The following is a 72089-nucleotide window of genomic DNA, read 5'->3' as shown; positions in this document are numbered from 1 at the left end:
ATATTTTGTGTTAGATCCAAAAATGAAAAGATAGCAGGATTCCTGCCAAATCAATATTAACATTTTTGTTTGCTTGTCCTTTTTTTTATGGGGGAAGGGGAGGAAGGAGAAAACAAACCTTGTTCCGCCCCCACTATAAATAATGTCATCTAAAGATTAAGTCAATTTGTTTAGCTGGGAAAAGATGAGTAAAATATGGCTACATGATATTACGTTTTTTTCATTGAAAATGAAAGACTCTTCCTCTAGGTGTTGATTTTTAAAGGCTTCTACATGTTTTCCTGGTCTTGGTAGACCAATTTGTAACTGCATTTTAAAATCTCAAAGTTTAATTTTTAAGACTAAGTATAACTCTGGTCTTCTTCTAGTTGCTACTACAGAAAATTGAAGATATCAGTGTTTCGTTGATCCCAGCATTTTAAATTCTTACTTGTAGTTGTAGGCTGTTAGTCGTGTAATACCTGTGCAAGAGAAAACCCAGTTAAGAATGAATTCCTGTAGCTGTTGGAAACTTAGATATGCTCAGCATCTTGTTTTGCTTTATCTAAGAACAGTAATTTAACTGGAGATAATGCAATAATAAAATTAATGAGTAATTACGTGGAAACGATTTCTGCTCAACCCCGATTCTTAAGTACAGTTCTTTTTCAACTCTTTCTATGAGAGGAAGACTTCCTAGTTAGTTGCTGTAACAATTCATTTTTCTTTTCATTTTGTGCCATGTTCCATTTCAATAAAGATTGCTTTAGAATTCAGTACTCCAGAAAAGGAACACTGCTGTCTGAAAATCAACTTCTCAAATGTTGCTGAACTGATGGCTGAGTCCAAGCAACAGACCTTGGCCCAGCCACTGATCACTGACAGGTTTCACTTGCCAAGTGCAGTGTCTTCTGCAGTTATTCACAGTTCTTAGTTCTGTCCCACATTTCCATAATTTATGGAAAACAAGTGAAGTACTACAGAAGATGTCCTGTAGCTCACAATTTCCTGTACCCTCACCTTGGTGATGAACCTCATAAAAAATGCACTGGCGCGTTTGTTCTGGCCAGGATGGAGTGGGCTGCCCTCTGTAGCAACATGATTTTTACAAGGAAGGGATACATCTTCCTCCACTGTTGTGACCTTTGGGGAAGCTGCTTTGAAGAACATGAATTTATGCAGGTATTACAGTGTCTTTAACACAGTGTGTAACTCCTTCAGCCTTCCTGTTTGCTTGTGGGAAATGAGCATGAGGTTCACTCTTTGCTGTTAAATTTATATCCACTGAAAGTGACTTTTGTGTCCCTTCATGGCTGATTTGTATGTAGACATTTTCATTGTGTAGCAGCGATTTTAGGGGAGTGAGTCCTTGTGTAGAATCAGGGGCAGAAATAAGTGCATTTTATGTGAGACAGCCTAGCACATTCAAAATTAAACCCATGCCTATGGAACAGAACAGCATTTGGGCAATGGCTGATCTGTAAGACCAGGGAGAGAAATGATTCCTTCTGATCTTCTTTGTGGCAGAATGAGGAAAATCTTTTAACTGCTCAGAACATCTCCTAGGCAATGCCAGCAGATTTGACTGTGCATAGCAGTAAGGGCGGTGTGCCCCATCTTAATTTTGTCTTTGTTTGTGCAATTGTCAATACATTAAATTTCCCCCAAGTAAGATTGCCCATGACAGTAACTTCTGAGTGATATCCCCACCTTTATCTTCACCCCCAAGATTTCTCATCTTATTTTTTTGCCTTCCAGTTGAGGAGGGAGGGAGAGTGAGGGAGCACTGGATGGGTGTCTGGCAGCCAGACAATGCCAGCCCACCACAGATGTGCAGGTTGAAAATTGTTTTATATAACAGTAGTGATCCTTTGCTTTAACCTGAGCTTCCCTTGGTTGATTTTTTTCTTTTACCACTTTAATATTTAACAATGCTTCGGTTACAGCCGCCTCACTGCAAATGCCTGAACTTTAAAACTTTCCTTGTGAGAAGTTTCCAGACACCACAAATCTTGCCACTGCTGTCATACTTGATGTGTGAGTTCTCCATAACTTCCCTGAGAGAATAAATGCTTCAGACAATTGGAAAGCTCTTGTGCCCCGGTTCTTCAATTTTGTACTTTTTTGGACATGACTCAGTGAGATAAAGATGTTCCAGTACATCTCCTGCAGAGGAACTAGAGAAATAACACCAACTTGTAGTTCCAAATAAATTGTCATAAATGATTACTTAGGGGGTGAGAAGAAACAAGTTCACGCTATTTATTGGAAAAATAACAGTGTAAAGCAAAAGCACTGAAGGATCATTAGGTTTTGTCATACTGTGAAGGAAAACTAGGAGCTTAGTTGTGTTCATATGTTCAGCCTTTGGCAGATAATCGTTCTGTAATTCTGTGCTTCTTCTGACAGCAGGAAAGTCATTGTTTCTTGATTCCCTTTCCCTTTTATTTGTATGGATCTCTGCTAAGCAAATCCCTTTAAATCATACTCATTCAGGGAGCACTTTAGTCCAGTGGTCACACTGACATTGTTTAGTCAGCCATACAGAGATGATTTAAACCCCCAATGCAATGTTTTCCTGAACTCAGAACACAGCCTCAAAGCACTCTCAAAACATGGAATGAGAATATCTGCCAGCAATGTGGTTTTCTGGTTCAAATCCTCAATCTGAGGCTGTAACCTAAATTTTTTTGAATTAGTTGAAAATCTCAGTCTATTTCCATCATAGCTTTAATGTTTCTTCCCCTGCTCAGTCCAGATGGCATTGCAGTAATTTTGTGCTTTATTATATAAACATAATAATTTCATGGCATGGAATTCATAAATATTGTCTTGTATGTATAGTTTTGCCTCTATATCAGGAAGGTTTCTAAAAATAAACATGAATTGTTTATCCCTATTTTCCCAGATGACATCAAGCATTTTTGGAAGGAATGCTGCTCATCTTTGCTTACTGAGTGTGTGACTATGGCTGCAGGGAGGAACTGAGATCAGATTCCTGACTCCAGACCTGTTCCTGGACCTGTTCATCTGAAAGTCCAAATCTCTGCTGTTTCATGTGGTTTCTTTTGCTTGCAGCAGAGTGGAGAGTTTGTTAAAAGTATTTTCTCATTATGGATGTTGAGAGGGTGTACAGATGTTCTGGAGAATAGCATTTGAATACAAAAATAATTTTTGCAAATTGAAGTAATAATTTTAAAATTAGTACTAATTTTGAGAATAACATGCACAGGATGCTGTGATTGGGACTTCTGCACCACAAACAAGAGCAGGAAAATAAATTGTTAGTACCAGTTCTTCAGGAAAGGGTTTTGGTCTTACAGTGGTTTGTAAATTGAACGTGAGTCTACAGTTTTAAATTATTGCAAGAAGAACAGGAACCATGCTGGGTTGTATTTGAAAATGACTGCAGCCTAGATGATGTGTAAAATAATGTCTCTGCTTTGCACAGCAGTTCAGCAACTATGTCTGTCTTAGTGTATTTTAAAAAGGGAAAAAAGTCCTCTCTGAAAAGAGCTCAAGAGGAAGCCACAAAAGGTTAGAAACCCAGATATCTTAGACCTTAATGACCTGGAATTATTTTCTTATTAATTAGAAGGACATAATTTGTTTTCCATGTGATTGACAGAACAAGAATTATTAAGCTTAAATTAAATCAAAAGGGAGGCATCTAATAATTACCAACTTTCTAATGGTAAAACAGCAAAGTAGATTTTTGAATCTTAATTCTCAGTGATTTTAAAGTTGGGTTAGATAAATACCAGTTAGGAAGAACTTGGACACAACACTTGAAAAGGGGCTGAAATATTAAATGGCTTCTCAAGACCTGTTTCAGACATATTTTCTGTGACTGTAGAATTCAGTGAGAGCTCCCCTGAAATGTAGCAGCTAAGTCAGTAACCCTTGAGCAGAAAAAGATCCACCCTATTCTGTTATTTTCACTACCTTTGTCTCCTTCTATATGAAACTCTCCAGTCATCACTTTTTTGGCTTCCAATTTACTGGATGACAGAAGTAGTTACCTTTATAGCCACTACTACTGCCAAGTGACATCAAACTGCACCAGTATTGTGTCTTCTGCTGCTAGGGTGATAGACAGCTTGCTTTCTTTTCCTCACACAAAAGTAAATGGATTTAAAAGATGGCAAACAAGTGTCAAATAATTCTGTCTCTTATCATTAAACAAAGATTCAAAGATAACAAGATTGATATGAGAAAAATTACATTTCACATCCGACTTCTTGCTCTTGAGAGCATGCTTAATATAGAGTTAACTTAAACTTAATGAATAGAATAAAATATTTGCATAATTATATTCTGGAGGTTGTTGTTGTTCAGTCTGCTGAAATCTCCTGGAACACACGAACACATTGCTTTGTGAACCTGCTATTCCCAGTTTTACCAATTTCATCTACAGCAGACTTCATTAATACAACCAGTAAGTAGGAGAAATATTGTCTGATGTACTTGGAGATTAATTATGCTTGTGGCAATCTCTGCTTTATAAGAGAAGGCAGTTCATTCCAACAATAGCAATTTTTTCTGAATTCACTTCAAATGTCATTACGATAGAATGTGATTTTGGGAATAATGCAAATGTGAGTTTCAGTAGCTGGAAGCTGTTTTGTTTTAATGAGGTATGAAGTTACATACCTCATATGCACTGCAGCTTCCACCACTGGCATGGGAAAGTGATACAGAGACCATGAATATGATTAAATTTAGTACTGGTGTAATTCATCTAATGCTAAAGCTAAATTTAGGTAGCTGCTCTATTTTATTTATGCAGATGACCCCGAAATAGTTTGTTTCTGCCAAATTATACCTTATTAAGGTTCAGTATCTAGTTTTATTTATTTATAACTATGATCTCTATTGTTAATAGGGAGAGTTTGATGTTGTATTTCAGGAAGGAGAAAGCACAGTTCATTTTCATGTGGTCCAAGGCAAAACCTATCACTTTGCCAGGAAGCTGAAAAACGAAGGAGTGGTAGCTGTAATAGTAGCTGTAATTTTCAGAAACCTTTTGCCTATATGCTGGAATTTTTCCTGTTATGCCCTGCTGTGGAATACTAGCACACCCTTCCTTTCCACATCTAGTGCAATCTCATCTTTTCCTGCTCACTGGGGGAATTATATGACCATATAAACAGAAACAACAGAGGAAGAGGGAGAGGAAAAGACAGGAAGAGACAAGTTGAAGGAAAATAGAATATCAATAGCAAATGCGTATAAGAAGGGTATTTTCTGTGTCCCCTACAGAGATATACTCTGCAATTTAACAGATGTTTTGTTCTTGCAGGTTCTTTTCCATGCAGCTTCAGCTTTACAGGTAAAGCAAGGAAATCAGGAACACAAATGTACTTTTTCTCAGGATGGTCAGTCCATTGGGAAATATCAAGCCAAGAAGCTATTAAAGTCAAGATATTAAGATTTCCATAAAGATCTCAAATGTATAGAATAAAAGCTGTAGAAAAATAGTGGCCATTTGAGAATATTCCTTATCTGAACTTTTTAAAGCATATTAAACCAAGCAGGACTGGCAGAGAAATACTTTTGGTCAAATCTAGGCCAAATACATAACTGGAAGGAATCTCTCATCACTTTTCCTCTCTGTCATCCTGAGATGACGTTTTCAGTTTGTCTCTTTGGAGTATTCTTAAATGCCTGTTGCAAGTTACTCTGGTTAAAGTGCTCTCATCTGATACACCTGAAAATCCAGTGGGGAAGAGAGGGTACAGAAGGCAGTGTATATCCAGGGTTCACACTGGGAACATAAAGTTTGACTTTTTAAGGCTGTTTTTGGCTATATAGTGCTCTGTGATGTTGATCAGTAACTCCCTGTCTTGTCTTTCAGAAATGACTTGAGTTTTGGGTGTTTAAACTTGTGCCTTCATCTGTTACGCTTAGTTTGTAATATGCATTTTATTTTAGACTTTCATTGCTACTGTATATCAAAATTGTAACAGATTATTAAGTAGATCAATCTGCTGAAATTCTGTGCTATTTCTACTGTCTCTGAGTTTTATTGTCATTCATAGAGAACTGTGTTGTGACCATGGGACTTGTGAAAGTATAAAAGCTCCGTAAGTAGGCGCTGCCCAAGAATTCTGTTTTCTGGCAGTAAGCTTTATAAGGGAAAAGCCATCTTGCATTCAGGGAGGAAAAGGTTTCTGAGCTGTAGAGAGATGGGAGAGTTTTTCCTGTTGTATGTCCTGGTTTCATAAGGACCACAAACAAGACACAGAATACGTGTTTTAAGCATCCAGCCAAACAGTGGATCTGTGCTTCTTCCCTCTATTGAAACTTGCCCAAACCCTCTGGAAAAGGATAACTACATGAAGAATGATGAATGTATCACATATTTTAAATATACCCTATATATTTAAACTGCTTGTTAGAGGAGACTGTGGAATAATTTACATGGTGAATACTTTTTAATCTTGGCACTATGTTTGACAGAGACCCTGATCTCCAGTCCTGTGTGAGCACTGGTCTAAATGTCTCATCCGTGTAGCTGAGCTGGAGTGCAACTCTTTAGGAACAGCTCCCGTGATTTCTTGGTTTGGGGCCCTGGTTATGACCTCCTTTGACTTGAGTTGCTCTGAAGCTGTTTGAGAGAAAAGGCAGGATAAACTTACTGCACTTGTGACCTTGTTCTGTCCCCAGCAGTTCTGGCTGAAGAGCTGCTGCCTCTAAGTTGCCTTTTGTACCCCTTCTGCTTTGGCAGGCATCTGCCAAAATTGCTTCTCCTGGATACTGCAATCTCCTTGGGAATAGGGTGTGCCTGCTCCTCTCTGGTGAAAGCCTTCCATTTTATAACAGGAAGGAATCTGTCAGAGCTGACAGTGTTCCCTCTCACCCATCAGCCTCCCTCATTGAGCACTGTTTTGTGTCAGGTCTGCCCTGGATGTTAAGTGGATTCTCTAAATTGTATTATTGGTCTTTCTCTGACAGCTCAGGCAACTCCAGTAACACCTGCTTTTCATCCCTAGGGTATTTTATATCTTCACCTAAAACTATGAGATTGTTAAACAAGTTATTTTACTGAGACTAGAACTTGTTTATCAACATTTTAAAATGTCTTTTCTGTGTTTGAAAGTATGATTGGAATTAACAATGATTTCCTAATTTGCTTTTACACCTGAGCATACAGGCGACAGGTTAGAGGGAGTTTTATGAGGGAAAACTTTTCCACCAAAAGGGTTATCAAGCACTGGAAAATGCTGCCCAGGGAGTGGAGTCACCATCTCTGAATGTATTTAAAAGCCATGTAGATGGGGACATGGTTTAGTGGTGGTCTGGGCAGTGCTGGGTTACTGGTTGGACTTAGTGGCCTTTGAGGTCTTTGCCAGCTGAAACCATTCCATGGTTCTCTAGAACCTCATTTATTCTAACTGCTTCCTTGAAAATACATCTTATACAAAAGCATTATAAAAAGGAGCAGTGGTGTTCTTTGCTGAGTTAATTGAATGCTATTTTCTGATGTGAGTATTTGAATCCCTGAATTCCGTAAAAATACCTATGAGCTGAGATAACAAATGGGACTTAGGCTGAAAATCTGAACTGCTCTCTGAGAGCAGAGCTTACAAGTTTGTTGTAGCACAATCCAGAGAGGTCAGACTCTTTTAACAAATTTTATATTCATAAAGCTACCTGCCAACTTGAACAGTCAAGACACTTTATAAAAGAAAAGATATGCTAAAATAGAGATGTTCTGAATACACCAATTTTTCCCTATATAATATTCATAGCAGGAAGCTGGCATGAATATTGTTTGTTCAGAAACCCACCTACCCTTTAATAACATATTTTCACCTGCACATGGCTGCCAGTGTTGCTGTTTGCAACCCATAACTGATGTGGGCCTCTTCATATACATTGTGTGTGTGGTGTCTTCCATTTCCTTTTAGCAAATGCTTGCATCATCTTTAGTCCAGGCTCAGGACTAAGAGGGAGACTCAAACAACCAACTCACAGATGCAGCTGCAATACCATGCTGGCTTTTGGGAACAGCAGATATCAGTTTCTGGGCATGTATTTCATTCAGTCTTCACAGAAATTATTGAACAGGACTCCTGCTGTTAGGAAATAAATAATGTGAGAATTAAAGCTTGCTTCAGGAGCAGACTTCTCTGAGTGTAGCTGGTGATGGGTTGAGGGAAAAAGGTGCTATTTTTTATTAGCCATTATAAAGTAGCTGTTCTGCTGCTACAACACTATCAGGCCCCTTGCTTTTACAGGATAAAGTGGAACACCACAATTTGGAAAACTTCTTTAGTGTGGGTTTGGATCACTGCTGAATTTGGACCACAAAAACATTTTACTTCCCAATAGGTTGTAAAGCTTACAGGGAGCCATCATTTGGAACATTTATTAAGAATATATTTTTAATCCAGTGCAGTTATCAACTTCAAGTGTGACTGTAAGAAGTATGAAATTATTGATGCTGCAAGAAAATACGAGGATTTCGTTCCAGAAGATGTGTTTTGACATATGTTGCTATGTGTTCTGACACTAAGTGATGAGTTGAAAGCACTGTTGGGCATAAAGCAGCAAGGCAGAGTGAAGAGGAAAACGTTGCAGAGGAGTAATGCGTTACCAGAACAGCTAACACTAAGGAGGTCTGACTTTTCTCACTGAAAAGAAAAGAAAAAAATAACCAGAAGTTCAAATACTATCAAACTTTCTTCTAAAACCACAGACTGCTTTGTTTGTTTCTTTTAGCTCTTGAGTTTTAAGGGCTCTTTCTTGGGTTTGGATCCAAGGTGCCTGTTAAAAATGAGTAGCAAATAGAAAGCACATTTTAAATCCTATTTTCTGCAGAACATTATATCTTCCTCACTGTGTCTGTAATGTCAAGCTCTGCGTCAGTGAAATCTGGCACCATTTGGAAGCCAATCCTGCTTCCACTGGAGCTCAAGACAAATTTCTTCCTTGGTGGAAATGAAACTTAATCTTTTCATAGAGTATTTAATTTTCATACTAAACTTGTAGCTTTTTCATTTTTCATTAGCTATGGTTTTCAGCTGGGCTCAGAAATTGCATGAGCTAAAGAAACCATATGTTTGGGATTGTATTTTAGCAAAACTTTTCTGATTTGTCAAAACTCTTTTGAACTAGGTTTCTGGCGTGTTCCTCTGTAAATATTTGAAATGAGATATTTGTGTGCCAAAGAACTGAGGGAATTCAGCTTACTGTGGAATATGTGAAATGTCTCTTGAATAATTTATGATAAAGCAACCTAATTAGGGGTTTATTAAGCTTTAATTTGGTGCTTTAAAATTAAACAGCAGGAATGGTGCAGTAAAATGCTTTTAATTCCATATGTAGTGGAGGGTATGTCAGCTACCCTATGTACCATACATACCTTGCAGGGGCAGCTCAAGTACTGCCAGAAGTTTAGTTTAATAAGTTTGTAAGACTGTGGGGTTTTTTTGAGTTGTTCTCTATAATTTCAGCTCAACTTGAAAATCTCTGTGGGGCATTACAGTGTAGAGTACACACACAAAAGAGGCTTCAGAGGGGGAGTATCCACACCTGCAAGAAGAAAAGTTTCTGCAGTAAACTGGAACAATTTGAAGCATTTACAGGGAGATGTGTGCTTTAAATATGAAAAAAGCCACATAGAACTTTTTTATTTAGTCCATAACCCTAAAACATATCTTCACCCCTCTAAGAAATGCTGCTTTTCCTAGAAGCAGGACCATCTACCCAACAGGTAGAGTTGGGTGGACACGCACAGAACTGATGCAGTCAGGAAAAATGGGATGCAAATTACAGAGTCAGACCTACAAGATCCCTGGGTCCATCTGGGATGTGGTGTGGGAAGTATCCCCATCACCCAAGAGGCGTCCCACAGGAACAGTATAGGATTTTAACTTGCAGTGTGCTTCATAACCAGAACAGTTATTTTAAACACAAAGACTTAAAATGCAGAAATGTATTGTCAGACATGACTCCAGCAATTTGAGATGTCTTAGGTTATGACAGCAATCCAGGCAGCAGGTCTTCAGCTTCATGGAAGAGCCACAAACTTTCATTAAAATGCAATTTAGGTGTTGCCAGTCTTGCCCTCCTCCATGTTTCATCAAATGCTTGTTTCTTTTATTCACAGCTGGGTAGACTCTGTTCTTCCTCAAAAGTGCTGTTCCCAGACTCAGCTAGGAAAGCTGGGGAAAAAATAGTTATCAAAATATTTTGAATGAGACTTTGACAGCTGGTCAAAGGATTTGGAAGCATAGACCATTTGCATGGGACACATTCATAGCTAATTTTGAGGCTATGTTATTGAGGACAGGACTTTTCTGCAGTCACATATTTACAATGAATTAGACAAAATAAAAATATTATTCCAAATCCATGCAAAACAGGATATATAATAGTCATATCCTTTCAATTTTTGAATTGGATAGTTGGCATATTTTCAAAGGCCAGATCTGCCTTAATGGTTTGTCTGGCTTGTCTGCCCATAGATTATCTTATTTTTGTGGTCTAGTTCTTAATGTGTTTCTGTACAGGCTTCAAGATCTCTCTGGTCCAGTGATTCTCTTATGGGTTGTTTTGCTTAGACAGCTGGAGGCTAAATTCAGGATTTAAGGGAGAACACAAAACTGTACAAATGTGTGTTTTGAAAATATCTAGGAATAAACACATTGTCTAGAGAAGCAAAGAGGCATGTTTTTCACATTTACTGTTTCAGGAGAAACAGTGTGTTTATGGATAAATCAGTGAATAGAGAAATCAGTTACAATTTCTTTTTCCTGTAACAGAACAGAAAAAAGAAAAAAGGATCAGAAAAATACAGGCAGCAGTAAGAGATACCTGATTCAAAAAAATATAAAATTGCAACCATGCCTACCAGTTCATTTTGTGAAAGCTAAGAACGAATACTTCAAATTCAGGTAGCTTAGGCAGTTGGAACAATCCTCTGAATTTTTAAGGGCATATATAATCTTTACAAAAGCTTTGAGACTTTCCCATTAGTGGAAAGAAGTCTCTGTTCCAAATTACAGCTTCTAAGAGAATGGTGTGCTGCCAGGACTTCACACAGGAAAATAACCAGTCCTGGAATTGAAACAGATCTTTTCTTCACAACGAGCCTAAAAACCTGAACAAACTGTGCTCATTCACTTTGTGAGGATCCACCCGTGTGACCTAAGCAGCCTCTGTTATCCATATGCTGACAGATATTATGCAAGTGCTGTATGTTCTCTCATTTGATGTCTTGAATGCCTTCAGCTGTGCTTAAGATTTATCTGAGGCTCAAAATAGAGAGCAAATTTGTCTTCTGCTGGCAGAAGTGCTGCACTAGCTTTTGAGACAACGTTAATTCTGAGCAGGGACGACCCAGCTCAGAACATTTATGAAGCTCTCTTTCAAAAACTTGCCTTTAGCTGTGAGAGAAGTTGGAGACTGAGACTTGCTCAATCTTTGGTATGCAAAACCTTGGGATGAGAGCAGGTGGGATAACATGCAGGAGCTTGAATGTTAAAAGAGAAACAACTAAATCTTGGTAGAAGCAAGATATCCAGGAACTGGAAGAAGATTAGCTGTCAGACTGAACCAGGTGGGCTTGTTTCACTCCCCCTGTGTGCTTGTCACACATTAAACCCTCAGAATTCTGAGGTTCAAAATGAGAATATGAATTGCGTTGAGCCACTGTCCTACAGCATTTCTAAATGCCAAAGATGATATACAGGATAAGCTGAAAGGGCAGGAGTTGCTCAGTAGGAGACAGAAGACATTCCTCACACCTGGAATTGCAGATGGCCTCCCCAGATGAGGTGCTTTTGGGCAGGGAAACTTGAGCTCTTGTATCATGATGGGACAAAATTTGTATCATGGACGGGATCCTGATTAAGCTGTTCAAAATTAGCTCGGGTGTCTCACTCTCCTTTGGTAACTCATTTTGTGCAGGCATATTTGTAGTAGCTGCCTCAGGGTATTCCTTAGGAAATGCAGATTTATTATTTTTTTTTTAAGTATTCAAAATATTCTTTTTGTTTACAGTTTCCAGCTCTTGTAATTGCAACTCTCAATGGCTGTATACCATTAGACCACGAGACATTTTTTCCCCATCTTTATTCTGGAATCTGTAATTTTAAATTATCGTTTGACTGAAAAGACAAGGAAGAAAACACAGCTTAAGTTTTTTTCCTAGCAGATCATTCAAGGGTGAAATATACTTCAACACCTAAGAGAAAATAAAACTAGATTTGAAGACTTTTGGCACTTTTCCCCAAAGTTTTAAGGGCAGAGGAAACCACTGAAACCTGAGGAAAGGCCTAATACTCAGAGATTCTCAGAAGGTTATGAGAAAAATACCCCTGTATAAAACATGAAAATCATTAAAATTATAGAAATTTCTTAGTCTTACTCAGTAGAATCAAATTTTACACAGACTTCTGTGCCTGATTTTCCATGAAACATTTTATATATTTTATTCATTTGTTTAGACAAAATCACTTATCAGCTTAGGTCATGCTCCCTTCCAATCTTGCCTACAAAGAAAATCCAGATAATATCTTATCATAATACTATTTGGCTATGCATGAAAACTATTTCTTATAATTTAAACATGTTTGAACATCAGTACTTATTGTAAGTGCATCTTTCAGTTCTCTTTTAAAAGCAGATTTTTAATTTTAAAACGGCTTTTTAAAATTTTTAGTTAGCCTGCTTTGACATTAGAGCTGACAAGAAAGATGTAGCAAAGATCAGCCTAGGAGGAGAAGGGATTTTTTGTCTTTGTACACTTGGGACAAGTTAGAGAAAGTGGAGCAGAGGCAGCCTACTTGGAAGTGAAAAGAAGAAGTTTATTAGGAAAGTTTGTTCCCTCCAACTCTGGTTGTGTAACCCTGAGGCGATTCAGCTGTATACTGGCCTTGTCATACACATCATCCAGCCTTCCATAGCTTAATGTTGATTAAGAACTGAAATATTTAATGATTTTACTTTTTAAAAATAAATTGCAGTGGGCAGCTAATGTGGGGTATGAATTCCTTGCATAGTCATGAGATAATTCTCCATGGTGGAAAAACACATATCTGAGGCACATTGCTCCTCAGGGTTTCCATTGGGATCTTGACTCCTACATGCTTGTTTAAAACTAGCACACATTAGGATAGCTTGACAGAAATTGTGACCAGCACTGGCAGTCAGTAACCCCAGCAAAAGGAGGATGAAGGTATGCACGGCTGACACTTCCTGAAATGTACTGTAAATACACTGAAACAGTCATTTGCTGCCCAAGTCCAACAGTGTTAAAGAAAAACACTATAAAGGATATCAGTATACAGTCAGGAGTTGTAAACTGCCCTCCCTCATCTAAAATGAAAAAGAAACCTGCTCTGATCTCTGTTTACCACAATGATGTTGCAGAGCAGCACCAATGAATCATGAATTGTAACCTGCCTGTTTTATCACTGCCAGTGAAGTCACCAGACATGCTGGGAACTGGAAATCTCCAAAGCCAGGTAGGAGAGAACAAGCAAACATGATGTTTCCAGCATTGCCTCTCCTTCTTAACAGGTTTACTTCATAAACACCAGAGTTAGGAAGTTCTTTGCCTGTGTATGTGTGTTTTATCTCTGCTGACATGCTTTGTCTCTGGTTTTTTTCTCTGAGTAGGGCATAAGTTCTCTTTCCTGGAAACACTCAGAGTTTTAAAAAAGCAGAAGTCTGTTCTGGAGCTTTCTCTCAGTGGAATATGCAATGTGATAACATAAAGATCTCTCTCCTCTTCCCATCTGTTTACTGTCACAAAACTTGTAGGAACATAATATCTCTGAGGCCACATCCCTCTGTCAAATTTTGTTTAAATTGAGGAATATGTTCCAAAGCTATTGGAGGAGATAAACAGTGTGAAGTTATAATCCAGGTTTCCTTAGGATCAAGGGGGAGAAAAAAAAAAAAAAGAAAAAAAAAAAGAAAAATCAATGTTCCATATCTCTGTGATGGAAAAGCAATTTAACATCATTAGAAAAATTCCCTGCCAGGTTTATAGCATCTGTGAATTATGTTATTGCTGGGTTTGTCTTCCTGGCCTTTTGTTTAGGTGGAACAATGTTGTATTTGCTACCTGGGCTTCACGAGCTGCTTTTTGGGACATTCTGGGTAGTGCTCTTGCCACATCATCAGCATTTGGGGAAAAGAAGGAAACACTGAACATTAGCCTTACTTTCCTAGTCTCTGATGCTTAAACTGGAGATGCCACCCCAAGAACTTGCTAAGGAAAAAATGTTTATTTGTTTTTTCTTTTCCAAGTAAAATATTACAGCTGAAAATGCAGTCAGGGAGGGGAATCAAAACGTGCAAAACACTGTCACTCTATTAATTGTTTTTGTCTCTCTGTTATAGTAATTACAGATTTTGATTTCAAACCTAGCATTTTAAAATCTTTACTCTTAAGAAGCTATTGCACCATGAGAATGGTTAGCTGCTGGGGAAAATGAATAAATGAAGGTAGCTTAAGAAATGTCATCAACATTGCATTGAACACAATTTCTAACTTCCACAATTTTGGTTTAACTTGGTGCTTCTGTGCCTCAGTTTTACTAATTTTGGGTGATTGTATGTTTTCTCAATGAAATTACTGCATTTTCTTTCTTATTATCTTTTCATAATTCAGGATTTGAGGTTTTTCCCTTTTCTGTCCTTGTTCAAGCTACCAGGAAATTCTCCACAAAACTGAATTAGGCAGTTGTTAGTCATATATTAGATTATGTTGCTCATGAAACTGCACAGGGTGAAGGTTTCCCTCTGTCCATGAACTCCAAGTGATGATGCATGGCTGCTTTGCCTGTGTTAAAGGAATATCTAACTTGGTTTTACACTGCTGGAAATGATCCATTGCTCTGCTGCTGGATTGGAAATGTTTTGCCAGATACAATTTTCCTGCTCTTGCTAAGGAAACAACAATTGCTTTTTAACAATGCAAATGAAGATCATCAGCATAATGATAGTTCTCTCAGCATTTGAAAAATTACGTATGTTTGACTTTTTACAATTATAATGAAAGTATTAGTAGAGCTTAATAACACTAAATAACAGTTCTTTACTTCCAGCCAAAAAAATAACCCAATATTTTATAGATTTTTTTTTTTCTCCTGGATTCTAAATCTCCTAAAGACAATAATTTAGAAGAAACATGTAAAATTGAATGCATTAAATGATTTTTTCCTCTTTCTTTGTGTGAAAGATGGCTAAATAATCTTGGCAGCTGCTTTGGAATTTGTATTTTGTGAACTACTGTGGCTCAGTGTCAGCCATCATACATACAAAGGTTCAGTTTTGGAAAATTCTTCACTGTAAGGTGTTTTTCCTTTAAAAAAACCACTGAGGACATATAATGTGTTTTAAATTGATTGCTGTATCTTCCCAAGATCTCTGGGCCAGGGACTGATGGCCAGGACATTTTGGTTTATCATATTTCATATGCCCAAGGGACAAATCCTCTCCAACTGCTATGCAACCCTCAGTGAAATTAAAGAACAAATACTTCAAGAATATTAAAGAACAGAACTCCAAAACCACACTCTAAAGCCAGAGGTGGCTGTGCCTTTAAGGAAATGGTGCATCAGCCACTGATACAAATGTCCTGATATATTCATTAAAAAATATAACTGTGTCAGTCATTTCCTTGGGTATTATCTGGGGGCTGTGCTTTCTCACCTTAGCTTGTGCTAGTTCTGTTTGCACAGCAGTATTCTCAGCAGCAGAAAATGCATAATAAACTTCTCCTTTGAGGGACTGCAGTGTTTCTCTTAGCTTTGTTTTTTTGGAGGATGCAAGCATAAGTAAATGTTTGTCTTTTCTGATGGCTAATGCTAGGTTTTCCATGGGGTGCAGTCCTTTGGGAGCAGCCTGCTCCAGTGTGGATACAGGGGAAGCTTCCAGCAGCTTCTTACAGAAGCCACCCCTGTAGCCCCCTCTGCTACCAAGACCTTGCCATGCAAACCCAAAAGAGATTTCCAGAACAGAATTCCCAGCTTTTAGGAGCTCTTGCTCAAAAAGATTTCAGTCCTTGATAAAAAGAAATAAAAAATTGTCTAAGAGGTCACACATCTTGGGTTAGCTCCACTTCCTTGGTACTTGGCTGCTCTTCAGAACATACAGCTGAACTCTGAATTTTTTCAGTTCTCTGCCCTTGGTGATATCTAGCAATGGACTTGAGGGTTTGTCACATTTTTAACCCATTAAAAAGTGGCCTTTTCCCCTGTACTATTAAATTGTGTTGGCTCCAGTGAGTTCATCTCATTAGAGTGTTTGCATATTCCCTAATAAGGATAATTTTCCTGTACACATCCTTTCTCCTTATTTATCATCTGCAGTCTGTGACTTTTCTAGTCACTAATCAGAGCTAGCAGAGGTTTGGTAATTTGTGGGATTTTATAGCACCATTGGAGCTGCAGCAGCATTCAGTAGCTGCAGTCAGTGATTTATCTGAGCAGGTGCTGCCAATTTCTCTGTTGTTCCTACCTGCAAACAAATGGAAATCAATAGTGTGTCTCGACCCTTTTTGTGGATAACACTCATTGTCTTGTCTGTAATGGCTGGTCTGGGTGCTACTTTTGTTTGTGTCTGCCTTGGAACCAGATGGGCCATTCTGTCTCAGATGTTTGGGGTTTTTGAGGCGTTTTAGATCAAATCTTCCAGTGTCTGAGGATCCTTTTTTACACAGTATTTTTACCCATAACCTTTTCATTGTTTGTAGCAGAGCACCCAAAGAAGCCAACCTAAAACACCTTTCCTTTTGCTCTGATAGAGAACTCATTTGCACCAAGACTGTAGCACTGACTGACTGTTTAATCTGAAATTAACCACAAAATTCTCATGAATCTTTATAGAAAAACTTCTTTCTCATGTCTTATGTTTTTGTCAAGTTCATTAGCCCTCAGGTTTCCTCAGTGCAGTCTGGGTTAATTCATGTAGGGGAGAACAACAAAGAAAATGCTTCACCATAGCTGCTGCTCCTGAATTATCTTGTCAGGACCTGAGTACCAGCAGAAAGGTAACCTCTGTCTGCAGCTGTGCAGAGAAGCCGTCCTGAAATCCCCTGCAGCTGTAGAAAGTTTCACAGCTTTACCCATTCTGCATGAAGATCAGTTAAAGACAAAAGGGGCAAAAAGTGTGTATGTATGAGTGAAAGTTAGTTAGTGGTGGAGTGTGGGGAGGAATAAGGGTTCTAAATGAAAAACATGTTTATAATTTCAATGTTCATTTTCGGTCAGGAGAGTCAGCAGAGGTCTGTGAGATCTGGGTTTCCTAAAGAGCTTTCCATAATAGTGAAACCTGGTGGATGTTGATGGATTGATGAGAACGTGCTGCTTCACAAATTGCACAGTGAAAAGTCCACAGAATGAGTTAAATTGCAAAAGCTGACGAATTGTTTCCAGCGTGTTTGCTCCTAAGACAAGACTTCTGCTGCTTGCTTTAAATGGCAGAACAAAGAAGGGGACAGGTTCTCTGTTGTACAGGCTCTGCATTTAGGGAAAGGTGTTGCTTTGGAATTGCACTGATGGCTGTGATTGCATCCCAGGGAGGAAGATGGAGTGTGTTTAGCCAGCTGTTTAACAGGGACATGAAACCTTGTCTGGGTGAAAAATGTTGATGCTTTTATCGATAGGGCTCAGTAAACTGTAAAGTATATGCTGCCATCCATTTTCAATGCTATAAATGTACACGTTACCTCAATTAGTTTAAAGCTGTGCTACACTAATCTGTATCTCATCTTCCCAAACTTGTTTCAGCTAGTTTTAGTTTTTCAATTACTCCCCTCAGATCTTTGTGGCAAATGAGAGAATTTTAATATTATGCATGATTTTAGTTTTTGAGGGTAGGTTAAATATTGATTTTAGCATTAGAAAACAGAACCAGAAGTGCTGAAGGAATATTCTACAAAGATACTCTTTCAAAGTGATTTATCTGACATACAGGGTTTGTATTGAAGAGATCATGGTCAATGAAACAAGAAGATGCCAGCAAAATCCCAGGCATTGAATTCAATTGGTTTGTGATTGTGGTCTTTGCAACACGACACTGTGGAGATCGAAAGTATCAATGGGTTCAAGAAGGGATTAAGTAAATTAATTAGGGATGGGATTCCTAAACTCTCTCCTGAGTTCTGGGAAGAAGATTGTGTTACCATTTCTGTCAGTGGATGGTTCTACAACCAGAGGAACTGAATGCAATCTCTTGGACCTTCCTGAAAATGTGGTTAAAGTGCTTTGGACCTGTAAAAAAATTTAAATAACTGAAGCTGTCAGCAACTGCAAAATCATTTTACAGAAATTATTTTGTGTCTAACACACCTGACATTTATTTGTCAGAGTATTGACTTGGGTGCAAAAGATTTTCAAGCACTGGTCAAAAGCTCAGTGTGATTTTATTTATACATGATCATGGGTTTCAAAGAAAAAGAGACATTATTTTGGCAAAAGACTTAAAATCTAAATTTGAAAGATAATTAAACAATATTTCAAATGAGGAATACTTTATCTATTTTGAAGCATTATGGATTACTATAATAGTAAAAGGAAAGAATAGGTAAATAGGTAAAATGAAAACTTCAATCACTGATGTTTTATGTAACAGCTTGCATATAGAAATTCAGGTTTATGGTTAAAGAAAAAGGCTTATCCCAGCTTGTGTATGAGAGAAATAATAGAATGGCACTTAAACCAAAATCTTAAGTTAGCATTGTAATTGTTCTCATGATTGCAATACTGTTTTATTAATTCCAGGGTTAGATTTCCTGTGCTTCTTCACTGAAGAAAACTCCTTCACCTGTTGGATTTGGCTGAATATCCCTCATGCTTTTTGTGGAACTTTTCAACTCAATTTGTCTCTGGAAGGTGTTCTAACCCACTTGGCAGGAGACCCCTCTCTCTCTTTCTCTTTTTGCAGCTGTTCAATTTTGTACGAATATTTAAATATTCATTGGAAAAGGTATTGGCACTCAGGTGTTGCCCCTGCCAGCTGAGTGCCCTAACCCCAAAGCTATAAACTCCTTTCCAACGCTCTCTATTTGTCCCAATGAATATTTCAGAGTTTCATGCAAAACTGAGCAGCGTGAGGAGGACTGACTTTGGCAGATCTCTTGCAGCATGGTAACAACATTCCTGATGTATGGGAAAGAGGGAGAGTGAAGTTCATCATGGGGACATTAAATACAAGGTGAATTTGAACAAGAGTCATCTCATATCCCATAGAAGAGTCACAACTTTTGTAAACTCAGCTGTAAGGGAGTTTCTTGCTGCTCTTTGTGTTTTAATTTTTTTTTGCGAAGTCCCCTTGAGATTACTTTTATTTTTTCCAAAGTAGCAAAATGAAATTCTTATTGATTTTTTGGAAACTTGAAAACATTTTAATGCCAATGCAAGAAGGAAGATTTCTTTCATTTGGAGGCTGTAACTCTTACATTATGGACTGATGTGCTGTTGCCTTGTAACCTGCTACTGAAAACTGTCCCCAGCCAAGCATCAAGAGCAGGAGAAATGAGAATTTATCTGTTCATCTGTCCAGTGTATAAATTCAGAACTACAGAAGGTTATTCACATGCCAAATAATACCTCATGGGTGTGAAATTGAAAAAGGAAATTAAGTAAAAGAAAATACTGTTGGAAGTTTCATGTATTATCACAAAAGCATAATATTAAGCATTCAAGTGTTTTTCAGTAACTTTTCATTTCTCCATTTCCAGTGTTGCCAAAGCTGTCCACAGTGTTTTGTTGCTGTCCTGTGGTACACAGAACAGTAAAGCAAGAGGATTAAGAGGTGAAAAATTGAATCATAGCTTTAGCTAACTATCAAGAAATAACTCTCAGGAATATTGAGTAGGAGATGTTCTTCAAATTTTGAATTTAAAAACCTAATCAAATCTTTATGTCATCTGTAATTTGACATCAGTTATTTGTGTGTATCCCTATATATAGACAGATATGCAGATATGAACAAATTTCTGGGTTTTTCTTCCTCTTACTGCTTTGCATTTTGGAAAATAAGCACTTTTCAGTTTTCTAAGCTTTTTATCTACTTTCAACTTAGTTAAGTGCATTCTTCTAAGAGGAAAGAAAAATTTCTAAAAAACCTTCCCATGCATAAGAACTAAGAATACTGAGATTATACTTGAAAGAGTATTTTGGATGGGGACTTCATTTCAAGAAGATCATTTGCTTTATAAGTGCCTGTTACCTCTTTTTGAGTACACTGATATTTTTTTTCCTGAAATGAACTAATAAATGTTTGTCTTTCTCAACTCTCTCTGTCCAGCTAAATCAAGCTCACTAATTTTCTCTCTTCCCTGAAGAAATCTGAGGAAGAAAAGTGTATTCTTTCTCTGGAATGCTCCTCCCAGCCCTGGTTAGCTGGAGGTGAGAAAGTCTGCACACCCCGTGCTGAGCCTGGTGAAGTTAACTGGGAGGCAGTTAATTTTACTGAGAAATAATGTGTTTAAAATGTACTTCCCAGATATTCATGTTCATGATTCACTGCAAGCAAAACTTAGAGATGGAATTTTCCATTCTTTTGGACTCCTTGTAGCCCCTTCTACCAGGGCAGATGGGTGTACAAACCTAATGCTGTCACTTTACACACCGAGTGTGGGATGACACTTTTAAAGCAATTGTGTAACCACATTTGGTGTCATTTTGTCTCCTGAATGCAATAAAGTGTGGAGGAACAATGACAAATTTCTAAGATGAATATCACTAAGACTACATGGTGACTTCTCAAAAGCAATTAGGCCACAGTTTAAATATTGCACTGACCTCCACGTGCAAGCTCAAGGTCCATAAATGCGTTGAGTAATTATTTTTTCACTAATCAAGGAAAGGTATTATTGAAAAGATTCCAATTTAGAAATATTTATAAATAATTCAGATCTAAGTCAGTCTGACTGATTTCCTTGGGGTATTTTTGTGGTTTCTTGCTGTGTTCTTTAATTGAACATAGTCATAGGAGAGCAAACTCCAGACTTCTTTGCCTCCTATGCAGCACATCTTTGTTTTGCCTTTCACATTTTTTTTTTCTAAAAACAACGGTGTCTAAGAATAATACAGAGTGAAGAGAGGTAATGGGAGTGATGGGAAGTACAGTATTTTTTAAGCTGTAGTGTTTGGGAATGTTAAAGGAGCAAAACTGTTTTCACCCTGATGCTGGAATATTGTTGGCATCTGTTAAGCTCTGCCCAGTCATCTGTATTTAGGTACATGAAACACCCAGGGACTTGTCTAGTTACGCTTACAAAATGAAGGCAAGTTATTTCTTTATGTTGGAAATGCTTTGATCTGGTCCACCAAACAGTTTCAGAGGAACTATGAGGCATGGGAGCCCTGTTCAGCCTGGCTGAGGCAGCTCCTGCTTCAAAGTCTGGAAAGCCATGAGGAGAAATGTTTTCTGTTCAACGGAACATTTTTCTGCCCGCTAACAGCCAATTTAGGTGAATCTGCTGTGTGCTTTACCTCCCAGAAACAGACAGCCTATGTGTTTCAGGGAGAGAAAGAAACTCATCTTTTAAAGCCTATTTTCATCTCCTGTGAATGTTTCACCCGTGGACTTAGGTTTGGAAACAAGTGAGCACAGCTTTTCCTCAATGCAGTCTTAGATGGTTACTTCTGAAATATGACAACTACACCTACCCCAGCTAGAATTACTATTTCACATCCCTTAGAACCTGTCCTAATTCAGCTCTCTTACTGGTGCAAACTCCTCTTCAACTCTTTCTCATATAATTGGAAGTAGAATTTGGTCCTTCTGCTGGCAGTGGTGACACATACAAAATAAATGCCTGCTATTTCAAAATGTTTAGGTTTACTCTACCCTTAGAGGTATTTCACAATAATCAGTCTAGTGGTTTACTGTGCTAAAGGTCCACATTTGAATGGTTGAATGCTACAGAATATTGGAAATGCCTGTGTGTAAAGTAAACCCTGTACAGGTGAGGAGCAGGGTGTGTAATGTCAAATTATCCACTCTTTTCCAGTTTCTGCAAGATTTTTCCATTGAAACTGCTTTAAAACTACTCAGTGACATGTTATGCCTCAAGATGCCTGTGTTATTCCTGAATTTAACCACCTCTCCAGGAAGTCCTTTCCTTTCCATAATAGATTGGGTTTGTGCTGGCGTTGACTTCTTAAGGGGGATACTCACTGAAGTGAACACCCCTCAACTTATCATTTACCAAAATGATGAAACATCCCTATTGCCTGTATGTCCTTCCCATGTGCACTCTGAAGAGGACAGCTCAGTTTAGTTGGCAGTAGACTTAGTTACACTTTTTCCCTGCTCTGTTTTTATACTATGCCAAAACATGTACATTTTAAGTAGGTTCATTAGCAAGAGTTCAACATTCAAGAGCAGTCTTAAAATAGAAAGATATTGTGCATGCAAAAGAAAAAAGGAGGGATGAATTAAAAATGCAAGTAGTGTACATTAAGGTCTAAAATGAAATATTTGCTTTTCTTTTGTTTTGTATGCAAGAAATGTAAAAACACTTCGAGATTTTCAGTTAGTGCAATGTACCTTTCTCTGTGTTTGTATGTTTGTAGGCAGAAAGTTGCTACAGCTGCTGATGAGTTGTATGAGGCTCTGAATCATACAGCACAGCCAATATTAGTCTTGCAAATCATAGCAATAGAGAATTTCTAGGCACTATAGAGAGAAAGAGAGGAAACTATAATAATCAAAAGGGTTTTTTTGATTATGAGCCACTTTGCCTCCTCTTTCATTAACCAAGGCACTTCATCTAGCTCTGCTTTTTGTCTTTCTGGGATAAGCACAGTGTGATTATACCTTGTTTTCTCACTAGTTCTTATTTTTGAATTGGAAAAATTCAGTTTTGTTTACACTATTGAGAGCTGTTGAACTGGCTCCAAAAAGAACACATTCCTGCAAAGTTGTTTCTCAATTGGTGTCAAAGCATGATGGTTTTTCCATTAAATATTTGTGTATCATTGTTATTAATTTGAGGCTTAAGATGCACTTTGAATGGTTTTTTTCCTTCTTTTTAAGATATTTAAATAATGCCATGACATATCTCTATGCCCAATAAATAAGATAATCTTCTGGTTTTTATTCTATCACATTTTAAAGACATTAGATTAAACTGTGTTTAGCCTCTGATCTCTATGTGTTATGTAATTCAATATAGGTAATAGTCTGATTAATGTATATCTAAATATTCTTGTTAGGCTGAGCTGTGTATTAAACTCAGAACAAAAAATCTGGCTCAATTTGTAACTATTCAAACAAAGATATGTGATTAATGCCACTTCTTGTAGCCTCAGTGCTCAGCTTCGCAAGGGTTATTTATGGGATTAATTAAATCAGCAGTTTGCTATTTGCCATGTGTCTGCCATAAAAATAAACTGCTTAAAAGCTCCAAAAAGCACAGGCTGCCTGTGGCAAAAGCTCAGTCTGAACATACAGCCTGATCTTACTTCCAAGTGATCTTTCCACCCTTCTAAAGAGGAATGTACATGTCTGTTGTACAGTGAGTTCTGTCCTAGCTTCTGTGGTTTGAAAATGAACCAACACAGCTCGGGGTGTCAAATCAGTATGAATTTAATTGAGTTGTTCAAAGGTTTTCACTGAGAGGAAAATTTAGATTCTAATTAAAGTATATCAGCTAACTGGACTCTTCATTTTTCCTGGACAGTACTTCAGACTTCTTCTCTGCCTGAGAACATGCTGCAGTGCACTCTGCTGAAATGAAAAAGCACTTCTAATTTAGTGCGGTTACTTTCTTATGCAAAGTGCTCCCGACTTCTGGGGAAGCTTTAATATTCATATTTTTTGCTTTGTACTTCACAGGTTTTAATCTGATAGCAACACATCAGTGGAAACAAGATTTAAGGGTTGTTAGAGAACCAGGTGTGTCTTCTTTATGAACTTTACGGAAAATAAACCTGTACATAAACTAGATTTTTGTCAAGACATTCCATAAACAAAGACATCTTTGGTGTATATAAAATGATTTTGAATTTCAATTTCCAACACCTTCTTTTTGATAATGCATTAAGACTGTACACTTTTTATGGGTAGAAATTTACAGTGACATTCTGGCTTATGAGAGAGGAGAGAAACCTGTCACAGTCCTGTCATCCACTGAGATCATGCTTTTATTCTAAAATGGCTTAAAATCTCATACAGAATGATGAATGTTATTATCAGAATGAATTTATTTCCTCACATCCATTAAGGACCTAGGGCTCTTGCAAGGTCTTAGCAGAACAGTTTGGGCTCAAGATACTGATTGTTCAAGCCTTTAGTTCTTCCTTCTTTCATCTTCATGTAATGAGACTCACCATTATTCCTGCAGTTTTACAAGACTTTGGGGGACTTAAACAGTATTTGTTCTGTTAGCTTGCTCTGATGTAGCTGGGAAAAGGCTTTGTGTGCTGAGCAGAGCAATAAATGAACTCTGTGAAAAGAAGGAAGCAGAAGAGCAAGGGCTATAATAGCTAAGTAGGAACAGTGTGTGGGATTGGCAGTTCTTAATTCCCCTCATGTGGAGACTGTGCTACATGATACTGAAGGTAAAAATTAATTAAATGCTTAAGACTGATAAAATTCTCATTAGCAGCATCTCAAAACTCTGAATCAACCAGGGTACCAGGGCTTGAAGATAGGGAAAGGTGAAGAAAGGGGAGAAGGAAATCCCTTTGGAAAGGCTGTAGTTCCTGCAAGTATCCTGGTTATTGGTCCGTACCAATTTATTTCTATTTTTTCCCCTCCCTCTTGATCCCTGCAAAATCATGGAGGACTTAAGAGATTTTATGATGAGTACAAGTTTCTATAGCATTTCTCTGTTCTTCAATTTAGGTAATTGCCTTCCACAGGAGAGGACTTTGATCAGAAACTTACTTTTGTTTTTTTACTTCAGCAAGTGTTCATAAAGATATAAAAGCTGATTGACAAACTCCACAAACCCCATGTTTTTTGTGTTGTTCCTCAGGTAACTTTCAAAAAACCCAAAAAAATGCTTCTAAGGTCTCTTACAAATGACAAAAGCATCAATTTTGCATCTGCCAAGTGCGATGTTTCTGCCAGAAACTGGATTTCTACTTTTGCTTCTCTAGGACCGTGCCCATTCCAGAAAATGGATTTGTGCCCATATTTCACAGGTGTGCTGCCACCCTAATTAATCATCACAACTACCAGTTGCTCCTGCTGGTGGGAATGAGAGGAGAGAAAAAAGGGGTGCAATTGGTGGGAAGAATTATTGAGTAACTGCACCTTCCTCAATATACACAAGAATTAATCTGAAAAAGAGCTGTTGGTGCCAGTGGCTTTAATATAGAAAACATCATCAGGGAGAGGTAAAATAGAACCAAGTACCTGGCACAAGCTTCAGAAGACTCTTAAGTCTGGAACAAAGCTCTAATCAGCTGTTAATATTTCACATAACTATTCTCCAGATTGCTATGCTTCCAAAATGGGTAAGAAAAATCTTCTTACCATCAAAGCCAATAAAATAATATGTATTTAATATGCAAATATGCCTCTGTCTCCTGTTACTCCTCTGATGTTCTGTTTCTTAAAAAATGTGCATGTGCAAGCAATATAGGTCAGAGTGTGAATGGAAATAAAAATTGCTCTTCTTGTAATATTCATTGCTATGCAGACGGATTAATAAAATTATCATTTAAATAATAATTTAAGTAATCTCTCTTTTAACAGGAAAAATGCGAGATTAAAACCATATTTTTCTTCTCTCTGTTATCTTCCCTCAAGTCCCATAGTAAATGTCAGAATATGCTGCACCGTGTAAGTTTTCCTTTAATATTTCTCTGTGGTTCTCAGGAAGGGTATTTTAAGAAGCAATCCTTCTTGATTAATCTGGGAGAGAGAGGTTTTTATAAAATTTCGACCAGCACCTGACCTTTAAATGAAGCTCCAGCTGTGCCAGCTTTGGAGGGAAGCCGTTGTGGTTTGCCAGATGGCAAAGCTGATGATATTCTTTGGTAGTTGCTTATTTTAGAGGGGGTGCTGTAGGGATATTTTAGTTCTTCTCTGTCTCTGTCCCGTTGTGTCCATTTGTCCTGACTTCACCACCACTCCCCTTCGATTTGGTGTTGTCTTTTTCTTTCTTTCTCTTCAAAAACCATCTCTGAACCCTTGGTATTCCCTTGCTATCTGCAATCCCACGCTAGGGAGCTGTACAAGCGGGAGGAACTACTTGGGCCAAAATAAATATGGATTATAACATTACTACAAAGATGTTCTGGCAGGATTAAACACTTCACTGGAATTACTCGGAGTTTCCGTCACATAACTGAGATCAAAATCTGCATCTGAAACTGCTGAGAGATTCTTTTCCCTAACGTGATGAAAACTGTCAAGTGCAAAGGAGTTTCTGTCGATTCATTGTGCGACTTCAATGCTGGCTATACAGAATCAAAACTTGTTTTCCTCAGCTATCAAAATGTTTCCTCATTTTTTGATCTTCAGACAGTAAAATAAATCTTATCTTCTTCACTAACAAGAAAGAGAGAAAGTCTGTCACAAAGGCTGGTAATGCTTTTATAGTTCCTTCGGTGCTGTGCCAAGGAGAAGCTTCAGAGACATGAGAGAACAAAATAGAAATTGTGTGGCTCAAAACTCCTAGGAGTTTGGAGCTTCCACAGTTAACAGCACTAAAAATGCTATTTTATTACTGTCTAGAGAGTTCTTGTTTTCTAAATAAAGAAATTAAGTGCTTATTAATGGAGTTTATTTCAAGTAGTAACAATTCTCTGCAATCCTTTTCCCCTGTCACATTATGCAGCATTTAATGGTGTTTGGTTTCCATGTTTTATGTGTTTCAGGCTCCTTAACATTTCAAACAACAGAAATTACATGGAAAGAAGAAAGGCAGTTATCACGAGAGAGGTTTTATCTACTAAATATGTTGGTGAACAAAATTGAAGCTCTATAAAAGATCAGATTTCACGAGTGAAAAACAAGTTGGAAAGCCTTTTTTATGAGTTAATATGATTTACCTAAAAATGATACCCCTTCAATCACTGGTTGAAAGCAAAACATTGACTGTTCTACACAGCATATCAATCATGTCTCATAAGAAAGGGAAATTATTTTAATGTGAAATACATTATTTTCATTTTTATTCCATGACACAGCTTTATGAGGTATATATATATTTTTAATGGTGTTCATGGGCAATTTCATTTGCTGAAGAGTTATTTACTGAATTAATTTTTAGCTCTTAAAATACACTTTTGCATAGGTGCCTGAAACACACCTTCATGATAGTGCAGCATGATGTCCTGCCTGCTCTGTCAGTACTGGTGATAAATATCAAGAGTTTCAGAGGGGTCTTTCCTGCTTTTATTCACATACAAAGTGAATTTCCCATGCTTGACTGCTGTTCTCTAGCACAACAATACAACCAGCAGTAGTCTTCCATGTATAGAAGAGATAGATCTAGATCTAGATCTAGACATAGATAGATAGATATTCCTTGCTCAATTTGGACAGCATTGTATTTGAGGACTTTTCCCATCTGATTTGTATACAATGTAAAAGCATAGAAGACCTTTTTACTCATCATTTCAGCTGATTATTGGCTCGTTTCAAGGAGCTGTTTTCTGGTAAATCTTTATGATTTGCTTCCCTGTTAAGGAACTCTCATTATTGTGTTCTTATAAAAATATTCTTGTGTCTCTTCCACTGCTTGTTGCTGTAGTTCAGATGCTTTTTTTGGTGTTTCTCCAAATAAAGAAACAGTCTTTACCTGGAATTCTTCTCATAAATACTTCCATAAAAGTTTAGCACGATCTCATGAACAGGCTGGAAGGGAAGATAGGTTTCAGTTTATGAAGTGGTGATCCCTCTACCGTCAATGACAAAGTCATTGTTTTCTTTTAACTATGTTACTTGTAAGTTTTCCAGTTTGAATTTAAGAGAAACAATATTTTCAGGGAAATAGAAGCCCTGTTAGTCAAAGAGAACCTGTGGTAGACAAGCTTAGAGTTTACACATTTCCAACTACCTGCTACTATCTGGCTACTAATGAATATTAGTAACTTGCTATTATTAATTACCAAATTATTCTAACTGACAGATGTGATTTCAATCCTTGAACTTTTAACACCAAAATTTAGAATGAGCTCCCCCACCCCGTGTTGGTTATATAAACATTTTTTGCTTCAGAATTCACTGATCAGCAGTGTGTGTTTATTCTTCTCATAAGGTCTGGACAACTGTTTTGACTACATTCTGAATAATTACCCTAATTTTTAATCATTTTGCTATTTCCAAAGGTTAGAGACAGCATGGCTGCAAAAAATTCCCAGTGTCAAAATCAGTTGCTTAGGGTAAAGGAGAGAATACTATGAATTTTCTTCTGCCAGCTGAGCACTTCCAATGTCATGTCCCCATTTTGCCAGTGCATTAAATAAGATGTAGAATTAGAGACTCCAAGAAACAAAAGTTTCCTGGTAAAAGGAACAGCCCTTCTGGTATTGCAGGGCATCAAGCTGCAACAAGTTCCTTTGCTGCCAGAACATCACCCTTAACCTTTCTGGAAAAAAACCCCCTCCCTAGCTGCTCTGCCTGGGCTTTATTTGCTTCCTAGCAAGGGTCAGAATGGTTTAATGAGCTTCAGGTGAGCTGGGTGAGTTGTTGTCACACCCAGTGCAAGGAGTATTCAGCCACCCTGGGCTGATGGCAAAACAACTCTTTTTTTTTTTTCTGATTTTGGATGTACCTTCACTGCAAGCTCAAAGAAGTTGGGCTGTAGTCAAGGCAATTCAAGCTAAAGGTCAGTCCTAAAGCTGTGCTTTTAAAGTTTGGATAAAGTCATGTGTTCTACTGGTGTAATAATTTTTTCTTTGGGGTATATGCATTAAATATCTAAGTTTGTCTGAGTGTGGGCCTACAGCTTTTTTCATTTCCTCTCACTCTTTCTCATTTACTATTTGAAATATTTTACGGTTAATGTTTAAGATATTTTATCATGCGTTCCTAATTGCTATTTAAGCTCTGAATTGGAGGGGAATGGCAGTAAGGGCTAAAGAGAATTTGATCTTTGTCATGGGGGCTGTATGCTGAGGTGGACCAGATAATTTTTCAGCCTCTTCAAATATGAGTCCCTCTAACTGAACAGGATAACTCTTCCATACATGGGGCACATTTATTTCTTTAGACAGTGTGTATTCTGAGGAGATTTTTGTGAGATTTTTTGCAAGTTGAAGAGCAGAGCTGTGAACTCACATGGTGTGATTTCCCTTGATTATTTTAAGTATGATATTCTGGGACTGGATGAGAAAATGTTATCTCACTATTTACACAGAATCAGGAAAAAAGACATCGTATGTGGTACAAAAAAGAAAAAGATAGCTTTATATTTGGGAGTTCATTATTCATTTCTTCTCTTTTGCAGGATTTTTTAAATAAAAGACCAGGTTTTCTCTTGTACTTCTAGAACACACTTTCTGTCCATTTTGGTCATTCTTAGTGTTCTGCTTGGTTTGTGGTGCTAGCTCGCTCTTCTTCTTGGAATTACTTATTTTATTTAAAAGTAGCTTTAGAAAGTCTCCAGTCTAAATCTGGAAGTAACATTTACTTTTCAGATGACCACTGCTTTTTATTTAGGAAGTTGGTGATGTATTAGAACAGATATTTGGGAGTTTTTAATGAGCAAAAGTAGGTAAGAAGGAACTCTGAGAAAACAGGATTCCATGAGCTGTTGGGGTGGTGGTGGGAGGTCCTTGATTCTTATTCAGTGTCACTCCTGCTCCAGACTAACCAGGCCCAGCTCCTGCAGTCTCTCCTCATGAGAGATGCTCCAGCCCCTCATCATCTTTGTGGCCTCTGCTGGACCCTCTCCAGTAGCTCCTGGCCTTTCTTCTACTGAGGAGCCCAGAAGTGGACACAGCAGTCCAGTTCTTTGTTTGGTTTTGGGTTGTTTTTTCCTTGGTCAGGAAACTGAAGTTGCTGTTTATCCCTATTTCTGTTTTTATTTACTGCAAGGTCTTTTCAAGAGATTTCCACTCAGTGTCTTCCAGCTTGTTGGATTTTGTCATTAGCTTTTACTATCTAGAAGATATTTTTTAATTTAAGCAAAGTGTATTCTGGCTGTCTGCTTTATGCTTCCTACTGAATTTCACTGAGTTACCTTGGAGGTACCCACTGGAAGGGGTGGGATTTTCATTCTCTATTTTAGTAGGCAGGGTATCCAAAGGATTAGATCTTTCAGACATAATTTCTTGCCTCTTCAGAGTTTTTGTATAAAACTAGACTGCCTTGTGAAATTTTTGTGAGGGTTTATCCATCCATCCATCCATCTGTATGAAGCATTGTGATTTAAGTGTATTTATAATATTCTCTCCTGTATAAAGAGATTGCATCAATTTTAGCATTTTATATTTTAAACTAAAAATGTTTTCTTGTTATACATATAAAACTCCAGTAAAAACTCTCAAGTTATCAATTAAAAATAGACAAACAATAACCCTGCCATTCAGACCATTTGTTCAGATATTATGTTGAGGGAATTTAGCCCAGACCTCCTGTCTCTCTCCTTACAGTTGCATTTCCTAAGGAAGTCAAACTCTTTAGTTGTTACCAAGTACAGATCAGCTTCTGTCACTCAAGGTTAATTCTCATGCTGATATCCTCTCTGGATAAGGTTGTTTTTGCTGCACTACCAAGCTGAATCTGTGTATTATCAGCAGCTGAATAAATGAGGCAGAGAAAGGAATGCGGAATATCTTCAAATCAAACTAATGCATAAAATCACAAGTGAAACATGATACCTTAAAATTTGTCATTTTCTTTGTAATAAACATGGTTTAACTTTATCTCTTGATTTCTCATGCCAGTGTTTGAAATACTGCCCCATTGCATCTGAAATTGCTATACATTGCTTTTGTAATCTTCATACATTATCAATGGCTCATGAAGTTCAGTAAGAGAAAACAGAAAAAGCAATCAGGCCCTGGATGGCTATAGATGTATCCACGAAGAAAAGATTACTGGCCATCTCTGTAAAATCAAATGGATTTTTCCTTCCCCTTTGACAGTTCCAGCAACCTTTCCACTAAATTTAAGGGAATAGGGACAGGGTCCTTCAGTGTCTACCAATTTATCTCTACTATGAATGGCTTTAAACCAGAATCTGTAACATAGATAATGCTGAGAAATAATCTTCAGGGGAAAAAGAAGAAAAAAGCCTCAACAGGAGGACTTTTTCCCACTGTTACATTTAGCAAATATTATGAAATAAAAACCCTGCTTGTGGTTGCAAATGTAGAGATTTGGGCACAGCTATCTTTGTATACCTTACTAAATATTTTCAGTAACTTCTGTCCTTCACGACAAGAATGTCTCTGCTTTCCTGCAGCTCATGGAAGTGAAGGCATTCGTGGGGAGGGGAGAATAGTATTATCCCCTATTTATTATTAACTTAGAATTTCTTATCCCTGTTTGATTCAAGTATTCTATTCCTCTTTTTTGAGTCAGGCAGTTGAAACTGTAAGTAATTTACAAATAATTTAGGTTGATTTGGTTAATTCACAGGCAGAGGTAAAGACTGTTAAGGTAACATTTTTAGTTGAAAGAGTAGGAGAGGGTTTACATTCTCTTTCATATAGAAATAATGCTTAATGGTCTGTGCTGGATGTGTTATGCTGAATCTTTATTTCAATATAATGTGAAGACTGGAGAAAAAAGCCATGCATGCCTATTGAGGGACTCATGTGGGAATTGCTGCTAGTGGCAATTAGCCAGGAGCAGCACATGTTTTGTGCAGTGACAGGAGAGGGAGAGGTAAGAGGAGGGAGAAATAAGGTGCTTGTTTTGTTTTGTTGTGGAAAGCAGATACTTTTGAATGTGAAGCTTGTGTAGAATTCAGCGCTGGGAGTGTGAATTGCACAGGCTTGTGTTGGTGAGGGTTACTCAGCCATGAGTTTTAAACTATAGTTACACTTCGAAATAAAGCAGTAATTACTTAAATTATTTTCAATTGCTTCTAACCCCACTCCCCCAAAAAACCCCAAAATCCACCGAACCAACCAAACAAAACCCCAACAAATCCAGTGAGTCAGACTTTATTTTTTGTTTCATTGTTTTTCCTAAGCTACACATCTGGTGCTGTCTATAGCTCATGCTCTGCAATACACTTAATTCTGTACATGGTGTACTTATTTCAGATGCTGTTCTGTATGCTCTCTGGCTCATTATTTATATAAGAACAATGTCATGCTGCAGGGGAAAATATTTAGCTGATGATTTGTGCCAAGGGATGCCACTGATACTATTTGTTTGTTTGTGGTGTATTTTATTTAACAACAACAAAAAAGGGCAAAATCATCCATTTCTGGCTCTTACTACTTCAGCACACATTTAGGGTAACCACTGCAGGTTCTGTAAGTGTATTCCAAACACACAGGAAATGTGTGAAATTCCATGTACATACACACATGATTAACTCTTCAATACTGACCTGGACTTTGTTACATTGTTGAAGATCATTCTGTATGAGCGAGGCTTTGCTTTCACAAAAGAGGAGCTGTTAATTATTAGAAAATTTTCTTTTAGCTTGTTTTGATCTTAGATTTCCATCTAAAAAGGTTTTGCAGCATGGGAAGGGAGGACCTCAGGCTTTAAGGAATATTTCAAACCTATGCAATCAATGAGTGTTGCTTCCCTCTGTGTGAGGTTTTTTTTCAAGTACTGTGACCCTTTATTTACCTCATGGCAGTATATTAAAGAACAGTTAGTTTAAGTGCAGCTTCTTCCAATTTGTACTGTTAAAAAGTGCTCAAAAATGTTGTGCTGTTGTGAAATGGAAGCATATAATGACCAATTATTTGTTGCAAATTATTCAGCCAAATATTTCCTAATTCTCAAAAATATTTTGTATTATCAGGGCAGAAACAATCTATTATTATAAAAATATGGTTTAAAATATGTGTGTGCTCTGAAAATAAAAATGCATAAAAAGCACACCTGGTCCTTGACTTGATGATGGGCCTTTAGCTCACGAAAAAGAATTACAATGGTTTAAGTAATTGAGAATTATTAAGTGTTTCTGGTAAGTAATCGCCATTGTTAAAACAGAATGTCTTTTGTGAGGATGACATGTTGATTCCTTCCCCTTCCAAGAGAACTTGGATCTTCTTACTGTACTTTCAAAACCCTGCAGAAAACTAAGACAAAGCAGCTTCTCCTATTTTGGATGAGCTAAATAAGAAAGTAAAACCAGAGGAAGACACTTTGGTCCAGCCACTTTGGTGTCTCTCTGGGAGCGAGGAAGGAAACATTAATTTCTCCATTGTTCTGACATCTTTTCTAACCACAGCTGGTGATGTGTCCTACAGGCTTGAAGCATGAGAACAAATAAACCCAAAGTTGCTCATATTTATACAGGAATAAAAGCAGGCTTGTTGGATTTTGTCATTAGCTTTTACTACCTAGAAGATATTTTTCAAGATTACTAAACCAAAAGAACAACAAAAGATATTAAGGATTCAGCTAATTTCTAGCATCTCACATATTGATCTTACGTTATACCTTGGTCCTAGTGATTCTTGTAGTGCACACACTGTCAGTAAATGGAGGAGATATTAAAAAATTACTATCCAGTGCTCAGAAAGTTACTTTCGCCTTGCAGCAGGAAAAGCTGCCATCTTATGTGAGACTCTGGCTTTTTTATTCCTTGCTCTAAGCCTCTCTCCAAGTTGCTTTTGTATCCCTTGAATTTGCATAGTCTTAAAAAGTAAAGTGAAATGAAACTCTTGTTGTCCAGGAAACGCAAGAGTTGACATCTTAACTGCTCTGCAACAGAGAGCAATAACAGAGAAAGGCATCGGCACAGAGAAACTAATGGAGATATATTTTCAATCATACAAAAAAATTCACCTAGAGAAACGAATTTATTGTCAGCTAGAATCCAAATGAGTCTTAAATTGATCATTTATTTATTTAGGGAAATTTCTAATTACCTTTTTTCATAACTTATTAAATTTATCAGAAACAATTTATTTTTCCAGGCTGAATCTGTACACAATGATTATTGCTATGGTTTTTATATATCTCCTCCTGCCAAAAGATTGTTTTTCCAGCATAGGATGGCAGAGCCAACCAGAATAATTTACTGTATCATATTGTGCAGGAATTAAACTACTCCAAAATGGAGAATCTGAGGTGCTCCTGCCAGTTCATACTCATTCTGCTTAATAAAGGTTTTTATTATTAATTTGCTAGAATCACAGTATAATTTAGGTTGGAAAAGATCTTTAAGACCTTCGAGTCCAACCACTAACCCAGCACTGCTGATTCCACCACTAACCCATGTCCCCAAGTGCCACATCTGCACATCTTTTAAATACCCCCAGGGATGGTGACTCCACCACTTCCCTGGGTAGCCCCTTCCAGTGCTTGACAACCCTTGCGATGAAGAAATTTTTCCTAACGTTCTAGTTAAGGTGGTTGTTTTCCCAGCCTTTGCAGATACCATGGAAGTTCTTGAAACTGACTTGTCCAAGTCAAAGTTAGTTAAAATAAATTACAACCAGTTTATTGCTGACTTCAAGTGTTATTAGACAGTTAGTTCTTAGGTCCAGAAGTGGGGAAAAAACAAAGCAAAGGAGGAAGAGGAGAAAAAACCACCCCAAAACGTGTGAGCACTCCCTTCAGGTATGTGAACAGTGACACACAATTACTGTTTTATTGAACTGAGCCCTGGTTTCTAGGGCATGGTTGAACTGTCTGTGAGCAGACACTGAATGGTTGCTACAGAGCACCCTGTCACATTGGGCAGCAGTTGCAGTGTCCAGATGTTGTTAAAGTTTAATTCCATGTTGAGTGCAGCGTCCTGGCTTTCTGTTAAGGCCGTGGGGTAGTGACTTTGTAAACCAACATCTGTCTCATCTGAGCTGCTGACTTCTCTCTGAATTTCAGATTTTTTCCTTGCCTCCAGTTATTTTTTCGTTAGTATGGTGAACACACATGAGCTTCAGAGTGCACCAATGGGTCTATAATTCCACACCAATTATTGCCCTGCTCCTCGTCTCGTTTTGTGAGCGTCTGTGCTTCGGTGGCTCTCTGCAGCATGCCGCTCTTTCAGTGACTTCAGCTGGAGCACACAGAACTGTCAGCTGTTACATTGCCTTGTTTCCAAAGCTCTGCTTTTTCAGTTAAAGGATATTCAGGCGTGTGTTGTGTAGACACCAACATAATTATTTCATCATCAGAGAACATATGTTTGCTGGAACATATAGTATTGCCTCGTGTTACTCATTGTTCAACACATGCCAGAGATGTTTAATTTTTTTTTGCCCTAGCTTATGTCAGATATTTAAAAATACATATTTGTTTTAATATCTCCACATGCTCAACATTTCCTTTCCTGAAGTTAACATTAAATTAATTGATTAACCAGGAAAAGCTGTTTTCTGTATTTTTCTTTTGGATGAACAGTGCAAATGTGGCATCCTGGCATATTCAATAGAAACCTCTGCTCTCAGTGAGTGAATAGGCTGCAGAGAGGTGAAAGCACATGTGATAGTGGCCAAGGAATTTATGACAGAATATAAAGTAGATTTCTTTATATATTTTGTAACCTTTTTAGGCCTGTGGTTTTTTTGGTTGGGTTTTTTCTAGCTGGTGGTCTTTGTCATGAGAAGGGGCTTAAAAGAGCGTCCTTTGAAATAACGAGTTAAGATGGAAAAAAAAAAAAAGAAGGAAATCTTTATTTTAAGCATGAAGAGCTTTGTGGCCTACTCTCAATGGGAATATAGTATCTTAATCAGATTGATTAGTATCTATGTTATGTGTTCATAATGACACCTTCCCAGCCTCAAAAATTAATAGTACTGTGTGTAGCCATGTTTCTGATCATTCCTAGAATTCAGGTGTCTGTTTGGTGTTATAGTCCTTAGATTGTGTTAGTTTTCAGGGGTTCTTCAACTGAAGGGGAAATTTTCCTTTTGAGCACTATGAAAACTCCGTGTCAGTGGGAAGGAGGCAGTAGAGAAGTGAGTACTGGCACTTACTGGAGATGTACTTGAAAGAGTGTGGAAATTTTGAGGTTCCATCATGTGTCTGTGTACTAAAGGTAAGAGAAAATTTACACTAGAGATGTAGGAGTGTGTGGAACCCCCCAAAATCCTATAGACTAAGAACCAGAGAAATGTTTATTCAGATAGACCAAACTAAATCTAACCTGAAGCATAAATCTAACCTGAAGCATTTAAACTAATCAGCCAAAGGGGATTCATGAGACAGTGTTTCTCCCAAAACCTTATTTAAAATAAGTTTTCTTAAACATACAACATAAGCCCTACTCCTGATCTGAATTATAATGAAGAATCTTATTAATGCTGTTTATACTGAAATATTTGCAAATAATATTTTACATTAGTTGGGATGACAATGTACTTGCTGGCACTGCACACAGATGCTTTCTGCACTGATAATCAATTCTGTTGAGGCACTTCAAAGAAAATACATCAGCAAAGAAAGTACCAGCTTTATCAGTGCTTGAAATTGCATGTACTGTGCTAAGCAAACATTGTAAATTATAAACTAATTTTATCTTCAGGAAAAGGAAGCTTTTATTCAAAACTGGAAAAAGTTAATAATAGTTAAAGACACTGTGAATTAATCAATGCCAGAGCCATATGCACAGCTACTGCATTGAGGGAAACACTTGCTGTTACATTCAAGTGAACAGGCATTTTGATTGGAAAAAAGTATTAACATTTGTTAGTGCTATTTTCTAGGGAATGTTATTAAATGCCACCTCGTTTAAAACAGAGATGTGTTAAGAAATTAAAACCCAAGCTGTAGGAGTGTGCAGTTCTGGTTTGTATAACACTCTCATAAGGTAATCAGCATCTCCTGATACTTCATAAAATATAATCACCAACCTTGATGTGGAAGAAAATTAATTTTATATATAGATACATACATATTATTTGGATATTGAAGGAGGTATGATGGGCAGGTAGTGGGGTGAGGGGAAGTGTGTTCAGCAGTTTTAGTGTTTTGAGGTCTGAAAGGGAGGAGTTCTGATGAAGTTTTCTCTAAGGTTGTTGAGACCTAGTAAGAGATTTTGTATTTCACTGTTTTGGAGAACTTTGCAACAGGCACACAATACAATACATCTATACAAAGAGTTTATGAATTTTTTTTTTCTTAATAGATATTCCTTATAATAAAGGAGAATTGCGTGTGTTACAATTATTTTTTTAAACTCTGTTATTCCTAGTTTCCTGAAACTTTCTCTGAGACTTAGTGAAACTGCTCTTTCTTGGGCCATGTGTGATGGTTGAATTATAAAGAATAAAAAGATTTCTGTAAATATGGAAAGGAGAAAGGAATGCTGAAGTTGTGGGGAAGAAAATAAAATAATCATGCATCTTTATTAAGATGCAATAGCAATTTACTAACTTTAGCAAACATATAAATCTTTGCTGGTGTGCTCAAGAGGCTTCAAGCTCTGAAAATGTGCCATTCTTGTTTTAAGGCTATGGACAGTGCTTTTTAATAATGCAGCCATCCATTCCAATCATTATTCATTTATTTTATTTTATGCTGAAGAATATTGTGGAATCCAAAGTGCAAAGTACTAGTAAAACTAACTGAAAAGCTAGCTGATTTTGTACAAGGGAAAATAGAATTAAAAATAGATTTTTTTACTGCTCCAGGAAGCATTGCTCAGTTTGGGAGGCCCATTAGAGTTTGGGAAACCCACAAATGATCTGTTTATGTCAATGTATAACTTGCACTATTTGCAAATGAGTGGTCATTTGCTGGGGTAACTGTGCCAAGCACAGGGAAATTGGAAGCTGGAAATAATGAGGATCATGAAGAATCCTTCTGAGAAGGCAGCTCACAGTGTAATCCAGGAGAAAACTCAGACTTTTAAAACTGAGTTCACCACAGGGGTACTTTAATTGGCTTTGCTTGACAGATAAAAAATGTATTAGAAGTTTCTTTATTTATTTTCAAATTATTTCAGAGCCAGTTTCATATACTTCTTTTTTTTTTCCTTTCAACTTAGCAGAGTTAAAATAACCCGAACAGTGTGGAAATAGTAACTGGAGCTCAGTCTGGAAAAAGAAAAGCTGCATTTTGAAAGCATTATGTCAAACATGGACTTGGTTAGATCAGTCACTGTGCTTCTGTGCCAGGCCATTTTCTTTTGCCAGGCAACACTGGGTTGTTTGTGGGATGGTTTTTTCGTTTGTTTTGGTTTAATTGAATAGCTAGTCTAGTTTGGGACGTGAAAAGGTGGAAATAAAGTCCTAAGTAGCTGTGCATATATAACTCTCCTGAAACTGCTGTCCTACATTCAGTGGGACACATAATATGTGTTTTTATAGCCACACGTATTTCCTACAAAGATGACAGATTATCGACGTGTAGCCTCTGTTCAGTCCTTTAAATGCTGTGTGAAAATTAAGCAGGTAGGCACGGGTAAATCTGTATGTGCAGTGCAAATACCATAAACACAACAAAGAATTGGGTTTGCAGTTCAGTGGCCAAGGAAATATAAAAAAAGTATGCAAAGGGCTGGTGCTCATCTTTAATCCTGTTTCAGGGGTAAAAATAAAGAGAACGGGGACACAATGCAGTCTGGAGAAAGCATCTTTAGGTAGACTTGCAGATAAAGAATTGCCTGAAGAATTGAAAGACCAGCATTATTAAAGGACAAGTTTCCAGGCAGTTGTAATCCTTAGCACAATAAATGCTTATTTAGCACATTGATCAGGTATTATCAAGGTGGTTGCTAAATTTTTTTTGGTAATTATTAGAAATGTTATATTCTAGAATTAAATTACTGTCTCCTTGGAAGACAAAGTGAATGTTTTGTTCTGAAAACATTCACAGTATAATACATTAAATGAATGATAAAGAAGAGTATCGAAATAGGAAAAGAGCTACTCATCCAACATAATATTGATTTGTTTTTATTTACATATTGCATAAATGTCAGGCTTAGCTTACAGGAAGGTTGAAAATAGGTCTGCATGGTGAACATGAAAATTAGGTGGCAGAAGTGTAAATGTATGCCTATCTAAACTCTTCTCTTCCGTGTGACTGCAGCCCTGCCACTATTGCTTTGCTCTGAACGTAAAAAATAAAAAAATCTCACTGTTCCTTCTAAGATTGCAGTGCCATAGGGAGGCATTTCCTATGGATGCATATATGTTGCATCTGAATAAATAGCCATCTCGATTTTTATTTCTTTTTTTCATTGTGTCTGACTGCTTTTCCTTTCATTGAGAGTTTAGTGATGTCTGAATTTCTGTGTAATTCCCAATACCATTTTGTACACTTAAGATTCATCCTTTAATTTCAATCCAAAGAGGCCTCAGGTTTTTCTCCTGTAAAAATTTGTATGAAGTGACAGCAGTTCTTCATGCTTCAAAAGCTGTAATTACCAATACATCTCTGCAATATTTCAGCAAGAGAAATGTCACAGTTTTGCCTCTCACTGGTGCCAGATGCTTACCAAAGTTCAGTCAGTCTTCTGTTGGATAAAAATTAAACAGACATGTTGGTGACAAGTCACACAATGTGTTCATCACCTTGAACAGGGGCAATGAGATTGTCAATGAGATTTTGATTTGACAAAGGACTCCTGTATAACACAGAATCCTTGTTGAAAACAACGTGTAAGGCAGAGTTGTTTATTTGCATTAAGACATCAGCAACCCAGGCTATTCAATGGTCCTATGATCAGCACTGCTGAAGGAAAAAGAAAATGAGGAAAAATGTCAGCCACTTTTCTTTATTAATTAATATTTTTGAGCTCCTTAGGTTATCCATTGCATATATTTACAAGCACGACTATATGAACCAAATGATCCTTAAACTTCAGTAGGGAAAAAATCTAGGAAGAATGTTTATTGTCTTAGGGAATAACTCTACAGATATCCATCTAAACTATCCCAGAGAAGCAAAATCTTGCATGTAGCCTTGTGTTTATTCCCACAGCTTTTGGCTGTGCAAGATTTTAACACAATGGAACAAACAAAAACAATCTGATTAGAATACAGCTGTAATAGAGCTAAATTTGTATACTTTTGAATAAATGGTGGAAAGACTTTTACCTAGAGACCATACTATGTCTCAATTCCCTTCTTCCTCTACAGAATAATTCCTTGTGTATTAAAAATCCCAAAACAAACAGAGAGAGAGAATAAGCTGATACGTATACTTCTGATCCTCATGTTCTGTCATAGCTAACATTACTATTCTGTTTTTATTACTGCTGTCCATGTACATTTACATGTCCTGTAATGATGTGTACATGGCCTAGGAGGGAATTCAACCCACTTGTGTCAGTCTCTGAAGAAGTCAGTGTGATAATCCCTTTTCCCAAAGGCTGGGGATTTCTGTACCCAATCACACTCACAGAAATTTGTACATGGGAAAGGAAAAGTAATGAACTCATTCCTTGTACCTGTTTCCCAAAGATCACCTGAGACTTCCTGTCTGAGATATTCCTTGCTGTTGCACTGATGCCATGAAGATTTTTTGCCTCTTCTTTTATACCCCTGTTATACCTTTTTACAACTTCTGCATTCTTAGTGCTTTTTGCCTACATTCCTGGACTTGTTTGTTCAGCTAGGAGACTCAACATCTCAGAAGCTTCGTAGCTAGGGATCAGTGTGCCCCAGACCCCAAGGTCCTCTCCAGAACACATTCTGTAAACCAAGATAGAACCATCCAGGAGAAGGTTCCTTGGGGAGGGGGCTCTGTCAAGCCTCTCACTGGGGAATCTTTGATAGATCTGCTAATTAGTAAGACCTGTAATGTTATACCAGAGCTTTTGCAGGGTGTGCATTGGGCTGCATTCGACCTGGATGTGGTGCACCTAAGGACCCTTAAAATAAATACCAAGGTAAAATCCCTTTTTCCCTTCTAACTGTGTTTGATTCTTGATTTTAAGACCAGGAAAAGGCATCAGCACAAATGCAGAAAATGGATGATTTCTCTTGTGTTTTTCTCATGTACTCTATCCCCTTTGTGCTGTTGGTGGGTATTTAGTATCAGTCCATCCCAGAGAGGATAAATCAAACATTACACATGATAAATGTTCACCACCTTGTTGATGTGTTGGTAGCCCATGCTCAGGTGCACTGCCACGAGGGCCAGGGCATAGCAGGCAATTTTCACCATAGATTAAATCTCCGCCTTCAAGTAATGGATGCCTTTGCAAGTTAACCAAAATTTGAGCTCCACTAGAAACAAGAAATCTGGAAGCAGAGACATTCAAAGATTTGAAATACAGTCTCCCTTATGTTTTATCACCAAAATAAGAAGCTGTGTATGCTGTTAAAACAAATTGCTTATGTAGCAGCTATTTTGAACCTTGCAGTTTGTGATTTAGCAAGCTCAGTCTAAAAAAGTAACTCTGTATGTACACTGAGGTCCTTTCCTGACTGATTTTTTTTTTTTTTAACAATGTCAGGAAAATTTCTACCCTCACTGAGAAAAGTGTGGATTGTTGAAAGTCAGCTCTTTGAATCAGCATCCAAAATGTTCTGACTTTCAGTTGATTTTTGAGGCATGACATGAGTAAGTTGGGATATTTTCTTTTCTTTTCTCCCATGTAAAATGCTTTCTAATAACTTTGCTTTGCTGGTGGTTCTTTGCATGGTTTAATCATCAAGTAATAAACCTTCTTTATTATGTAAGAAATAATAGAAGCCTTTTCTTCTGATAGTTCTTCCAGGAAGAGAAGCTCATCTGAGCATTGGCCCGTGCAAGAAAAGAAAGAAACTAGATTTCCTGTATTAAAAAGCTATATCATATAAATATTTTATTTTAGTTAGGAAAAATACATTCATGCCTAATATTCCTCATGTATTTAATAGTCTTGCCAGTCCTGGATGGCATTATCTTTCTCTGGCTTCCCATCAAATTCCAGAATATTAAAGAGTAGCTATGTTTGAAATAGTGTGGGTTAGCTTGTGACTTGCATCACAAAAGATCCTCTCTGCAGCATTGTCAATAAATTATGTCACCCATCTCAGTACCCTTTCTACTTTACATCTTTCATACAACTTGTTTCTAAAAATGGCATCCCAAGCTCTTACTTATTTACAAGACCATCTGGATGGTCGATATGTAAAAGAACTTTGAAATTTGTAAGCATGAATTAATTAAAGAAAAAGTTCTGATTTATTGGGTGCATGTTTCTTGCTTTTCCTTACATCATCTTTACAGGAACCATAGATAATACAGTTAATTTCATAGGTAAACGTGGTTTTAATTAAAAAATCCCACCAACTTTAAATTATGGTAAATAGGGAACAAAACCTGGATGTTCATGAGAGACAAAATATTTCAAAATTCTGATCCCTTGAGCACTTCAATGGCTCATCCCATGCTGTTGCTGTCTCTTGTCTATGTTACAGATAATTTTGTGCTTTATAGATCTAAAATTCCTTTAATTGATGGGAATTCTAAAAATGTTGATGGACTGGGAGAAGCAGGGGGAGGAGGAAACATGAAACTGGAATAAATAAAGGATGTGCTCATGCTGGCTGATTTGAGTGAGAGGGACTGATACCTTTAAGGTACTGAATGTCCTGGAGAGAGAACTTTGGTAGTGCTTGGGTAAGAAGAGTGGAAGCAGAATAAGAATAACGAGAGCTGCAGAAGAAGACGGAATTAGAAAAAAGAACCAAAGAAAAGAGAGAAGTAGAAGCTCATTAGTGACGTGGTGGCTCAAAAGACAGAGAAATTATTTTGCTGGGGTGAAAAAATGAACATATTAAAGGAATTTTCTTTGAGAGGTGGAATGAAATTAGGAATCCTCTACCTTCCTTTCCACTCTAGTCAGGAAATGCCTGTGACAATCTCCACTGGAATATACCATTCTTGGCAGGGTTATTTCATGAGGAAGGTGTCAACCTACTGCTTTTATTGCATGAGATAAAAGTACATCTTTAATGTAGCTGGTGGAGTGCTGTCTGGAGCAGCCTTGCTGATGTTCTGCATGCACACAGATATGACATGATGTAATTAAACTCCTGTTATTCATAGTCCTTAAAACAGAAGATTATGCACAGGCTTCTCCTTTCCTGTTGTTTGTCCAATGTCAAATTAGCTCTCTTGTCCATATGCATATGCATTATGATACTGTCTGGAATTAAATAAGCATGTACTGTATTCCCACCAAATTGCTGTCTACTGGGGTGCTTTGCAGCTAAATCAGGGCTGGGAACATGCCTTGGGTTTAAATCAGGAGTGGTGAAGAAAGCTGTCATCTGTGGGACAATAACACAAATGATGAAGTTGGAAGCATGGTAAATGAGGCAAGGGTTTAAAAGATTAAATGTGGCCTAGTGGTAAAATGTGGTGGGTTGGATTTTGTCCAGCGATGGCTAAGACTAGCTTATGACAGGATGCCAAGCTTAGCCTTTTATGCTAAATGCAGATATTGAGACTTTCAAAGCCAGTCTGCACAACAATTTGGATTCAAAACAAAAAATTCTAAATTCATTCAAATTTCTTCTTTATTACCTTTATCACTATGCAGTCCCAAACAAACAGCTTTCAGTTAGCCACTCTGTGGTCCTCCTTTCCTGCATATTTACTTTGTGGCTCCTCAGGTGCATTCATTGTTGCAGTTATAGTTGCAATTACAGGTGCAGTTAAAAGTGTACTGAGGCAATTATAGTTGCAGTTATAGTTGCAGTAAAAGGACAGGTATACTTCAAACTGGTTTGTCTTGATAAAATTAGGTCTTATTGCAATGTGATTAGATGCTTCAAATTTATGGTTTCTATTTTAATCATTCTTAACGCATCCATCTGTCAAATACAGAAAAAATTTCAAATGTACAACACACTGGTAGCTGAAACAAGGGTATAACTCCAAAACCCTCAAAGAAACCAATTATTGTTTTTTTTGAATGCCATGTCTGGGTGGTGTAAGGTCAAAAATGTGTGAGGTCACAAATGAGACTGAATCCAAAAAACACCAGGTGCAGAATCATGATTCATTTCAGGGGGTCACAGGATAATAGAGGTTGGAGGGGCCCACTGCTTTACTGGTAAAATGCTGAAGTGTTTCTCATGGCCATTCTGAATCTCTTTCATTTCGACTCACGCCTGGGGTCTGTTGTCACCTCACCACCTACTGCTGTGAAGAGGCTCACATTGTCATTGGAGCTCCTTTCTCTGTTACTGTCTGTTGAGATTCATTTCATAGGTAGAAGAATTGACCCAATTTGTAGGCACAGAACTATGTAAAGCAAGTTATGCCAGGCCTTTGCCCCTCCAAGAGGTGTGGGCAGAACCTGGAGCAGAATCTTGCAGTCTTTTGAATTGTATTAATTTTAGTCTCAATTACTCGCTTTGTGCCAAGAGGAGTAACTGCATTTCACATCAAGGGGATGAAAAAGAATCCTAGCACTTGAGTAGAGAGAGAGTTGTGCATCCTAAGCCTAAAATAAAAGCAACAGATAATCTTTTCTGATGATCTTGTGACCTGCTCCTCATTCATTCCCGTGTGTGCTGCCCGAGTTCTTGTGTTAATTTTAATTCTTAGACAGGAGCTTACCCAGCTGCATTATGCAGAAGAAAAAGGGCTTTTTTCTACTTGCAGGTGAACAATCATAAGAACTCGAACAACCTGATTATCTTTTAAAACTATTTTTGCTAGGGTTTTTTTTAGCCCACCATGTTATTGACTAAGTTTCTGGAACAGCCAAAGTTGATGAAATGCAGCAATTGTTAGAATGCTGCATGAAGCAGTTAAGAGTAATAGCTGTTTCTCCTGGAAAAAAAAAGTTAATGAGAATGTCAGTTAATTGCATACTTGCAATGGTTTTGAAATCTTACCCTGTGAATGTTTGCAATGACAAGCCTGTTGAGTAAAACAATAAACTTTTTTGTTCATGTGAGGAGGGGGGAGACTCACTGTTCTTCCCTCAGCCTAGAACTTTATCTTTTCAGTCAGATCAATCTGCTACATAGATTTTCAATAATGCAGAAGTGCTTCTGCAGAATTAACTTTGCAGAAATTTTTCTTATTGTGCCTTGTGGTTTTTTTTTGGTTGGTTGGGTATTGCTTATAAATATATATCTGGGGGAAGGAGACTTTTTTTCCCTTTTCTTCTTCTCCTTGCTTTCCTTCCCTACTGTTTCCTGTGGTTGCTTGAGGTTTTCTGAGTCTCATTCAGACTCCTCTGAGGTGAGGAGAAAAGCCCTTCCATTTGAAGATGTATTGCAGCTGGCCTCAAAATCCTATTTAAGTTGACACGTGAAAAAAACAACTGGAACGCTAAGAATCATTTACTGGCCTGATGATTTTATAATGCAAATTGCCAACAAAAAAGAAAGGGGCAGAAAATGTTATACTGCCTGCAATTCATAGATTGAGGCCAAGGGGGAAAGTGATGTCTTTATACAGGATAGAGTTTATTTTAGTTTAGTTTTTGGAGCTTTAGCTGATCTTGGGCTTAAATTTGCCTAAATGCCATGAGCCTGTTGTTTCTCTGCTGGTTTTATGCTGTCTCTCGCTCACATGAGTCTCACTCATCCATGTGTCACTTTAACAGCAAAACTGTGGGTTTACACTGTCCTTGGCAATTGGTTTATCCACCATTTACCATTTATATATATTATTTATGACTCCCTCTCCCCCTGCCTTCAGCTGTGCAACGCTCCAGCACAGTCCTGTGCTCCCAGGAAATCCCCTCTCTGCCCTCCCTGACGACAGGAACAGGCACAGTAGGTGATGATATGGGAAAGGAAGCTCACTGTGCTAACTTTCTTCCTGGAAAAAATACCTGAGGGATTTTATGGAAGTGGATTGTCTTAAAGGTTTCTCTATGACTTCTAATTTTTTCTGGAATTGAGCAGGGGAGGATCAGTTGTTCTAATTTGGATTTCTGCTCTGTCTAACGAGACTTTGGATGCAAATATTAAAGCAGCTCTAGGCTTGATTCTCACAAATATCAACAACACACACAGGCTTGTTCTGGAAGAAATTTGGTTGGTTTGTTTTTTTTTTTTTCAGAATTTCAACTCCTTTACAATTCAGTATTATGATATTTTGATAGTTCACATATTTTTATTCTCTCCTCTTGTCACTAATCCTAAAAACTGAGCTTCAGTTTAGAATGTGTGTTAATACAATGGGTTGGAAAATCTTGTCTTATAGAAGTCTAGTGAAACAAAGAATTTATTGTTGCTAGGATTTTCTGAAAAGGTGTTTATTTAAACCCAAAATCTGATGTGGAACCAAGTGAGCTGCTGCTGAAGGAACAGAAGCATTCAGGATTTGCTTTTTCAATTTTTAAGTTCACAGACTGTGCTGCTACTGAAAATAATAAAAGGCTAGATTAGAAAACATACATTAAAAGTTAATATATTGATAAATAGGGAGGGATTTTACTCTTATTAACATCTTAATCTTAACTAATAAATACATCAATAAAGTAATTAAGATATTAATTTGTATCTGTCAACTGGATTGATAAAAGTTTGTTGCACAAGGATAATTTTCAGAAACTATTTTAAAAACTCACTAAGCAGCATATAATTTTGAGAAACCCTGTGTTTTATTGCCAGAATGTCAGCTATTGAGATGCATTATTTCTATTTTCTTGCAGACAGCTACAATACTCTATTATGATCAGATTTTTTTTTTTTTTCTGAGATGATGCTTTCCAAGCATTCTGTTCTTTAATTCATTCTGCTCCAGCTGAAGCCAAGTTTATGTGGCAGATGCACTGTAGGAGCTAGGTGCATACTCTGCAGTTTTATGCCTCATTTTTACCACTGTGAAACAAAAATCACCTGTGCAGAGCATGGTCCTCACTTTTACTTCCTTCCGGTATGACTGAACTGATGGTAAGAAGTTTTCCCTTCTCTCTGATGTTTATTGGTGAAGGACAAGATATAATTTGTTTTTTATTGGGCTTATACAGTGAGCTAAACAGTGTGACATGACATACTAATTTATTCTGGAAAGCAGACTTTTATTTTTTGTCTTCTATTTCTTTTTCTCATTTCTTTGTCACTCTTTTCTATCCCTTCTCTCTTTGTCTCTGCTAGGTTGTAAGATGCTTGCTGAATGTAGCATAAAAACAAAATTATTAATTAAAGAAAAATTGTCAGTGACATCTACACCAGGACAGACTTTAAAAGATTCAAGCACTATGTTGCATAAATATTTTCATGAGAATTTTTTTAAAATTCAAATGCTAGGAAAATTTATTTTTGATTTCTGTGAAACTAGAAGCATCTCTGAGAAGGTGATGAGGGAATAAGGTGCTGGAATTGGATGATTTCAGTGTCTTATGGAAAAATGGCACCTAACATATCTCATTCCGCTACGTTTGCGAAGTTCTTCCATAATTAATTCTGTCCATCTGTTGCTCTTATTGCACTGCAGGTTGTGGCAGAATTTAGTGAATTCAAATACAGCAAAACCACTAACTCCTGATATTTTGATGAATGTGCAACTGCCCTTTCCTGTAACGTCTCAGTTGGAATGCTGCTCTGTTAAATTTTGGGAGAAAGAAAACACCTGCATGGACCTGGCTCTCTGCAGTAGACCACATTCAACCTCTTAAACTCAAGAGGACCCTTTACACTTCTTGTGCAGGGGAACTACACCATGAAAACGTGGGCTCGGGTTTTAGTGTTCCCTTCAGAAAGTGCTTCTTGGCTAGAAGTGCTGGCAAACACAGGCTCTTTAGCAGCCACAGAAAGGCAGAAAGAACTCTAAAGCTGATACACAGTAGCCTCTTTCTTTCCAGTCCTTCCTTGTTTGTGCTTGACAGGAATGAGTCTCACCCCTCCTAACTGGAGAGTTGCCATGTCAGACAGCAAGAGTTAGAGGTCACCTCTTATCATTCTCGGCCATCAATTGAAAGTTTGCAAAGGGCTGCTGGCAGCATCTTTTTCTGTCTTCTTTATTGCTGAAAATGTCAGAAATGGATCACCACAAAGCCTCCTGGTATATGAAGGGAGGAACGGTCGCAAACAATGTCACCAAGTGCTGATTCTGTAGTTCTTGAGGCTTTGTTCAGATGTGTTTGTCATCCCTATTCAAACTTTATTGCTGAAAGAAGGTGGGGGGAGAAATTGCTGTAAATATCTGTAATTTACTACTGTAGGTTGGGAAAAAGGAATCTTTTGAACAAACTATTTATTTTATAATTTATTTTAGCACAGTACTTCCCTAATACTTCAGTCCCCTGCAAACCCTGGTGCAATGCAGTCTACTTAGTTCTAGGATGTGGGTTCAAAATGCTGAATAAAATAAGATTATTCCGACACTTTAGTTTCAAGTATACTTTTCTCACACATCAGTTTACAAGAGCTGTCCCTTAGCCCACAACCACATTCCTTCCATCCGGATGTGAAGTGAGCAGTAGTTTTGCTTTGGGGCATTTTTCTGCCAGGAGATGGAATTCAAGTGCAGGGTTTCTTTTGAGCACTGACAAAACCGGACTGTTATCCCCATAAAGTAATGGTTTCCTTGAGATTTATGCATAATCCCAGGCTGGCTTTGTCAGGCATTTATGTTGTGTCATCCCAGCCCTGAGAACCTTAAAACGTGGAGCATCTGAAGGACTTATCCTGTGCCTGGTGCCAGGATATGTTAGCCTGGGAAACCATGAGCAGAGGCCAGGGGACAGAAGGGCATCTGTTTTGTCATTCATTTTGCTTTTAAACAAGCCAGGAGCAGTGCTGTAGTGGTTCTTCATCTGCTTTTGTATATGAGGCATTTGTTGGAGCCTTCTAAATGCTGTTAGAAAACTGAATTGCTTTGGCTAAGGTTAATTTCACAACTTTGTGCAAAACAACCTACTGATAGAGAACATCTCCCCACTTTTCTTTTGATAGTGAGTGCCCAAAGCCCACAACTGTTTTTTAAAAAATCATTAAATTTAATCTTGCAGCCTTATTAAACAAATATTTGTCTTCATAGTAAATTTTTTCCTTTGTGTTCAAGGGGAAAGAAATTAACAGTGTGTACAAAGAGTGGAGTTCTTGTTTGGAAAGGGTCCAAAGCCCTCTAATTCTCATGTTTCAGTTGGGAAAAGCTGAATTCAGCGTTTCCATGGATGTGATGGTATTCATCTAAGACTTTCACACAAACAGTGTCAGTCCTGCTGAAACTGTGGATGGTGATATTCTGTGAAAGTCTTCCTCTCAACTGGGCACGGCCCTGCCAGATGCTCAGCAACCCTTGAAAGAATCTGGGCTGCTCCTGACCTCAGTCAGAGTTGGAGATGCACAGGATGTTACGGGCCTGGCTCTGCAGTGACTGAAGTTGTGAATTCGGCACAACTAAAGCCATTGGGATGTGTTTAGTGCATTTCACTGGACTAAACACATCCCAATGACCCGCCGAAAAGCGAGGGGGATGAGCTGTGAATTGCTCTTCTGAAAGGAGGATTAGCTGCGTTTTTCTTAGGAAACTCGTCTGTCTGCTTTGACAACCACGGAAATAAATCCTTAGGATGCCTTTTCTATCAAGAATCACTGTTGCTCAAAAATCCGTGGCTTTTCACTGAGAATAAAGTTTCTCTCTGCAGGTAGACTCAGAATATCTGCTAAGATTGCCAGCTTTACAGATCACCTAACCTGAGAAGAATGTTTAACTGCATGCGTGGTGATTTCTGGTCAGGAGGATCAGAAAAAGAATGTTTATTTATTTATTTATTTATTTTTATTCTTTTAAATCACTCTTGACACTGGAACTGAAAACTAGGAAGCCTGAATCCAGACCTCACCGTTCTGGTGATTGCAGTTGTGGCCTTGGCAAATCACTTTAGTTCATGATTGTAAAACACCCCTGGTTATCTAACTGTTATCTTGTGTGTCATGTCTTTCACAAATAAGAAAAAGATTAAACTCCTCTTTGTGCTTTGAAAAGAACAGATCTTCCTTGAGACTCCTAGAACATTTTGAACCTGAGGAGAGTGCTGTAATTGCTAATTACTGCTGTATGTTAGTAGTGCTAATAACCATGCTTCTCAAGCTTATTACTGCTACTCAGAAGAGCTCCAGGCCAGTAATAATATATCTAAGAATTTAAATAGACTGCTAATGTGTTTATACAGCAAAGGTACTTTTGAAATGCAACAGCAACTCACCACCATTTCATATTATACACAACAGCACAGGAAATTTAATCAGAAGAGCAAAATGTCAACAGAACAGCTTACAAGCTTTAAGGTATTCACGCTTTTCAAGCACGGAAAGTTTTCAACAGCAGTAGTCTCTCACACAAAGATTTATTCCCCAGAAGACTTTTTTCATGGCTCATAAAGAGTGATGGATGAAGTTAATTTTTAGTTTAATCTCGTTCTTTTCAGTTCAGTAATTTCTCTGATACTTGCAAAAAATTAGTGAGAATATGGAACCACTCACCAGTCATTAGTGATTGTGTGTTACAGACTGTGCACAGGCCACAACACTGTCAGGCTGCCTGACATTTTTGGAGAGTGGGAAGAAAGTTTTCCTTTCAGTAACTTTTTTTAAACAGCAGCATTTTAATATTTACTGTGCACAACAAATAAAGAATTATTTTACATGTGGCAAAGAAAGAGAATTAAACTGTGTGTCTAAACTTTTGTTTTTCTTGGGTTTTATGTTCTAAAAACTCTGTATTTTGACATCTTTGCTTGTCACATTGCTCTTTAATTCTGCTGCTGTACTTCTTGGACCAGCAGAAAACGTTGCCTTCTCCCCCAAGTCATGTTTTTCTTTAGTTCAATGGACAATATTGTATAGGATCAGGGCCACGCTGATATTCTATTCAGATTTTCCACCCTGTAGCTATGGCTGCTTTATGTTGGCTTAAGGATTAAAATCAACCTTGCTCTTTTAATACATTTGAAAAATGCTTTTGACTTCAAGGCTCGAAATTAATGGAGTTCATTGTATTTAGAACTTTCCAGCTCTTCTTTTTGAAGGAATCAGCTATTTTAATTAGTTTTCTTATCAGAGTAGAGAAAAACAATGGAGAAAAAGAGAAAACAGCTATATGTGTAGGAGATAATTTTTATTCTTTTGAAGAGCCACACTGAAAATAGGCCCCTCAAAAATCAACTTGGATGAAACAAAGCAGGAAATTACTTTTAGACAAAGATAGTGAAATGTCAGGCTCGACTTTGGCTGTGGAATGGGTGCACTGCTTCCTTCAGACCCTGCTTGAGGAGGCCTTGACAAAAATTGAATACGTCTTTCCTACAACCTATGGATTCACATGTCACTGCTGACACGTCTCTGCTACCCTCTTATCTTTAGGACAGCTTTCTGGCAAGGGAGATAAAGGTCTAACACTTGGAGCCAAACAACCCCAAACATGCAGGCACTGGGGTTGTCTGCTTCAGTCTGAGAGATGAGTTATCCTGGCTTTTCCCTCAGCAGGAGTATCCATTTGCTGGGCAAGATTACTCCTCCTAACTGCTGTAGAGCAGCATCAAAACGTTTTCCAAAATTCCGTTATAGTTATGCTCGCATGTGGTGAAGGAGCCCATAGCAACAGTTCATTTGCGTTAGGCTTGTGTTGCACTCAAGGAAAGATGCAGGAAAATGATAGTTTTTAATGCAGGAAAAGCACTGAGTTAGAGGAATGCAATTAAAATCCATAGAGCATTATAAATAAGGTGCATTTTTAACAGCAGAAATACGCAGGACATTTAAATTATTTTCTAAGAGATACAGCTACTGCAACACCTGTGGTGCTGTAGTGTCATTAATTTACTTTTTAATATATGAAATTCTTCATTTCCCTAGGCTTAGTTCCATTCTATTTATTTTTTCTAACTGTGGCTAGAAGTATCAGTATAACATATATCCAAAGAGTACTTTTACTTTTTTTCTTACCTTTCTGTTTTGTTTTTCTTCCTCTTCAATGCGGTTCTTTGCAGTGAGGACCTGTCATGTGTCAGAAAATCACAGTTCAGGGCCCCATCAGTGCACTGGATCCCCTGAACAAATGCCATTTATCTGTAGGAGTTTTAGCAGTTGCTTTTCCTGTTTGGAGCTCTTGCTTAGCTCAATCACATCAAGAGCTTCAAATAATGTGCACTCCTAGACCTGGCCATGGGCAGCTGCACATACCAAAAATAAAAGTTACTTTAATTTTCTAATTATTCTTGCAATGGAATTATTGAATTGTTCTTATAACTATTAAACTATTTAGTGAATAATTTCAACTACTGAATTCTAATTATTGAATTATTCAAACTATCCTAGCTAGTATTATTATGGTTATTCTAATAAAATTGCACATGAAGTCAGAGGTCTGTTCTAGGTATAATATAATGTTCTTTTAACTAATTTCTTAACTTATGGCTCAAAATGAACATAATAGATGGGAGAAAGGACTTGAAATTCAGATGAAATTCTGAAAAGATTCCTGCAAAATGCTGCACTTAAGAAACCAAAGAGGTAGTGATAGTTGGCTAAGCACCAGCTTGTCATCACAAGAAAGGATGATACTTTTGCACTGCTTGTGCAAAACTCTCTGAGCTTAGAAGGAGTTGGAGGGTTATGCCAGGCATCTTTACACGTGTGAGGTGACAGCAGGAGGTGCATAATTGTTTTTCATTCTCTTTAAGTTGATTATCTAGTTTGGTATTTCCTGGAACCAGCTTTTGGTGCCTCTTTCCTAACTCACAGAGCAATATGTAGATATTGCCTCGTGAAAGTTCAAAGCCCTGTTGCTGATCTTTTTTCTATGGCAGTATCCTATCAGGGAAGATGGTTGTACACATCCTCTTCTGCTGTCCTGGAGGCTTTTTAATTGCCCTGGCATTCTAGTCTCCTGTCAAAACAGGTAGGAGGAACCTTTGCCCTGTAACTTTATCTTTCTGTGAGTGTTTTTATGTGGGTGAGGGATAGCAATGAAAAAGTCTCTTCATAGCCTGATCACCTGAGGTAATTTAACTGATGTTCAGCTCTGAACATCCTTGAAACATAGCCACTGAATCATTCAATAATTTCCCCATTTTCTCTTAAGTTTTTTTAAAAGAGCAGGAGACAGCCTAAAGATCATTGACACCAGCCTTTCAAGATGTTATTTTTATTGACAAGAACATTTCATCTCTTTTCATTGTATACTGTAAAAAGAGGTAACACTTCTTTGACCATAATATTCAAGGAAACGAGGAATGCAACCTGAAGGTTGCATTTCATGGAATCATAAAATGGCCTGGGGAGGAAGTGACCTTGAAGATCATCCAGTTCCAAACTCTCTGCCTTGAGCAGGGACACTTTTCACTAAAACAGGCTGCTCAGAGCCCCATCCAGCCTGGCCTTGAACATTTCCAGGGATGGGTTTGCCACAGCTTCTCCAGGCCATGTTCCAATGTCTTGTCACATTTGCATGAAGAACTTCTTAATACCTAATCTAAATCCACCTTCTTCTGTTTAAAGTCATTCCCCCTTGTCCTATCACTGCATGCCCTTGAAAAAAGCTGCTTTTAGGACCTCTTTAGGTACTGGAAGGCCATAATGAGATTTCCCTGGAGCCTTCTCTTCTCCAGACTGGACAAGCCCATTTTTCTCAGCCTGTCTCCTGGAGAGGTGCTCCAGCCCCCTGATCATTGTGGCCTTGCTCCAAGTGAGATTCACATTCTGTTTAAGCTGGGGACCAGAGCCAGATGCAGTGCTCCAGGTGGGATCTCTCCAGAGTGAACACAGGGGCAGGATCCCCTCCCTTGACTTGCTGCCCATGGTGCTCTGGATGCGGCCCAGGGTACATTTGGATTTCTGGGCTTCAAGTGCAAGTTCCAGGTCCTATTGAGCTTCTGGTCAACTGACACTTAACAAAGTCCTTCTCCTCAGGGCTGTTCTCAATCCATTCTCTGCCCAGCCTGTGTTTGTGCTGGGGATTGCCCCAGCCCAGGTGCAGGACCTTGCTCTTGGCCCTGCTGAACTCCACGAGGTTCTCCCGAGCCTCTCCAGCCTGTCAGTGTCCCTCTGGATGGCATCCCTTCCCTCCAGAGACTGCACACAGTGGTGTTGGCAAACTTGCTGAGGCTGCCCTCCATCCCCCTGCCTACGCTGACAACAGAGCTGGGAAACAGTGACAGTTCAAATATCACCCCCTGAGGAACACCATTTTAGCTGGTCTCCACTTGGACCTCAAGCTGCTGACCACAACTCCTTGTGCGTGAGCATCCAGCCAGCTCCTTATCCACCAAGCAGATAAACTCTTGGAGTGGAATTGTTCAATTATTTGCAAAAAATTTACTTTCATTTAAGAGAGATGCTGCTGATTTTGTCAGATGTCTGGATCAAAGAGAGTCAGCATAAGCTTTGGGAATCTCTGTGGATCCAAGAGCTTTATTTTATCATCAGGGTGCAGCATTCACACTGTGGTGAAGTATTTCTTACAGAGCCTTCTGCTGGAGTGCTGGCTTGGCCCTATGCTGTGAGGATTTTCTCATCTTTTTCTTTCTTTCACACAACCGCTCTGCCCCCCTTCTCTTTTCCTGTTTCCTCCTCTTTGAGGCTCAACTTCTAGTCTGGGGGGTGCAAACACATTTCTCTGCACTGTGAATGTGGTAATTAGCAAAAATTCTCTGGAATTTGAAAAGACAAGGAAAGGTCTCATTCAGCAAATGGATTATTGTTCATGAGAAAAGGAAGTAAACCCAAGAATTAAAACTAAAATCAGTGGTATCTGAGGAAGCAGGACATTTTCCAAGGCCTTGGTATTTGATAATTGCCCTGACATTATGATTTTTCTGTTGTAAGGGCTCCCTAAGAAGGCTGATGTAAGAAAACTAATAGAGGGTAAAGAAGTAGAAATCCTTTAGCAACGGCTTTATATGGATTTATGTAACAAATCTCGTTTCAGATTAAGTAATTGTTTCTCAGCTCATAGTTTTCAGCTACACCAGTAGAAAAGGATTTTTCTTCCAGCCTCATTAAAACCAGATGTCTGCCAAATTAGCAATTGCAATGCTATTTAGCTGACAATCTCTTGCATTTAGTGACATTCCTTTTACGAGGTCTTGTGTATGAGATATGTATTTTGTAATGTCACAGGCTACCACTAGTGGTTGACCCTTTTTGTTTGTCTCAGTTCATCCTTTGAGGTTGCTAGCCTGAGGAAATAAAAGCGAAATATGTTTAGATGTGCAGCCTGGCTCAACTTTAAGCTGGATAAAAAGGCCATTTGCTCTTCTGTGTGGTGGCACATAGAAACAGCTGCATAGGTTGGTAATACTGATGGTACTGCACTTACTGCTGTCATTTCTCCCTACAGATCTCACACTGGAAAAGATCATGGGACTTCTTCCTAATACAATGAAAGGGAAAAATCCCTCGGTAAATCAGTGCTGTTAATGAAAGCAAAAAACATTCAGATCATTTTAAATGAAGTGAACAAGTTAGTGCTCACAAAATGCCTTACATAGGCAGCACTTTCTTCCTGGTAAGTCTTACCTGATGGTGGGTGAGAGCTGACATTTGGCTGTTTCCTCAAACATCCTTTATTTCATCTTCAGCTTGCGTGTTTCAAAGATCTGCCAGTTAATCGGAAAAATTAACGCCTTATTTAGTATCACTGCAAGAACAGTCTTGGTTCAGTGGTATGAACATAATCAATTACATTATCTGGTATCTCGTATAAGTTGGAAAAAAAGTCATTATTCAAAACAATATGCAAGTGGCAAATGCTTTTTGTCAATCAGAACAACTTTTAGATGCATCCACACACTGAATCTTTTTCAAGTTTACTTTTCTAGCTGCTTGTACTGTGTTTTGGTGGGTAAATATCTGTGCAGAAATACTGAGAACTAGTGATGAAGAGAAGATATTCCTGTTTATGGGGACTTAAACCAGCTGTGCATTGTGCTGGTTTCTGATCTGCACATGATCAGAACAGCACTGTCTTATAAAAATATATGACATAAAAGGTGTGTGTGGTACAAAGGGGTGAACTATATCCACGATAGATATATATGTTAGATTACACAAGTCAGTTCAGAGTAGAAACTTAGGCACAGCAGCCTTTGAGGAAATGCAGAGTAAAATGACACGCTAGAAATTCATTATGTAGTTTTGGGTTATTAGATTCAAGCTCAGTAACTTCTATAGATTTATGGATGTCACTGTAGATTTACAGTGTGGAAACATGGTAACAAGGTCCAGAAATCTGATGTTCTGTTGAGGTTTCAATACCTTAAAGGGATTAGATGTGAGTTCTGATTTGAACTAGTGGAATAAATTAGATACATAATTTTTGCTTATCATTCTGCGTTTTATGAAGTGCTACTTGTACAGAAGATGCTTGACCTGGATAAAGTATATTGCACAAATCATGTATCCACTGCTGACATATATATGTGTATATTTTGTTTTCTGTATTTATAGTATTTGTACAGACATTGACACAGAACACAAAGTGACTATCCTGATAATAGCAAGGATAAAGTGTACAATGTTATTAATGCCTTTTTCTTTGAGATAATCCTCAGTTCTGAGCTAGTTAAGACACATAGCAGTAATGTTGCTTCTGTGTCTTCCCATAGTGCTAAATACCTTCATTGTTTTTAATGAAATTAGTAAAGAAGGTTTGCATTAGAACACCAAATCCCAAGACAGCAGGTACTATCATTTATTAGTTAATTATTTCCTATTGATTTCCTAGGAAGACAGGATTTTTAAAAGGCTGTTCCTAATCTCATTTCTGTCTGTCATCCTTTGTGTCTTGTGTTGACAGTTCCTTTTAAAGAGTAAAACAGATTCTTTTTGAAATCTGTTCTTTTATACTGAACTCCTTTGCCAGGGGCCTGTCACTCTCCCACTGAGGTAGTTGTTGACATTTACCAAAGCACAACAACGTTTAATTTAATATTTTTGTGCTTTAATGTCGTATTCCCAAGACAAAAGTTTGCCATTTCTCTCTCCTGATATGGCTAATGACAGCTAACATCAGAAACTCCTTTCATTCTGCAGTGTTTGGGCTAATTGGTGTTATGTTACTTTAGGGCCTGAGTTCAAGGCCCCTATTTGTGAAGTATTATGCTGTGAGTAAACATACTGAGATAAGCAAGACTGGGTACACACCAAGAGATGATGTGTGACATGCAAGGCAGAGCTGCAGCATGGAAAAGGCAGGATTTGCTCCTTGAAGGCTGTAACGCTACTGCAAAGGGAAAAATCTATTATAAAATCTCTCTAACTTGCAGGAAAGTCTGGAAACACCCAGAGAAACTTTTATTTCTTCTTTCTGGCTTCATTCTCCTTTATTCATCCTGTAGGGGATGTAAAGAAAACATTAGGAATGAATTTATACATCAGCTGAATAATTTGGAGTCAGCTGGACGCAAAAAGACAGGGTCTGAGCAACAAATGGGAATGTAAAGAGATGCACTGACAAAATCGTGAGTTCAAAAGTGACAGATCACATGCATCTACCACATAAACAGGGAAGGAGCTGGCATTACACTCCTCAAAATTCAAATGCCTGGAAGAGAGTAAAGACAACCACGGTGGATGAAGAGAAGGAACTTTGTATTAGGAAAGACTAAAATTGGGGAAAGGGCTGAGACATGGTCACTGTATTGGTGGTTTCCAAACAGCAATTCACAACATGTTAACAAGAAACAAAGAAAAATAAAGGAAAAAAGAATCATGGGAATGCTTATGGGAAAAATGTAATGCAACTGTGTCTAACTGTTTCATCTGTCCATGTCATGTGTCATCCATGTCCACCCATCCCTCATTAGTAATACTGGTGACAAAATAATTCAGGTAGTAACACCTTACTTTTTGGAAGTAATAAAGATCTCAAGAAGTGGGTGGAAATTTTAGCAGCTTCTAGTGAAAGAAACCAATAGATACTGAAAAACATGGAGAGCTCCCAGTTGGCAGGGAATGCTATTTCTCTGCAGTGATGCTTCAAGGATCCTGATGGTAACACCTTCTAATTTGGGCAATTAAAACTGGAGACAGTAGTAAAGCAATGAAGTAGGAGAGCAAGGAGAAAGTGTTTTCTTAGCATAAACCTGTGGGGCTATTTTGTAAGAAATATCTGTGCCTGATTGTCTTAAAAAAGAAAAAAAACCAACCCACATTTAGTAATATATTGGTGGACATTTTAATTAGATTTTATAACTAAAAATGCAATTTATCAAGATCCTCCACCCTTAAAAAAATTTTACTTTGGATTGAAGGAATTAACTTTGTTACCTTGAAAGATCAAATTATTCTTTGTTCTTCTGGGAGGGAAGGATGATTTAAGATTTTTTAGAGACAGCACAGTAGGGAACCACATTCTGACTCAATGAGCCACCACAAGTTAATCAGTACTTCTTATTCTGTATTGTTTTCTCTTGCCTTTGCAAGTCTCATGCTGTTCTTGAAATGTCTGGGAATTAAAAGAACCAGTTCTCTGTCAGCGCTTGAAAAAAAAAAAAGATGATATTTCACAATGAGAGGAGTGTATATATCCCTCTTTTAAAACTTTTTACAGTCTTTTTTTCCCAGTCTTTTTCTTTTGCAATGCAACTGTTAGAACCCCCAGGAAACAGAAATGCTCCTTGTGGAAATAAATGTCTTCCTGTTCCCTGCAGAGAAAATTATTAAGAACAAATTTACTTATACAGTAATAAAATAAATAAAAAAGAAATTGCCACGAGCAAAAAGTGCAATTATTCTGACTAGCTTCTGGCACAAAGCTGAAATAAACATTCTTAACGCTTAAGAATGGCTTAGGACCTGAGCTGTTACTCCTCCTTTTAAAGGCTCAGAAATACAGTATGAACAGTTACAGCTCTGGGTATGAGTTCTGGATACATCCAGCTGTTTGGAGTGCTTACTATTGGAAGTTCTGTATCATTTTTTTCTCCATTATTCTTGGCTTTCCACACTATCCCCTCTCTCTCCCCAGCTGAGGCTGATGTAAAGAACAGAGACAGTTCTCATTGTACCTTTACATGTATTTAGAATAAAAAAAAAACAAGGGTTAGGGAAGCTCAGAAAACCCCATTTTTCCATTCTTTGCAGCATGTAGCCACATTTTGTACATTTGAGAACAGCTGTGAAGTTCCTGAACCCATGTCCACCCACCCTTAAGGGGAAAGAAACATCTAAGATTCATAAATGCTCATGATCGAAAGGAATGACAAAAATCAGAGGGGCCACAATCAGAAAATTTTATTAATAAATTACACCCTTGGCATGGAAATTGGTGTATTAGTCCCTGGCTGCTATGCAAGCACACAGCAGTAGATTTTGGATTAATGATAAAAGGGGAGAGCAAAAGGAAGAGATGGATTAAAGAGGGGGAGAAAGAAAAAGGAAGAGAGAGGAAAGGAGAGAGGAAAAGAAAAAGGGAAAGAGGGAAAAAGAGAGAGGAAAAGGAAAAGAGAGAAGAAATGAGAGATGAAGAGAGAGGAAGAGAGATCAGCAGCACTGGTTCCAGTGTCAGTCCAGCTGAAGGGATGTCAGTCCTAGTTTCAACATCCAGCTGTGTTGGTCTGGCCAAGGAGAGGTCCAGGGTCCTGGGGACACTGCCTAGGCTTGGCAGGGGTATCTATTTGTTGACAGATTTCTCACTTGCTGTGCAAATTAATTCTCATGCACAGTCCGTTCTTTCTGGCCTTTCTGGAAATGGGTCAGAGGGTTTGGGGATCTTGGGTGGTCTTAATGCACCCCTACAGTCCATGGGCACTTCTTGGCCTCATTCCTGCACTTGTGCTGTGCTGTGTTTTGCTGCTCTCCAGGAGTTACGAGGGTGTAAACAAGTTTCCAAGGCTGATGGTTAAAAACCAGGTACTATTTGGACACCTGTTAGTTCTAGGAACAGAAGCTTTCTGAGAAGCTCAAGAGCATTTCTCAGCTCATGGTGAGGTGGTGGTGGTGGGGATGCACCACCACAGTCCACCCCGTGACTAAAGTCAACTCCTCTGGGCCTCTACAATCCCATATCCCAACTCCAATCTGTAATCAAGTAAATCATTATCTGAAGAATAGAAATTTTTTATTCAAGTTGGGGTGAGGAGAATATTAATTAATTAAAGGTGTATTATTATGTTTTCTAGAAAAATTTGGATATACAATGAAAATGGTTTGTAATGTGTGTATTTGTATTTCAGTAGGAGCAAGTGCAGTGACAAAACAGTGAGACTGAAACTGGGGTATTATTTTCAGGAGACAGAGGCTGAACAAGTCTAAAATAGCTTTCAGACAGTCCAACAAGTTTCTGTACAGTCTCTACTTGTGTGCTATTGGTGAAATGATTGACTTTTCCCTCTCTCCCCACCCCCCATCTGGCTCTCACTGTATCACATTGACTTTGGGATGCACTAAACAGATTGAACAAAGACAGTCATTAAGTTAATCCCCCTGCGTAGGAGTACAAGCAGCTCAATCCCTGAAACCTGACTGAGGCAAGAGAAAATAAATCAAAACAATCAAACAAATGTTCGATTCTAGAACACTTGCCTAGGGAACTATCTGCTGGTGCTTGAAGGTCTTGTGTTTTATATAGAGGAAATCAGGTAGGCCTGAATATTGACTAAACAAAACACATGAGAATAAAAACCACTACCTGAAAAGTGGAAAGTAGTGACAGATAAGACATGTTTTTAGTGTGAGGCAACATTTTGAGGGGTTTGACATAGAATTATATAACCTGTCATTAAGATGATGGGGTGAGATAAGCTTTCATTAAAATTGGCACTTTAAGATATGATACAGCTTCTTCTGTTGTTTCCTATTCCAGCTAGGAAACCTGATGCCTTTGTTGTTACAGTACCTGTAAGCCATAAAACTGTTTCAGCAGACTGTAATCTTAAATTCCTGAGGAATAAAAAAGGACTTGTAAAAAAAACCCCAACCCCCCATATAAAATAATAACCAACTACACCCAAAAATCCTGTGAGATTTCTGGCATATTTTTATTTGATTTGGAAATTCACCTGGTAATAGACCATTCATAGACCTTTTGCAATCATTGCCAGTTCAGTTTTTGTTTTTTGGTTTGGTTTTTAATTTAATATTACTGTTTGTGTAAAGGGTGTTCATGCAAAATACATGGAAGATTCAGGAAACCACAGTGCCTCAATTCTGATTTCAATGCAGTAGAATCATGGCATGAATGAACTTTTAAAGACTTACAGAGCAGAGATTCCAAACTGGATGCAGTGGTTTAGATTTCTTGGTGGTATTTGTGTGAGTGTTGGGTTTGTGTGTTTGTTTTGTTTTGTGAGTGCAGAGGAAGAGTTTTGCTGTAAATATGAAACCTTGAAGAACTGCTGGGAGGAATGATGTGACTGATTTCCCCACCTGCTTTGCTGCATATATGCTCCCAGTGACCTGAATGCTGCTTCATCACTAATTATGGGAGACCTCAGTGCCACAACCCAGGGATGGCTTGGGGCCAGCACTCGAGTTCACATTTTCAATCATGCATCTGCCACTGCCTCCTCAGAGCGGATTTTGTACTAATGTGGTAGGAAGGATGCTCACATTTGTGATCCCTGCTGTTGAAGAGAATGAATATATGCAATTTTGTGAGGAGGTAGAAACTACATGTGTGTGGATATATTTTTTATAAAACTGTGCTAGGCTCCGGTCTTTTTTCTCCTTTGAAAATCTGCACTACTCTCACTGATGTCACTCTTCTTTCTACAGTTCTCCTTAGATAACAATTTGAACCTCCAAAGTCTTGTTCTTCACTTAGCACCACACCGACTCTTGAGAGGATTTAGTCAGGAACTTTCCTGAAACATTGGAATTTTAATCTCCTACTGCCCCTTCTGAAATGCAGAACATAATTATTCATGTGTGTAGAATGTATTAAGGTATACAGAACATGGAGGAAACTTGGGAGAATGGGCTCAATTTATGTTTATTCAGCTGTCCATTTTTGAGCCAGCTGGGTCTAGCTCTGTCCAATGTGGGGCAGCTCCTGCTGCCCTCTCACAGAAGTCACCCTGCAGCCTCCACTACTAAAACTTTGTCACACAGGCCCAACACACCAAATTTCTTTGGAAATAGTGCAGCCTGTTATATTTCTGTAGACAGAATTTGCCTCTTCCCATCAGCATCAAACTGGGATGCTTTATCATTACGATGATAAAACAGGAAGGGTTTGAGTCTCTGCAGAATTTGAAGACAGGTTGTTGCCAGAAACAGCCTCTTCCTTTGTACAGGACAAAATCTCAAATCGAGCATAAAAATGAAGGGAATAACAAGTAGGTGACAAAGTGGGTAGCAGGTTTTGAGGAAGCAGTTTTCCTTGTCTTTTTTTGGACTGAGGTAAAGAGCTTTCTATTGTAAAGAGATTCATTATGAAATGAACACCCCCTAAAAAACCACAAATCTTATTGCTGTGGTTGGGTGCTGCTTTCCCCTTCATTTGTTTTCTAGGATTCCAGAGGTGGGTTCTTTCTAATTGAAAAAACATTTTCAGTGCTGTTGAATTACTGGTAACGAAGAATGAGGTTGCATCTGCATTAGAGTTGCCAAGATTTTCTTTTTTTTGTTGTTGTTGCTAATTTGTTGAGGGTTGAGGCTTTGCAGATAGCAGTGACATAGCAGTGACTCAGACACATTTGCCCTCTTGAATGGGATGCTCACTGAGTGCTTGCTTCCTGTTGCAATTCTTTGTGGAGAAGAGGTCCACATTCTGCAGAAAAAAAAAATCTATCTGTTCTCTTAAGCTTTCAGAAAACCCAGTGAAATGAACTGGTTTTGCTCCAGTAGTCCTATATTCTTTGAATAGCATCTACTTTCAAGCTGCCATTCATACTAGAAGAAAAAGTATCAAATCAAATTTTTCTCACAAGTTTAGATTTTCATTTTTAGAGTTTAAATAAATGATGCTGCAGCTTTTAGGCTGGTACATGTATGCAAGCCTTAATATCAGGAGAATTGCAAATGCCAGAGATGATTTTGACGCTCTTTCTCCATGAGCTTTTAAATCACAGTACTGCTTAAATACAGTCCTTGAAGTTTTGGTTTGATTGAACCCAAACTGAGCTCTAAGATAACTTGATTTGCAGTCCACTTGAGTGCAAGGTATAAAAAGATCACATTTAGGCAGAGAGTTTTTTAGTTCAATTATAAGGGATGAGGATTTTATTGATAGTTTGGTAGCAGCAGAACACAGAATGGCACAATACGTAGGAATGAAACCATTGTAAGTAACTGATCTGCCAAATAATTCTTTTTTATAAGCTGAAGTGTAATTTCAATTCATGCTTTTGTAAGAAGCTGAAATGTAATTTCATTTAAGTATGGGGCTTGGACTGTATTGTTTTGATTTTAATTGGAGCCTGCCCTTGAAGGCTTCTTCTTGCCTGTGATTAGACCATTCCTAGACCATTTTAGAAAATGATTTGTCAGGAATCAGTTTTACACTGCACTAATCAACTAATATTAAAGGTGATTCAGTAAAACACTGTGAAATAACCTTGAAGAAATTGCAGCTGAGAACTTCATAGCAAAGTATGTTCGCTATCATTAGCAGCCGTTGAAAAAAATCTGAGTTTAAACAGTGTTAAGAGTTAGAACAGGAAAGATGAAGAAACAGATTGTCCTTTTTTTCTATAAGTTGATGGCAGATTTGTCAACATTCCTCAGTTTGTGTATTCTGAATAGCCACTATTTATGGAAAAGATCCAAAGTTAGAAAAAAAGGAGGAAATTGTTCACACAAATCATTGAGCTGAGTGAAGCAATAAAGAGTGTCTGTATTTGGTTTCATCAGTGACATACTGAGGAATGAGCTGGAAAGTTATTTCTGTAACGGAAAACGGTACGCTTCTCATAGATTATTTGTAGCCAATATGGTGTGCATATATATGAACTTATAGATAGTATGTTATATGTAGAAATTTTATGATCTTTAGCTCATCAAGTAAGTATGAAGAAAAGATTGCCCAATAAAACACTGCTAGTAGCTGAGCAGAGGTTACATCAGCAGAAATATGAGTTGGGAAGGAGTGGAAGATGGAGCAAACATAGGGACAGTTAGTTGCTTAAATCACTTCTGTAAATCCTACAATATTTTGTATTAACTGAGGTTTTTGAAGCACTTTTACAATCCCAAATTTTTACTTGTTCCCTTCCGCTCAAGTGCCTGTTGTTTCCATTTCTTCAAATTTCTTCCCAAATTTTTTACAGTTTTTCACTTGTTTTTCTGCTTGCCCTCTTTGCAGTACCTAGTTTCATCCTTCTCTGTATTTGCTGATCTGAGACACACAGATCCTGAAAAATTGTGCTGCTAGACTACAACTCTGTGTGCTCCCTGCCAAGCGCAAGGAAACATAGTCCTTCAAGGTTTGAAGTGCAGCTTCCTCAAAGTGCAAATCTTTAGTTACAGCTGTTTATTCATATCATAGATGGGGTGTGTGTGTGTAATCAGGCCAGGGGAACCATAACTGGCATATTGATCCTAATCTAAAAATATGACTCCGGTTTCTCCTTGATTTACTCTGGCCTTGCTAAAGCAATTGTGAAAGCACGAAAGACCGTAAGTTTCTCACTCAGGAGTGAATCCTGCTCAGCACTATCTCAGAGCAGAAGCTTGCTTTGAAGATACCACATGTGATGTGACAAATGTTAGCGGTGCAAACCAGGCGGGTGGGATATGTGAAACGGCCGCGGTGCTGGTCCGTCTGTGCTCGCAGTGCACCAGGATCCAAGCACCACCTCACCAGTTTATCAGTTCTGCACTTGGTCTTTGTGTACGTGTGAATTTTAGTGCTGGTTCCTGGCTCAGGGCTCCTCACAGCAACAAGGGTTAAAACCCCGCGAATGGGAATGCGAATGGCGAGAAACGGCAGCGGCTTCAGCTGAGTCAGTTACAAACCTGGTCACTTCCTTGCCAGAGCTGTTATTCTGAGGCACTCAAGTTTGAGGCATTTGCTATTCTGGACAGATTGTGCGAATCCAGGGCTCTCTGCAGATGATGCTTCCTCTAAACAAGTTTGTTGCAGCACTTGTCATTGATTTAAAAAGATTGATATCTCCTATGTTTTGGATGGCTCTTGCTGAGCCAAGTCCTTTGCTGTGGGGACAGCACAACCCACCCTGCCATGTTACTCTTCTCAGGTATGATCCCCAGGGAAGAGCTGACACCATCCCTTATCCTTCTCCGTATTTCCAGGTGTAGTGGATCATGGCTGTGTGACACCGAGGGCTCTGTTCCCCAGCTGGCCCCCCACTTTTATCATGGATGCTTTCTGTGGTTTTGGTCTCCCTTCCTCTCTTCTTTAACTGAGACAGAGAATAAGCAGGTTGGTAAAAAGTCACTAAATCCCATTTTTATCTTGACCTTGTATTAAACCCGAAGTTTTGTGTAGCTTTTGGCAGAAAGTTATGTGGAGTTTGCCATTTTTATTTTTTGCTAGCTACATTTTCACTGAATTCATTGGGATCCTTTCCGACCTTAAACTTGAAGATTTAAACAACATCAATCCTAAGTTTGAGAAGCACCGAGTCTCTGCATGGCCACTGCATTTTATGCAGCTCCAAGTTTCAGCAGTTAGATTCAGATTTGACATCACTAAAGAAAGAGTTGGCCAAATTTACAGCAAATGCGAGCCAGTTTAGTTCTGTAGACAAAGAGCTTATGCTGATTTATTCTGACAGAATAGCAGGAGCCAATGTTGTTTATGGGGTATCAGTGGACATAAAACACCTTATGAAAACATTGTTCAAACTATCAGAATACTGAAGGTTAGTTCAGACATGGGTATGAGCAGAAGGCCTCCCTGAGGTCTTTCAAAAAATGTTCTATAGAAAACAGGGTGAGATAAGGGGCAAAAAGTAAATCTAGAAATGTTAAGGAAAAAAAACCCTATAAAATGAAGTCTGTTGCCTACAATGGAATTTTTCCCAGTGCATAGAGCTCAATGATTAAGTAATCTTTAAACTCCAACTTGAGGTCTCACATGGAAACTAAGAATGCCTCTTGCTGTGATGCCATGATGACATTTTGCCTTTTCTTTTAAACCCCTTTTATATACCTTTTATAGCTTTTTGTATTCTTAGTGATTTTTAGCCTACATTCTTAGACTTATTTTGTCAAGCTAGGAGACTAAACGTCTTAGAAGCCTCGTAGCTAGGGATCAGTGTGCCCCAGACCCCAAGGTCCTCTCCAGAACACATTCTGTAAACCAAGATAGAACCATCCAGGGGAAGGTTCCTTGGGGAGGGGGGCTCACTTGAGCCTCTCATTGGGGAATCTTTGATAGATATGCTAATTAGTAAGACCTATAATGTTATACCCAATCTTTTGGGGGTGTGCATTGCAGTGCATTCAAGCTGGATGTGGTGCACCTAAGGATCCTTAAAATAAATACCAAGGTAAAACCCCTTTTTTCCTTCTAACTGTGTTTGATTCTTGATTTTAAGACCAGGAAAAGGCATCAGCTGAATCTCTGCCTTGCTGTTCATTACTTTATCAGGGATGAGAACTGTTGTAGATTATTAATCATCTTGATCACATTAATCTGATTAATAAATATACAAACCTGGACTATATAAAAATAAATAATTCAAATTTGGTTTCAAAAAGTATAATAAAATGAGGATAAACAGAAAGGAACTGGATTAAACAAAAAAAAGTTTATCATGCTTTGTGTTCTGGTTCTGAAGTATAAATTGGAATTCTGTAAGCAGTAGTGGAGTAAGTGCATGAAGGATTTCTTTGAAGGAAAATCTATATTGGAGTCTTTAATTAATAGATGCTTGAATGAGACAAGTTGCTTATTTGTAAAACAGGGCATGGCCAGACTGCTAGAAGTGCAGTCTCAAGTATTGCCCTTTGTACCCATGTGGACTGGAGACTTTGGAAGGGAAGGTTTGTCTTCTACCTCTGCAGCAGGTGGGAGAAGGTAGAACACCCACCACTGCTCTGTTTGAGTGTGGTTATTTTCAGCTTCAGGGAAATTATACATCTTTCCAGTTTACTTTTATAAGCATCAAATTTGTAGTAAGTCTGATATGATCCAGAAATATTGAAGTGGACAGGACATCTTCCTGCTTAAAAATCTCACAATTTAGAAAATAAAACCTATATTTACCTGTTCTGGAAAGGAGTATCTGAACTATTTTCTGCCATGCATGCTCAATCCACCAATCCTATTGAGAGGTTTGTATCAGGAATATTTTATTTCAATATATCTTTCTGAATTTATGAACAAACAGACACATTAATTTGGCTTAAATTTTACGATGATAGAAAAAACTGTTCACATTTTCAGTCCCTAAACCTTTAATAGCAGTTTAGCAAGTCTTTAATAATTCTTCACCTTTAAATAATTGAAAATTAAAAAAAAAGTTGTTATAAAGAATTTTTAAAAGCAACTCTTCATTAAAAGTGGACATGAATCCTTTCCCTTACCTGCAAAAGGTGTAGCCTTCGTCTTTTGCAGCACTCCTAGGAGTGCTATGTTGTTTCTTTAGCAGGTATGAATGAAAGCCTACAATTCCATGTGGATTTTCTTTCTGCATTCTTTGCTTTAAGTCTCAGTTCAAAATCAAGCAACAAAGCCTAAAATGTAAAGGGTAGGAAAAGAGTTCTGGTAATTAATCAAATTCAAACTTGAGTCTTTGCTAGTTGTTATATTTTTATGCCAGGTTTTGATTTGTGGGGTCGTGTAGAGTGATTTATCTAGATTTGTAAATGGGCAAAAATTAGACATAATATAGGTACAAAAACTCTGCAAGTAACATCTGTGTTATGGGTGACTTAGACAATTCAGTTTCACAGAGGGCAGTAGTTCAGATAGCACAGGTTTCTGGGGACAAAGAATGAAAGTACCTTAACATCCTCTTTGCTGAGAGATGAGAGGTGTAAATCCACTGACCTACAGCTACCGGAGAATTGTGGGCAGAAGGCAGCTCACAGGCACTCTGCAGTCATCTGCTTGCCTTCTTTGGAAGTTGCTTTACATCCCTGGAAATGGACCACATGAGAATTGATGTTTTCGTGCCAAATGAGGAGTCTCCTAATCTTGCGAGGGGTGGATAAACTTGCTTTAAGCTGATTTATGCTGGCAATATGCTCAAAACAGATGGAGAGCATCAGTGCCTTGATATAAAGTCTCCTAATGAACATTGCCAGGCAAGGAACCCCCCTGACACAAAATGCTGCAGGAACTGTAGTTACACAAACCAGAACAGTAAGTGTTCAGCAACATCTGTATACCGAGGCAGATTTTTCTCTCCATTATTTTCCTTGCAGCTGTTGTAAGAACTGGACAGAAGGTTCAGTTTTCCCATGTGTTTTATTGCAGAAATGCTCTTGCAAGGGTGTTGTCCTTAGTTTACCTGATTTAGAGGGGTCTGAGAAAGGCACTCTTTGGATTGTTCTAGATCAAGCAGATTAGCCTGTCTGCAGTTAGGAAGTGCAAGATAAGATCAGTTCAATAGCTGTCACATTCTGATTTCATTTGATTTTATTTCTTAATATGGTTTCTGCAGTGCATACATATAACCTATCAAGTAATCTAAATAGACATGTATTTCATTTTATATACAGCCAACTAATCATTTGAGACACTTGCATTTTATGCTTGATTTCAGAAGTAAACTGCTTTATTTCCTATGATAAGACAACAGGGACATATTGGTTAATATAATTTTTAAAGTAGTTTTCTTATCAAGATGCAGGTAAAAAAAATTTTTTTAATGAAAGATTAATAATATAACATGATTAGTTATCCTGACACCAGCAGAGTGTTTTGTGTCCTCTAAAAAGAGAGGAGTCAATTCAGTGTCTAACTGTGCTTCAACAGATGTTTTAGAGTTGGAGTAACATTCTCATTCTTATGCTATTTCACCTTAAGCTATTTGTGTGCAGTCTTTGACTCTCCAAAACAATACTGCAAATGAAATTAGCATTTGTGGTGTTGATCATTAGGTGCAAATTACTACATTTAAAAGGTGGGAGGGAAAGAAATTCAAGGACAATGTTGGTTTTTAGATAGTTTTTTTACACTATTCTTGCCAAGGCTGCTGCATTGCATCGCTTAGTTCCTAGCTACTCTTGTTCCACCCTCACAGCTTTTAGATGATTATACACATGTAGCAAGTCTAAATATTTGAAAGACCCTTGCTTTTAGAGTCTCCTGGAACCTAGAACCTAAAACTGAACTTACTACAGTGATTTTACTATTTTTTTATTTAAAGAAAACAATTACAGCATTGATCTTTTGGGGACTTATTTTTGTGCGTGTGTGCCCCCACCTCACATTTCCCCCTGTACTCCCTCACGGGAGGATTATTGTAAAATGTTGAGGACATTGTTTTTTTCTGTGGCACAATAGTCTGTTGTTCACATGTAGAAGAGATGCCCGTTAATGACAAGTAGAATATTTGTTTTCCCACCAAGGCTGACACACAGTTTCAAAGGTCAAGCACTGCCTGATACTGCACTTACTGGCTTACTTTTCTTTTCCCACAGTGGATGAATTTGTATAACTGCCTCAGCTGCTCTTCCATTTGCTGCAATATGTCTCTAGCAGTTCTCCAGCTTCTTTGCTCAAAGCTGAACACAGCACAAGCAGCTAATTAGTCTGTCCTGATAAATAAAGCAGTGCTTTATGGGAGACTGGGGCAGACCTGGGTAAGCATGAGCAAAGAAATGCCTTGGGTTACAAGTTGATTTTTGTTCAAAGGCTTCAATTAAGTGTTTTGATCCTCACTTTAATTAACAGGTGAAAATGCAAAATGAGAGCGAGCTGGGGAGTTGTGAGTGAGAATTTTTCCCTCATCTTACATTCGGTCAAATATTTCCACAATCCATAAATGTTTCTAGTACGTGCTTCAATTCAAGGACTTCAAGGAAAAGAACGTCCCATGGGAACAGCTGGGGGATGATTTCTTATACCAAGAACCAAATTCTGTGCTGTGTTTTGGAGTGGTTGCCTCCACAGCAAGCAGGGGTGGTTGAAAGGAGGTTTCTGTCCTTTCCCTGTCCCCCTCATTAAGCAGCAGGTTCTGGCTGAGCACTTTGTACATCAGTCACATAGGGCCTTTTCCCCTTTCTCCATAGCTGTGGCAAGCACTGAGATAATGTCCTCTTGTACTCAGGCAAGACCAAACTTGGTGAAGCATAAAATCTGTTATTTCCAACCAGCTTACTTTTGATGGAAGGAACAGCTTCCACTCTCACAGTAAGAGGACTAACTTGTCACTCACTGGAACAATTTACCTGTTCCAAAAGGAATTGTTTCCAAGAATGAAAGCAGCCACTGTTAAAAACAGAAGCTACCAAAAGTGGATAAGATTACTTTAAATTGACATTACTTAGGAATAGATCACCCTATTAGTTTTGAAGCTGTCATTGTTTAAATTTTTTTGTCAAGAAAGCATCTAATTAGCAACATAGAGGGAAAAATGTGATATTTAAATTAAAATAGAAAAAGGGCTCAATCATAACTGTATTCAGAATTACTTCAGGGTAAGATTTCAAGCAGCTAATGTCATGTCAGTGTGTTCCTTTATGCTTTTGAACAGTTCTCCAGTTGGGGGGGGGAGGGAGGGGTGTGAAATTATGGTGCTTTTAAGAAAACTAATTATTTTTAGTTTAATTTTTTTTTACTGCACATATTTTTGCCAATGAAATGGCGTGTCACTGATCCCCTTTTATAATGTTGTTAGCTCAAGTGCAATAATTGCTTTTTTTGCAGGCTGAGTGAGGCATCGACCTGTGAAGTATGAGTTAAAGTTCAAATTACGCAGCCTTTGTTCTTTGCTTCAGACTACCTGCTCTGAATATATAACACAGCCAGTAAGACATCAAATAAGATGTCTCAAAAACGTATTTTTCAATTCTGAGGGTAGATCAGTATCTGGGCAGGAGACAAGAGAAGTGTATATTTTTATTAAATAAACACAAGAACTTTACAGTGAGTTTTTGTAATGTATCTTATTTTATAGCCTATTTCTTCCCTTCTCTCTTTCTTAACCAATTAGCCTCAGTGCTAAACTGTACTAAGAGCAGTTAGAGGTTTTTGTTATAAAATAATATTGCAGCAAACTCCCCCTTAAAGCATCAGTTGATTTATCTGTATAGACCATGTGGAAGTTCTTTCTGGTCAATAGGTTAGGGCAGTAGAAAATAACAAGTAAGACTCTCACAAGTGTGAGAATTGACTCTCACAGAGAAAGGTTGGCACTGTGTCTACTCCAGCAGTGTGGCTTATTCCATCTATATGAATTATGTGGCTGTCATCAGAACCAAGCCATGGAGCTTAAACAAATGTATAGCTGAGACTGGATATTAGAGAAGGGCTAGGAAGAAGGTAAATACTGTTTGTATTCTGACAATTCATTGCAGCTTCCACAGCAGTTTAATAATATAGGCAGCCTCTCATGTCTTTCCTCTCCCATTTCCAGTAGGATCAGCCAGGCTATTTGTCGGAATATTGTATTTAAAAGACCATAAAACAATCACATTAAATATCCAGTAGTATCTTGGTTTCCCTAAACAGCAGAACACTGCTATCTCTGGCACATTGATACAACCCACATGTAATCAGGTGCGTGGAGTAACACCCTGTTCCTCAGAGGCCAAAACTGCTCTGAAGGCAAAGCCACTGCACCCACCCTTGTTAATATGCAAATCCTGTCCCCATGGAGTTGTTATTCTGGGCCATTCTTGGCTCCAAGCTTTCCCAGTGCTGCTGAATGAAGATGCTATTTCTCCACTGTCTAAAGCTGTCCATCAGTGAATTGCTCTGTCTCTAGGTAGAAACCTCCACTGCTGTTGAGGATCCTGGGAAATAGGATGCAAAGCTAAAACCCTTTTATGAAAAATAAGTGACCAAGCAGTGCAATACAGCTCTGTCTGTGAGATTGCCAACTTGTGCCAGCTTTGGTCAACACTGTTCTTTGCTCAGAGGTTCCTCAATTAGATCAGATTTTCTAAAACACTTTAGTCTTGTGCATATATAAGAAAGAAAGGAGGGAAAACATTTTTTAGGTGGTGCTGGTGTGTTGTTATAGTAACTGCAAAAGTCTAGGAATCTGAGGCAAAACCCTTTAAACAGTTGGCCTTTTGCAATCTCCCAACAGCCAAATGTTCCCATTGTGTTATTTCTACAGCACTCTCTCCTCTGTTGGTGACTTAGTGATTTATCAAATTGTCTATGCTACTTAGCACACAGACTGAAGGTAAATTATA

This window comes from Corvus kubaryi, unplaced genomic scaffold, assembly GCF_017639235.1.
Source record: "Corvus kubaryi isolate FWS band 111438036 unplaced genomic scaffold, C.kubaryi_AGA036_p1.0 37384, whole genome shotgun sequence".
Lineage (NCBI taxonomy): Eukaryota > Metazoa > Chordata > Aves > Passeriformes > Corvidae > Corvus > Corvus kubaryi.
The sequence above is the reverse complement of the archived record's forward strand: the minus strand, read 5'-3'. Positions refer to the sequence as shown.